The sequence below is a fragment of the Thamnophis sirtalis genome, unplaced genomic scaffold (genome assembly GCF_051295495.1).
Source record: "Thamnophis sirtalis isolate CommonGarterSnake01/CBP01778 unplaced genomic scaffold, rThaSir2_p1.2 scaffold_3, whole genome shotgun sequence".
Classification (NCBI taxonomy): Eukaryota; Metazoa; Chordata; class Lepidosauria; order Squamata; family Natricidae; genus Thamnophis; species Thamnophis sirtalis.
The window spans coordinates 11,209,684-11,273,067 of record NW_028261383.1 but is presented as its reverse complement, the minus strand read 5'-3'; the positions used below and the strand labels follow the sequence as shown (position 1 = coordinate 11,273,067).

The window sequence follows — 63,384 nt, the reverse complement described above, 5'->3', positions numbered from 1 at the left end:
TCACTTAACAAGTGTAGCAGGGAAAGTCGTACAATGGGGCAAACTCACAACAAATTTTTCACTTAGCCACATAAATTTAGGGCTCAACTGTGGTCGTAAGTCGAGGACTGCCTGTGGTCCTGTTGGAATACAAGTTAGAATGTATTTTGTATTGCAACAACTACAGAATTATTCAGCCAGTAGATGGCAGTGTTTGGTGTGCATCGAGGGTTATCATCTATGGGTTTTTTATATTCTGAGGAGAGTACCTTGAGACAGTTGAAAAGCCGTTAAGCAGCAAGGCACATGGTGACTGTGCAGTGAACATTTTACTTGACCTGTATGACCATGTAACCATCCTCTGCTACCAATCTATATGGTTATTTAATAATCCTCTGCTATAATTTATACATGACTTAGAAGGGGAATTTACCAAATTTGCTGATGATACTAAGCTGGCAGGAATAGCTAACACCGTAGATGGATCTTGACAGACTTGAACTCTGGGCCCTATCTAACAACATGAAATTCAATGTAGAGAGAAGTAAGTCTTACACTTAATCAAGAAAAACCAAAAGTACACATTTTGTACTGAGAGGGATCTTGGAGTCTTAGTGGAAAAACAGCTAAATATGAGCCAGCCATGTGCGGTGGCAGCCAAAAAAAACAACAGAATCCTAAATTGCATTAACAGAGGTATACAATCAAGATCAAGTAAGGTACTAATACTACTCTACAAAACCCTAGTAAAATCACAGCTAGAATACTGCATCCAGTTTTGGTCACCACACTAGAAAAAGATGTTGAGATTAGAAAAAGTGCAGAGAAGAGCAACAAAGATGATTAGGGGATTGGAGACTAAAACATATGAAGAACGGTTGCAGGAACTGTCTAGTCTAGTGAAGAGAAGGACCAGGGGAGACATGATAGCAATGTTCCAATATTTGAGGGGCTGACACAGAGAGAAAGAGGTCAACCTATTTTCCAAGGCTCTTGAAGGCCAGACAAGGAATACTGGATGGAATCTAAACAAGGAGAGATTCAACTCTTTGTGACAGGGAAAACAATCAACCAATGGAACAGAAGGTGCCTTCAGAAGTTGTGGGAGTTTCATCACTGCAGGCTTTCAAGAGGAGACTGGACTGCCATCTGTCAGAAATGAAGTAGGGTCTGCTTGGGTGGGGGTTGGACTAGATGACCTACAAGGTACCTTCCAACATTAATCTGTATCTGTACCTGTTGTGGCCCAGCAGGAGCCGTTGGAGCTGCAAACAGACTCCGATAGCGAGGGTCCCTATGAGTTGGCTCTGAAAGATGTGGAGGACCCTGGTCAGGGTTCAGACTCCGAGCAGTGACCAGAGAGGCTGGTTGGCCACCAGGAGGCGCCTGAGGCATGGAGCAGCGGTGAAAGCGAAAGAGAGTTTGTCCCTGATGTCAGGCCCTGAAGCAGTGGGGAGGAGCTAAGGGAGTTGGTCCTGGACGCTAGGCAAAGATGGGAAGATAAGCGCCAACAGCAACTACGGAGATACAGAAAATAATTGGGACCAAGTGGTTGTGATTAAGCTCCTCCCAAGAGAGTATATAAGAAGAGACTTTGGGAGGAGGCTGTTTGCAGGACACAACTATTATACTAAAGCTGGAGAAGCTCTTGTGTGTCTTATCTGTGGAAGTCTGGGTTGCTGCCAAAGTCTTGTTGGTGTGTAAATTTACTGTGAATAAATTGTCTAGCAGTAATCTTGTGTCGGTGTGACTCACCGTACGGAGGGGGTCAGAACAGCACCTAATTTCTGTAGAATAAAACAGAATTTCTAACAACTCCATCCTCCCTTAAGCTGTTAAGAGTGGAAAGAGGTGGATGTCACAAGGCCTTCATGTATGTATGTCCGTATTTCCATCCATTGCTTCTTGTCCTGCCTTTAGGTGTCTTGGAGAATAGCTTGAACCGCCCCCTCTTTTTTGTGGCAGGCCACGAAATATTGGGACACTGCTGTTGTGTCAACCCTATATCATGAAGCCTAGTTTACTTTGTCTAATTAGTTAATATTTTCCCCTTTGTTATTTCTTTCCTTCTTATCTCTCTCCACAAAGGAATCTTTCAGACAAATTTCTGGACTTTTTCTCCTCTCTGTTTTCATGCCTTGAGTTATGGCAGCTTTAGCCTAGTCTCCCAGTATCCACAAATGGCATTCACCTAAAAAATTCCATTGGATTAAGGAGAAAAAAAAATCCCACTTTTGAAGTGTAGTATTATAGGTTAATGAGTTAAGCATTTGAAAGCAGGACAAGAAACAACGAATACGAACAAATCAAGGAGAGAAGCAACCTAGAATAGTGATGGCTAAACTTTTTGTTGGGTGACAAAAATGTGAGGGCATGCATGTGTGCCAGTACCCATAATGCAAAGCGTGCCCCACATATGCATGCTTGCACAACTCCCTCCCACATGCTCCCCCCCATGCGTGTCACACTGATCGCCTCCAAGCTGAGCTTGGTTATTTCTTCCTGAGGAGGCTGTTTTCACCTTCCCCAGGCTCCAGAAAAGCCTCTGGAGAGGATGAAAAACAGGTCCAATGGGCCAACTGAAAGTTCTGGTTGGCATGTTGGACCCACTTTTCATCCTCTGCAGGCTCCGGAGGCTTTCCTAGAGCCTGAAGAGGGTGAAAATGGCCTCCCCTGTTCCACCGGAGGCCCTCCGGAAGCCAGAAACGGATTGTTTCAAAACTCCGGTTGGCCCATTGGGCCTGTTTTTTGCCCTCCCCAGGCTCCAGATGCTTTCCTGAAGCCTGGGGAGGGTGAAAATGGCCTCCCCCAGCCCTCCAGAAGGCTGAAAACCAGCTGGCCGGTGCACGCATGCATACTGGAGTTGATGGCTCACGTGCTGGCAGATATAGTTCTGTGTTCCACATGTGTCACGCGTGCCATAGGTTTGCCATCACAAATCATTTGCCTCCCACCCACTCACATCCTGTCCACCCGAGCTCCTTAGGGCTCCAACAGGAAGCAGTTGTTGGAGCTAAGCAGCCACCACGAGAAAGAGTTTGCAAAACAGCTGGCTCAGTTCAAATTGGATCTGACCGAGAAGGAGGCTCAGCAGAAGGACCTCACTGAGGACTACGAGCATAGGCTTTCCAAGCAGAGGGAAGACCTGCAGGAGTGCAAGGCCAGGTAACGGTGCCTGTAGGCTCAGCAGGCTGAGATGATCAGCCAGTTCCAGACCATGATGCCATCCCACTAGAACAAGACCCTCCAGATCTTTGGCACCAGTGGCACTTCCTTCCAGCCATCGCCCAAAGCCCCACACCAGAAGGCTGAAGCAGATCCCAAGTCAGAATTTCTGACCCAGACAAAAAGGCCCCAAAGGGGGAGACTCTCTGCAGCAGCACAAGCATTCATTGCACGTATCCGGCCAGTGAGAGGTGGAATTTACTGGTTCTCCAAACTACTCAAAATTTCTGCTACCGGTTCTCTAGAAACCTGATGAATACAACCTCTGGTGTGCATGTCAACCCCCTTGCGACACTGGAACCACTGAAACAAATCCTGTGTGCATGCAGATGCCTCATTTGTTCTGATCGCTCCCCGTTTGATTTAGCCACCTCAATGCATATGCGACTGCCTCCCAGTTGTTCCTGCCACCTCAGCTCAATCATTTCAGCTAGAACCAGGTCAGAGTAATAGAAGATGAGAAGGGCTTTCTCTCAGCTGTCCCTGCCAGACCCACATCAGTCATAGAGGAGGTGTGCGGTGGTCACATTGTCCCTACCGGAAGGGTCCTGCTGCAGCCTCCCCCAGAATGGCAGCTCTGGGCTGCCAGGCACACTGGAGCTGACACAGGTGGAAATGAGGGGTCCTAGCACTAATGATACTAGTTAGGGTGATGAAACATCTGCAAGAAAACAAGCAATCTCAGACAGCACCAAGGACCCTTCATATATGTGTTTGCCTATAAAATTGTATATGGGCAACAAGTGTCTTTAGGCTTTGAATTAATGCCTATCCCAGAGGTTGTTGACACAGGATATGTGGAATCAAAATTCAGAATGCAAGAACAATCAAGGCTCACTGCCAGGTTTATTAGAAATATCAATAGCACGTACTTATATACCACTCCATAGGGCTTTATAGCTCTATCTAAGCAGATAACAAATTCAGCACATAGGGGAATGATCTGGATAAACTTACCATGGGGCCTTTGAGGTTGTTTCAATTTTTTTTGTTAAACAATCCCATTCATCTGAAATCAGATTTTAGCAACAACTCAGAAGAATAAGTTGTTGCAAAATGCAGAAGCATGGGAAGTTATATGTGCTCCTGTATTATTGTAGCATGGAATACACACTAGCTTTTGAAAAAACAGATTGGTGGATTTTTTGGGCTTTCACTGATAAACCAAATGACAAGCACCATTTTCAGAAGGCTAGTGGGTGAGAGAGGGAAATTCCTATCACAGTTTTCTACATACTTAAACACAAACAAAAAGGTAGAATATATTTATTAATGACTAATGGTTTGTTTTGTAAATGTTTGTTTATTCGAATATATGGATACATGTGTGCACATGCACTTTTTAGGAAAATTAAAATAGTATATAATATCTTTGAGTGATTAACTGGCATTTTGATTAAAGAGGTAGCAAAAGTCAATTTCTATTTTATTTCAACATCAAATATTCTTTTGTATTCAGGTCTGGTCTTAGAAAGATAATGTAACACTTGGGGATGAAGATGCAGCACAATAGGCCAGTACTTGAGGCCAAGATGGAGAAGACCTGCACGGCCACCATATACTTTCCCTTGGTGCTCATGTAGGTGGGAACAAAGGATATCCAGACGCTGCAGAAGACCAGCATGCTGAAGGTGATGAGCTTGGCTTCGTTGAAGGCCCCAGGGAGATTCCTGGCCAGGAAAGCCACAGTGAAGCAGATAATAGCCAGGAAGCCCATGTATCCAAGGGCAAGGTAGAACATAGCAACAGAGCCTTGATTGCATTGCAGGATGATCTCTTCAAATTGGGTGTGCAAGTCTGCCTCAGGGAATGGGGGACATGTGCCCAACCAGATACAGCAGAGGACAATTTGAAAACAAGAACATGAAAGGATGATGGAATTGGCCAGGGTCTTTCCTAGCCATCTCTGTATATTATTCCCTGGTTTTGTGGCAAAGAATGCTAATACCACAGTGACTGTTTTGGCCAAGACTGTAGAAATGGCAACTGAGAAGATGTTGCTGAATGCTACTTGTTGGAGAAGGCACATGGCTGTCCTTGGCTGACCAATGAATAGGAATGAAGTCAAGAAGGAAAACAGGAGGGTGATGAGGAGGATGTAGGAGAGGTCCCGATTGTTGGCTTTGACTATGGGAGTTTCTTGGAATTTAATGAAGCTCCCCAAGACTAAGCCTGCTATCAAAGATAAAAACAAGGCAAGGGAAGCTAAAATGATCCCCAAATTTTCTTGATAGGATAAGAAAGTAGAAGTCTTAGGTATACAGAAATCTCTGTTTTTGTTTGGATGCTGATCTGCAGGACATTTGGTGCATTTCTGAGCATCTGAAAAGAAAAAAAAATATCTCCCTTAAAACTGACTGTTTGTGAATCTCCTTTATTAAATTCTCTTTTTGAAATATCAATGCCTTCCTCCACCTAGATCTAGAAGATGGCCAGGATCTGTGTCTGGGCAGTAGTTCCGCTATCTGATTGATTCCCTAATTCTTTCTCCTCCCACCCATGCCAAGAAAGCAAGAACCAATGGCTTCCACCTCTTTGGGCATCTTTCTATTTGATGGATAAAAAAATAATAATCTCAGTTTTACAACTCTTCCTGTCACTCCAGCTGGCAGTGCAAACTCAGTTTCACTCAAGAAATGTCTCAGCCATTGGTGAGTTAAGGAATGCTGTGACCTCCCTCTTGAAGTTCCTGGAGGCTGATAGGGGCTGGATGAGGAGCAATGTGTAGAAACTGAATCCTGGCAAGACCAAGTGGTTCTTTGGTCCATGGAGAATTGCCATCTTTGGTTTTGGGTGGTGTGGAATTGCCCCCAAAAGACCCACCTCATAACCTGAGGTTTCTCTTGGAGGAGGACCTTGGCACAGCCTTTGGTTGTGCTTCAGTTATCCCCATTCCTTGACCAACAAACCCTAATCATGGTTACTCATGCCCTAGTCTTTATCCGTCTTGACTATTGCAATGCACTCTATATAGGGCTGCTCTTGAAAATAATCTGTAAGCTGCAGGTGGTTGCAAATATAAATGATCACATGGTTTTGTGCAGACCTTGGTGTGCAAATATTTCAATTCTCCTGCGGGAGCGAATGTGGATTTCAACCGGTACAGACCGGTACGGCCATACTGGATGGTGAAATTTAGCGTGCCTTCTCTTACCCATTGGTCAGTAGGCCCCGTACCAGAACGCTCCCTCCCCTTGTTCGCTCTTTCACACACCCTGCCCATCCACACCATGCTGTCGAAAAGTTCTCAGAGTAAGAACCAGAGGAATAAAGAACTGGTGAGTGGCTGGGGTGGGGGGGAGTGTTGGGGAAGAGGGAAGAGGTAGAGGGGCTGCTAGAAGAGTGTTTAAAACTCACACTCAAACTCTTCCACTCTTTTAAAAACGTCTGAGTGAATCCAGAAAGAGGGGAGAGATAGAGGGGATGGAGGAGTGTGTGCTGTACAGTGGCTATGAGTTTTAAAAATGTCTCAGTGAATCGAAGAAGAGGGAAGAGGCAGAGGGGCTGCTAGAAGAATTTTAAAACTCACACTCACACTCTTCAGCTCTTTTAAAAAGTTTGAGTGAATCCAGGAAGAGGGAAGAGGCAGAGGGGCTGGAAGTATGTGTGTAAGATGGTCAGTAATGTTGAAGACCGGCAAGGACAGCCATATTTTCTCTGTAAGTAATTGTTTTATTGTTTTGTGTACTTATTTTATTCTTATTTAAGTAGTAAGTGCATAAAATAATAAATTTCTTTTTTTATATCTTCTTTTTTAGGTTATTCTTTGGGGCAAAGAATTCAGTAACATCGACTTTGCCACTTCCACCCGGTCATATGACCACCAAGCCACTTCCACAAAACAGGCCACACCTACAGAATAGGTTCTAAAATATTTTTTAAACCCTCTGCTGTGCGGGAGCTGCATTGGTTGCCTCCTAGCTTCCAGGTGGAATTCTAGGTTCTAGATATCATATTTAAAGCCGTTTATGGATTTGGGCCAGGTTTGTCTAAGGAATCAATCTTGCTGATCACATCCATCCGACCCACTAGAGGACAGAGGCAAAGCATGTTTCAGAACCCATACCCTAAGTAGATACAACTGGCAGAACCCAGAAGAAGGGCCTTCTCTGGGCTGGCTCCCTCCCTCTGAAACATCATCGTGCAAAAATTAGACAGGCCACTACTTTGACAGTCTTTCATAGGTCCCTGAAGACTTGATGTTGACAGCAGTCCTGGGGAACCCAGAGTGTGATGGGGCCTATCAAATGGCTTATTTAACTGTGTGTTGTTTCCACGTGTGTGTGTGTGTGTGTGTGTGTGTGTGTGTATGTGTGTGTGTGTAATTGTTATTTATTATTTTTTTCTACAATCCTGTTTTTATTGTTTGGAAGCTGCTCGAGTTGCTGTGAGTGAGTAGCAGCTATATCAATTTTCATATGTACGTACGTATTTATCTTCCACTATAACTCTGGAGCACCTGGAGCAATTTCAACCAAAGTGGAAACACAGATGGCTTACCCTCTGGATACAAATACTGGGGGTGGGGGTGGGGGGGTTATTTACATCTGGGATGTGTGGGTGTCTTTGTCTGTGTGTTCCAGCATAATGCTGGAATCCTTTGTCCGTTAAGGAAAGTGAATGTGGTGTCCTAGAGTGGCAATTGTTTGTGATGTCATTGGAGGGGGAAAGGAGATCCTGGGCCATTAAGGTAAGGGAGTGCAGCATCCCAGAGTGGCAATTTTTTGTGATGTCAGTTCCTTTTCAGCTTCCTCTGGAAATCCAACCAGTAATAAAAAACAAACAATTTCTCTTTTCTTCATCAGGGAACTTGTGAAAGGACAGAAGGAGGGAGGGAGAGAGGGAGAGAGAGAAGGTGGAAGGCAAGAAGGAAGGAAGGAAGGCTCCAGTATTGGACTTCTGAATGAAATAAAGGGGAAAGGAGAGGAGGAGAGGAAGAAAGGGGGAGAGGACAGGGTGATTTGTTTTCCATTTGTTCAGAGAGTTGAAGAAAAAATGGGAGATATTGATCTTTAAAATGCAGTTGCCATCTCTCTTCTAATGTGATGTCCTCATTAATCCAATCTTTAATGAGCTCCAAGTTAAAACCCAATAGTATTTTTCTATCATGTAATAAAAATTAACATAATTTGATTTGTTGAAAGGATGTCATATGCCTCCCAAAATGTCCTTTCCTAAAAAATGTCAACATCGAGGTAAATAATTAACCAAGGAATGTAAGAAGCACACCAGAATAGTAATGGGAGACTTTAACCATCCTGACATAACCTGGGGGAGAATATCGGCACTTAGTGGAAGATCAAATAGATTTCTGATATTGAGTTATGCTGGACTTAATTCTCACTAATACAGAAAGCATGATAGAAGCATTGATGTTATAGGAACCTTTGGGGGGGGGCATGCAACATTGGAACTCAACATTGTGCAATCATTAGCAATAAAAAATGTCAAACTAGAGTCTTGGACTTCAAGTGAGCTGATTTCAATAAACTTGGAGAGAGCTTGAAAGGATTTCATGGGCAAAACAAACCAAGAATCTTGGGAAACTTTGAGAAGTGGAATTTAAAAAGCCTAGTCTAACATAATTCCAATGAAGAAGAAAAATAAGAGATGTGAAAAGAAACCATCATGGCTGCACAAAGGACTCTGATAAACTGAAAGAAAAAAAGAATAAACATAAAAAGTAGAAAGAGGGGCACAAATCCAAGCAGAAAATCAGCAAAGAGGCTTAACTTGCAAAGATGAAGTCAGGATAGCTAAGGCTCAAAACGAATAAAGGTTTGTACAAGAGTCAAAAATAACAAAAACGTTTCTTTCAACATGTAAAAAAGCAACAGATGGAAACTAATGAAGAACAGAAATATTGTTGAACTAAGGAGACATTTCCTGACAGTTAGAACACTTAATAAATCGAATAAAGTAGAAGTTTTAAAGAAGAAGTTGGATAACCATTTGTCTGAAATGGTATAGGGTTTCCTGCCTAGGCCTGGGCTTGGACTAGAAGACCTCCAAGGTACCTTCCAACTATTCTATTCTAATAAGTAGAACCACTTGCCTTCAGAAATCTTGGATGCTCCAACAATGGAGATTTGTAAGATGAAATTCGACAACTATTTCTCTGAAATGTTATAGGACTTCCTGCTTGAGCAGTGGGTTGGACTAGAAGACCTCTAAGGTCCCTTCCAACTCTGTTATTATTTTATTCTATTGTTTCTTCCAACATTTGTCTTTTTTCTCTGGTGTCACCCACCTTCCATGGTGGAGATGGTTCCTTCTGCACAGGGACGACAATCATAACAGCAGATGACCTGCCCTTCCCGAGATACCTTCATGAATCCAGGCTGGCAACTTTCCACACACCTGGAAGGAGGCAGGGGCTGAGGAGAGAAAGGGAAATGACCCAGAAAATGAACTTGTTTACAGAAAAAGGGCAAAGAAAGAAAGGGTGGGTGATCTCCAGTTTAAGGGTGAGCTTTGAGTAATTAGAGGCCAATAGGATTTTTGGTAGATTCATCAAACAGGCTGAACTGTATATTTTTTCCCTCTTTTTTCCTTCCCTGTTAATAGTAGAACTTTAGGCTTTCATTTAAACTTTAGGTATTAAATTATATGAGGATATGATGGGTGGATTTTTTGCTTTGACTAAGTATATAATGTTATCTGCATGACTGATTCACTCTTCCTCCCTTTCCAGAGACTCAATACATTGTTTGGGTGAAAACTGAAGACAAACTATTTTGAGGACACCTGAATAGCTGATAGGAAATCTGCATTCTTGAAAATCTGATAAACTGATAAGAAAACACAAAGGCATTCAAAGCAATTTTCCCCCCTCCTCAAAAAACAAACAAACAAACAAACAAACAAACAAACAAACAAACAAACAAACAAACAAACAAGGGGAATCCTTTTTTGGCCGCCTTCCCTGAATATTATTCCCACCTTGTTCATCATTTCCACCTGTGCAATATTCTTCTGGTCAACGGTAAATTTCAAATTTTGAGATGCCTGTTTTTTTAGACTTCCAGATTTCACTTTTATGACAGACTTGTTTGGGAAAAAGATCCAGTTCACAATATCCAGGTCAGCTGTCAGCTCTCCTTTCTTATCCAAATACACTCCTTCAATGGAATTATTGTGAAACTGGGAGCTTTCAAGGAATGTGTGAAGCTGGGAAGGGTAGAAAATAAAAGGAGATTAGAAAAGACTTCAGAGGTTCTTGGAAAAGACCCTTTGGTCTATGCTGGGAGGTATAGGAACACTTCTCCCTGTTCAAAAACCCAGTTTGGTTTTAAGTTTCCAACTTGGTCTGGAGTTTATGAATGGGGGAGGGACAATAACTTCTGCAAACATTACATTTCAAAATGCAGATTAGAAGAATGAATGTAAAGGTTAGGAGTTTTGACATCTGATCATTTTCCTCTTCACGTATCCTTCTCACAGCAATGCTGATCAACAATTCACCAAAAAGGAAACTACCAATTATTTTCCCATAAAGTTTTATTTTTCTAAAAATATTTTTGTGATTTTGATTTTCTTTTCAGTTGAGGTTTATTCTTTCATATTTCTCTGCATTATTAGTTGCCTTATTGAGATAGATGGCTTCCCATTGTCTACCTTCCTGTTTTGTTCTCCAGGATCTACAGTGGGGAAGACCAGTACTTAGCATGGGAAGTGTCCCTCATGATCCAAAGACATTGGTCCATAGCTTTTCTCTTCTTGTTACCAGTCATTCCTTTCTGAGATTGGAGAGAATTACCAGATTGTCTCAAACAGACTAATGTTTAACCCCAGGTTGGCTTCTTGTTTGTACAACCAAACTTTGAGAAAAAACAGTAGCTCAACAAACAAAATATCAATGTATTTGCTTTACAAGTATATAAAATTAAACAAGAAAATATTGAAAAAAAGCAAAAGGAAAAATAATCAGAGGAAATGGAAAGGGGAATGGACATAGAATAAGAGAGTTGGAAGGGATTTTGCGGATCTTCCTGTCCAAACTCCTGTTCAAGATGGAGACCATTTCAGACCAGAAGCTGTCCAATCTCTTCTTTAAAGCTTCCAGTGATAGTTCCCAGAATGTCTGAAGGCAAGGCATTCCACTGGTTCAATGATGTCACAGTTAGGAATGTTTTTCTTAGTTCTAGGCTGCTTCTCTCCTTGATTTGTTTCCATCTGTTATTTCTTGTCTTGCCTTTTGGTATTTGGAAAATAGCTTGACCCCTTTCATTTCATGATGGAAATGGAATGTTGAAATGAGGTTGGATTGGTGTTTCAGGATAATTACTATTTTCAGAATAAGTAATAAAGGCATAAAAGTAGATCTGTATTTCAAGGAAATAAGTCTAATGGAAAAGAAATACCTGCAGAGACCTCATCCTCTGAGCTTCCACATTGATGCCCCTGTTCCTCATGGATCTCTTAGATGCAGAGATATAAGCTGAATTTAAGGCCCTTCCCAAAGCCCAGGTGGTCTCATAAAGAAGATATCCATCAAGAGCCAGGATTTGATCAATCTCCTCTTTCCCCGGAGTCTCCAATTCTTCTGCCTGTCGGCACCGTTTCCAGACTTTCACAGAAAAGGCATTCTTAGTGGATGAACACCTAAAGTTTTTCTTTAAAAACATAGACTTGAAATCATTCACGAGAATCGCATTATCACCGTTTCCCCATTTCTTTTTCTTTATCAGAAAAGAAAAAATGGCAGCAAATTGTTTCATATTCTTCAGAAGAAACATCAAATCAAAGCTGAGATTCCATTGAGCTGTGCTGATCCACACTTTATCTGTAAAGTCTAGAAAGGCTTCAAGTAGCCCATTTATAATTTTCATTCCTACTGAGAATGAACTAGTCTCTGGGCCATAAACAAAGACATTGACTTTTGTAAATTTGTAATAGTTTCTTAAACTGAGGGTCATATCAGCAAGATTTATTGGAAAGCTTTCATGTGTAATTGCACAAATGCCATTTCTTAACATCAAAGAAGACATTGTCCTCATGAACCTTTCTCCCTGGTCAGTTTCTGGAGCAAGAAGAGCAACCAAGGTCCACCTGAAATGGAGGAGAAGCTGGACTATTCCTGGATATTGGACCCCTTCTGCAGGGAGCATTGGGTAGAAGAAAGGAAAATGAGTTTTATCCCCCAGATTCCTAGAAGCAAAATTATAGCTGATCTGAAAGAAATGGATGACATTATTTTAAATGCAAGAAGCAAAATTTCCATTAAAAAGCTCATCTTTTCATATACAGTAGAGGACCTCTGATTCAAAGTTGCATGATTCATAACTGTCTCCCCAAGAAAGACCTACCTGAGGGATTTTGTAGGTGCCCAACATGGTTGACATCTGGATGGAGATGCCAGTCTCGGACGCTTCCATAACAGCCACTGTGTTTCTGTTCCTCCCACAGCTGTAGTTGGGCACATTGGCCTCCCCCTCTGAAAGCAGGTCCAGCAAAGGATCTGTAGTCATTTCTACCTTGAAGAAATTCTCATAGATATTATAACCCAGTGTGATGTTGGGTAAGAGATGGTCGTTGCAGTTGATGTCCTCCATAGCAAAAAGGAAGGGCATAAATTTTGAAAAACATCTAAAAAGTGTTCTAAAGTACGAACATATTAATAAAAATGATATTTTCTTTCACAATAATTTTTTAAAAATCTCTTAATCACTATTATTCTTCCAAATATTCCAAAGTATTACCATAAAAAAAGAATAAGAACAATAGAAAATTTTAAATTCATATGTTTTTCTGGGACATTCTCCCACTTGGTTACACATATACCAATCAAATTTCCTGTGTTGGTTTTCAAACATCTTACCCCACATTTGTCCCCCACTTTTCCTTAATAATTTGCAGATGGCTAAAAAATCCATTTATTATTACTTCATTTATATTCTAGAGATATTTGTATTAGGACCAAGTTTTTAGAATGACTGAGAATGGTTCCCATCCAGAACACTTTCAAAAGAATTTAAAGACCTTTGAGTGAAGGTTCAACCCCTGTTAAATGGACCTTTGATGGGTTGCTTTTTTTAATTTCTTGGTTCTGTTCATGTTTTCTTTTTTCTTTCGACTTGTAATTGAAAGACACTGAGTGACATAAAATCTATGAGTTATACAAATAAATGAACAAACCAAACAAACAAACATGCAATCACGCAATATTGTAAAAAACATATTTTCATTTTAAAAGAGGTTTCTTAAGTCCCTGGCCTAGACTTGTGAATAAGAATGAAAGAAAATTCCAAACTGCATGAATGTCTATGCTCTTAATCAGGGCTCTTTCATGGCACCAATAAATTTGGTGTGGGGAAAAAGGTAGAATTATCTTATCTCCAATGCAGAATAAAAATAGCAGAAATGGACAGAATAAGAGAGTTAGAAGGAATCTTATAGGTCATGTAGCCCAACCCCCTTCTCGAGTAAGAGACCCTATACCATTCCAGACAAATGGTTGGCTAATCTCTGCTTAAAAACCTCCAGTGATGCTGCACCCATAACTTCTGTAAGGAAGCTGTTCCACTGATTAATTTTCCAACTGTCAGGAAATTTCTTCTTAATTCTAGGTAGGATCTCTTCTTCATTTGTTTCCATCCATTACTTCTTGTTCTACATTTAGATGCTTTGGAGAACAGGCTGACACCCTTGTCTCTGTGGTAGCCATTTAAACATTGCTATCATGTCACCCATAGTCCATCTTTTCACTAGACTAGACATGGACAATTCCTGCCACATTTCTTCATGTTTCAGCCTAATCAGCCTTCAGTCCGCTAATCATCTTTGTTCCTCTTCTCTGCATTTTTAACTCTATCTCTCTTTGCTTGGATTAGGGTCCACAACCACCCTGGCCCGAATCCTGTTAAACTCAGGAATGAAGTGGAACAGAGAGATCATTCTGTTCCTATGTGTCCATATTCTAATTCTACTTATAGGATGGGATGGAAAGAGGTTGGGAAAATATTTGGTTTGGTTTTTATGAGTGGTGGGATCCTATCAGTTTAACAACTGGTTTGGTGATAGCCGACTTTGCTTGTGCCTGCTCACATAGCTCACACATGTGGCATTTGGAGAAAATTTACTTTCTGCATCACTGCTGGGAGGAAAACAGTTGAGGTGTAGCAATCCGCTCTGCTGCCCAACTCAGCTGAAAAGATATAGGTAGGTAAAGTACATTGGCTGGGGGTGCATAATTGATTGTTGGAGCGAATCAGTTTGCTCCCAGCTGATCATTGGAGCTACCACTTTGCCCAAAGCGGTAGAATCCCACCTCTGTTTTTTCTTACTTTAAACCTCAAAATGAGCTTTGATACATACAGGGTCCAAGAGACTGAAAGGCCAAATCAGGTATTTTGTTTGCAAAAGGAGCAGATCAAGAGGGGAGCACCTGATATTTTCAGAGGGCTGCAGGAGTAAACATTCATTATAGCAATAGCAGTAGACTTATATACCGCTTCATAGGCCTTTCAGGCCTCTCTAAGCGGTTTACAGAGAGTCAGCATATTGCCCCCAACAACAATCTGGGTCCTCATTTTACCCACCTCGGAAGGATGGAAGGCTGAGTCAACCCTGAGCCGGTGAGATTTGAACCGCTGACCTGCTGATCTAGCAGTAGCCTGCAGTGCTGCATTTAACCACTGCGCCACCTTGGCTCTTAGAAATGCAGTGACTTTAATAAGGTGCAGGAGGATTGACGTACGCGGAGAACTTTGTTGAAGGGCTTCTGTCAAAGGTTAATAATTGAAACCAAGCAATCCATGCAGAAAATATGCCAGCAATGGAATAATCCCCTGACTTGTAAAGATGCCCTGGGTCCACTTCACTCTGCTCCAGAGTCAGATGACATTTGGCTTTCCGTATCCCACCAGCTTCTGGCAGCCGCAAGAGCAGCAGAAGCATCAACAACATAGTTTGTCTTGCTAACTGAGCCTTCTCTGTGGTACCTTTATTTTAATGAAGAATGGGGTGAAGAGGTGGATAGAAACCAAACCCTTTTCCAGGACGGAGGCTTCACATCCAGTCTGAGTTCTGTGAAGGGACAGAAACACAATCTTTGCTTGTCCTTTAACCGCTCTCAAATCCTTTTTCAGTCTTTAGAGCCATCGATGCACTCAGCAATTCTGACTTAGGCTCCACCCCATTGTGCTCCTGAGTTTGATATTGACATTAAAGCACGTTCTGACATGCTTTCATCTTCAGAAATCTCTCTAGGTACCAAACGTAAAAAAATAAGCAGATAAATATTATTTGAATCATTGGAGAGAAGAAAACTACCTAATCCCTTAACATGTCTATAGGCCTGGTGCCCAATGGGAGAACTCACATATTGTGGCTCCAAGCTTTGACAATGAGGCAGCGATGGAAACTAGAATAGTTGGCACCCTAACGCTAACCAATAAAACACTTGTAGAGAACCCAGGATCAACCCAGGATCAGGATGAACCATGGTGGCACAGTGATTAGAATGCAGCATTGCAGGCTAATTCTGCTGATTGCCAGCAGTTCGATTCTCACCAGCTCCAGGTTGACTCAGCCTTCCAGCCTTCTGAGGTTTTTAAAATGAGGACCCAGATTGTTGGGGGCAATAGGCTGACTCTGTAAACCTAAGAGCTTAGAGAGAGCAATATAGCCTTTTAAAGTGATACGTAAGCCTAAGGGTGGTTGCTATCAAGAGAGATTTGGCCTTTTAGCATGGCTGTCCCCCATATTAATATGGATTTGGTTAGGCTTTTTTCTATGGGAATTTGCTGATAGGTCTGTAGGTAGTTGTGGATCCCATTTAAAGAGAAAGAATTAGTCCTTGTTTAGAGGCAGACAAATGATATGGGAGCAGCCAAGACAACAAGGCAGGGTGTGTATGCAGGGGTAGCTGTTGTCATTTGAGAGTCTTTGTTTACCTTCAAGGCTTTGCTTCAAACGTTGATGGTTGTAAGGCTCTGTCTGATGATAAAGGCACAAGATCAAGTGAGACTATTATGACTGTTCCAGACCTCCTACTGAATATCAGCCTCCATGCCTGAGATGCTAGAGGCTGTCTCACGTTTGGCTGAGGAGATGCCCAGGCTGATGGTCTTGGGAGCTTCCATTTGCCACCCCTGAGGCTGACCTCAGAAACAGCTCAGGAATTCATAACCATCATGGCAGCTATGCAGTGGTGGTTTCAAAACATTTCACTACCGGTTTGGTGGGTGTGGCTAGGTGGGGGGCATTTGACTGAGTGGGTGTGGCCAACTTGACACCAGTGATGCCCACTCAGTCATACAGCCCCCCACCAAGCCACACACAGAGGAAAAGGTAGGAAATTTTTTGAAATTTCTACCTATCCAACCCCACCCCGTTTCCCCTTCTTTAGTGGCACCACCCCACCTGCCAATCCCAAATTGTGCCCCCCTGTGAGACACGCATCTTACCAGAGTTTGGCAGCTCCATTGCATCTCTCAGCCACTGTGTGCAGGGAAATACCTTGCACAGTAAAGAAAAACTTCTTGTGAGATTAAGGTAATTAATAACTTATCGCACTCTTGGGAAGTTTTTCTTTACTATGCAAGGTTCCTCCCTGCACACAATGGCTTAGAGATGCTTGCAGTGGGGTGAAATTTGGGGATGGAAGATGGGGCAGTGCGGGCCACGAGATGTAGATACCAGAGACTGGCAGCTCCGGGTCTTGTGGCTTTTGGGGGGTTTTCTTAAAAAGAAAAGAAACACCTCTCCACACAAGCTTGAAAACTTCTGAGGTTGCCTCTGGAGGGGCAGTTGGGCAGAATCCACTGCCCGCTCTGCGTGCCTGCAGCATCAGCGCCTGCCGTCCCCAGTTCTCCTACTACAATGTGCTAAAAGAGCCGAGGTGGCGCAGTGGTTAAATGCAATTTGGCTGTTCAAATCTCACTGGCTCAGGGTTGACTCAGCCTTCCATCCTTCCAAGGTGGGTAAAATGAGGACCCGGATTGTTGGGGGTAATATGCTGACTCTGTCTAACTGCTATTGCTATTGCTATTACTTGACATGGAGCTCCCAGAAGCTATAACTGGTGCAGAATGCGAGTCCAATGCAGTTTTGGGTTTTCTTGGGGGGATGCATATAATGTCTCTGCTATGAAGCAGCATTATCTGCCAGTTTGCTTCTGATTCTACCTGAAGGTGTTGCTTAAAAGTCGTTTATCCTGACATAGTATGTGTAGATGAAAACTAAGAACACCAAGCAAAGAATCAAGAGTCATTTTAGTGTTTATCGGATAGTATGTACTGGAAGGGTAAAGTTAAAGGTAAAGGTTCTTTTCACACATATGTGCTAGTTGTTCCTGACTCTAGGGGGTGGTGCTCAAATGTGTTTCAAAGCCGAAGAGCCAGGGCTGTCCCAAGATGTCTCTCTGGTCAAGTGGCGGCATGACTAAATGCTGAAGGCACACAGAACACTGTTACATTCTTACCAAAGGTGGTTTCTATTTTTGTACTTGCATTTTTACATGCTTTCAAACTGCTAGGTTGGCAAAAGCTGGGACAAGTAATGGGGGCATGGGGAATTAGTTGTGTTCCTATATTATTGTAGCATGGGATATACACCAGCTTTTCAAAAAACAGGTTGATCGATTTTTTGGGCTTTCACTGATAAACCAAATGACAAGCAACCTTTTTGGAAGGGGAGGGGGTGGGAGAGGGAAATTCCTATCATAGTTTCCTACATACCTAAAAACAAAAAAGGTAAATATATTGAATAACAACTAATGGGTTGTTTTGGTAATTGTTTGTTGGGGTATATGGATACATGTGTGCACATGCGCTTTTTTGAACATTAAAATAGAAAATAATATCTTTGAGTGATTAACTGGCATTTTGGGGAAAGTGGTAGCAAAAGTCATTTCCTATTTTATTTTGACATCAAATGTTCTTTTGTATTCAGGTCTGGTCTGAAAAAAATAATGTAGCACTTGGGAATGAAGATGCAACACAGCAGGCCAGTACTTGAGGCCAAGATGGAGAAGACCTGTACGGCCACCATATACTTTCCCTTAGTGCTCAGGTAGGTGGGAACAAAGGATATCCAGACACTGCAGAAGACCAGCATGCTGAAGGTGATGAGCTTGGCTTCGTTGAAGGCCCCAGGGAGATTCCTGGCCAGGAAAGCCACAGTGAAGCATATAATAGCCAGGAAGCCCATGTAGCCAAGGGCAAGGTAGAACATGGCAACAGAGCCTTGATTGCATTGCAGGATGATCTCCTCAGATTGGGAGTGCATGTCTGCCTCAGGGAATGGGGGACATGTGCCCAACCAGATACAGCAGAGGACAATTTGAAAACAAGAACATAAAAGGATGATAGAATTGGCCAGGCTCTTCCCTAGCCATCTCTGTACTTTATTCCCTGGTTTCGTGGCCAGGAACGCTAATACCACAGTGACTGTTTTGGCCAAGACTGTAGAAATGGCAGCTGAGAAGACGTTGCTGAATGCTACTTGTTGGAGAAGGCACATGGCTGTCCTTGGCTGACCAATGAATAGGAATGAAGTCAAGAAGGAAAGCAGGAGAGTGATGAGGAGGATGTAGGAGAGATCCCGATTGTTGGCTTTGACTATGGGAGTTTCTTGGAATTTAATGAAGCTCCCCAAGACTAAGCCTGTTATGAAAGACAAAAACAAGGCAAGGGAAGCTAGAATGATCCCCAAATTTTCTTGATAGGATAAGAAAGTAGAAGTCTTAGGTATACAGAAATCTCTGTTTTTGTTTGAATGCTGATCTGCAGGACATTTGGTGCATTTCTGAGCATCTGAAATCAGAAAAAAACAATATCTCCCTTAAAATTGACTGTTTGCGAATCTCCTTTATTAAATTCTCTTTTTGAAATATCAATGCCTTCCTCCACCTAGATCTAGAAGATGGCCAGGTTCTGTGTCTGGGCAGTAGTTCCGCTATCTGATTGGTTCCCTAATTATTTCTCCTCCCACCCATGCCAGAAAAGCAAGAACCAATGGCTTCCACCTCTTTGGGCATCTTTCTATTTGATGGATAAAAAAATAGTCTCCGTTTTACAACTCTTCCTGTCACTCCAGCTGGCAGTGGAAACTCAGTTTCACTCAAGAAATGTCTCAGCCATTGGTCAGTTAAGCAATGCTGTGACCTCCCTCTTGAAGTGCCTGGAGGCTGATAGGGGCTGGATGAGGAGCAATGGGTAGAAACTGAACCCAGGCAAGACCGAGTGGTTTTTTGGTCCATGGAGAATTGCCATCTTTGTTTTTGTGAGGTGTGGAACATCCCCCAAAAGACCCACCACACAACCTGAGATTTCTCTTGGACGAGTACCTTGGCACAACCCTTGATTGGGCTTCAGTTATCCCCATTCCTTGACCAACAATCTCTAGACATGGTTACTCATGCCCTAGTCCTTTTCTGTCATGACTCTATATAGGGCCGCTCTTGAAAAGCATCCGTAAGCTGCAGTTGGTTGCAAATATAAATGCTCACATGGTTTTGTGCAGACCTTGGTATGCAAATATTTCAATTCTCCTGCGGTAGCAGGTGTGGGTTTTAAAAAGGATTGACCGGTATACTGAATGGTGAAATTTAGCATGCTTTCATGTACCCGTTGGTCAGGAGGCCCTTTTTCCACTGTGTGGGAGCTGCATTGGTTGCCTCGTAGCTTCCAGGTGCAATTTGAGGTTCTAGATGTCACATTTAAAGCCATTCATGTATTGGGACCAGGTTTGTCTAAGGAATCAATCTTGCTGGTCACATCCATCCGACCCACTAACGGACAGAGGCAAAGCATGTTGCAGAACCCATACCCTAAGTAGGTACAACTGGCAGGACCCAGAAGAAGGGCCTTCTCTGTGCTGGCTCCCTCCCTCTGGAACATCATCCTTGCAGAAATTAGACTGGCTGTCTTTGACAGTCTTTCATAGGTCCCTGAAGACTTGATTTTGACAGCAGTCCTGGGGAACCCAGAGTGTGATGGGGCCTATCAAATGGCTTATTTAACTGTATGCTGTTTCCACAGGGTGTGGTTTGTGTGTGTGTAATTTTTATTTATTATTTTTTTCTACGCTCCTGTTTTTATTGTTTGGAAGCTGCTCGAGTTGCTGTGAGTGAGTAGCAGCTATATAAATTTTAATATGTACGTACATATGTATCTTCCAGTATAACTCTGGAGCACCAGGAGCAATTTCAACCAAAGTGGAAACACAGATGACTTACCCTCTGGATACAAATACTGGGTGTGGGGGTGTGGGGGTAATATACAGCTGGGATGTGTGGGTGTCTGTATATGTGTGTTACAGCACAACGCTTGAATCCTTTGTCCGTTAAGGAAAGTGAATGTTGTGTCCTAGAATGGCAATTGTTTGTGATGTCATTGGAGGGGGAAGGGACATCCTGGGCCATTAAGGTAAGTGAGTGCAGAATCCTAGAGTGGCAATTTTTTGTGTATATCAGTTCCTTTGCAGCTTCCTCTGGAAATCCAACCAGTAATAAAAAAACAAATAATTTCTCTTTTCTTCATCAGGGAACTTGTGAAAAGACAGAAGGAGGGAGGAAGAGAGGGAGAGAGAGAAGGTAGAAGTCAAGAAGGAAGGAAGGAAGGCTCCAGTATTGGACTTGTGAATGAAATAAAGGGGAAAGGAGATGAGGAGAGGAAGAAAGGAGGAGAGGACAGGGTGATTTGTTTTCCATTTGTCCAGAGAGTTCAAGAAAAAATGGGAGATATTGACCTTTAAAGTGCAGAGTTGGTATCTCTCTTCTAATGTAATGTCCTCATTAATCCCATCTTTAATGTGCTCCAAGTTAAAACCCAATATTATTTTTCTATCATGTAATAAATATTAAAATAATTTGATTTGTTGAAAGCATGTCATATGCCTCCCAAAATGTCCATTCTTAAAAAATGTCAACATCTAGGTAAATAATTAATCAAGGAATGTAAGAAGCACACCAGAATAGTAATGGGAGACTTTAACCATCCTGACATCACCTTGGAGAGAACATCGTCACCTAGTGGAAGATCAAATAGATTCCTGATATTGAGTTATGATGGACTTAATTCTCACTAACACAGAAAGCATGATAGAAGGCATTGATGTTGCAGGAACATTGGGGGGGGGCATGCAACATTCAAACTCAACATTATGCAATCATTAGCAATAAAAAATGTTAAACTAGAGTCTTGGACTTCAAGTGAGCTGATTTCAATAAACTTGGAGAGAGTTTGAAAGGATTTCATAGGCAAAACAAGCCAAGAAGCTTGGGAAACTTTGAGAAGTGAAATTTAAAAAGCCTAGTCTAACATAATTGCAATGAAGAAGAAAAACAAGAGGTGTGAAAAGAAACCATCATGGCTGCACAAAGGACTCTGATAAACTGAAAGAAAAAAAGAACAAACATAAAAAGTAGAAAGAGGACCACAAATCCAAGCAGAAAATCAGCAAATAGGCTGAACTTGCAAATATGAAGTCAGGATAGATAAGTCTCAAAATGAATAAAGGTTTGCTACAAGAGTCAAAAATAACAAAAAAAGTTTTCTTCAACATGTAAAAAAGCAAAAGATGGAAACTAATTAAGAACAGAAATATTCTTGAAGTAAGGAGACATTTCCTGACACTTAGAACACTTAATAAATTGAATAAAGTAGAAGTTTTAAAGAAGAAGTTGGATAACCATTTGTCTGAAATGGTATAGGGTTTCCTGCTTAGGCATGGGCTTCGACTAGAAGACTTCCAAGGTCCCTTCCAACTATGTTATTCTATTCTATTCTAATAAGTAGAACCACTTGCCTTCAGAAATCTTGGATGCTCCAACAATGGAGATTTGTAAGATGAAATTCGACAACTATTTCTCTGAAATGTTATAGGACTTCCTGCTTGAGCAGTGGGTTGGACTAGAAGACCTCTAAGGTCCCTTCCAACTCTGTTATTATTTTATTCCATTGTTTCTTCCAACATTTGTCCTTTTTCTCTGATGTCACCCACCTTCCATGGTGGATATGGTTCCTTCTGCACAGGGACGACAATCATAACAGCAGATGACCTGCCCTTCCCGAGCTACCTTCATGAATCCAGGCTGGCAACTTTCCACACACCTGGAAGGAGGCAGGGGCTGAGGAGAGAAAGGGAAAAGACTCAGAAAATGAACTTGTTTACAGAAAAAGGGCAAAGAAAGAAAGGGTGGGTGATCTCCAGTTTAAGGGTGAGCTTTGAGTAATTAGAAGCCAATAAGATTTGTGAGATTCATTAAAGTGGCTGAACTGTATATTTATTTTCTCTTTTTTACTTCTCTGTTAATGTTTAAGAAAGAGTACAAATTTTCGCTTTCATTTAATTGATTGGGGACAGGATGGGTGGATTTTTTTCTTTGACTAAGTATATAATGTTATCTGCATGAATGATTGACATTTCTTCCCTTTCCAGAGACTCAATAAATTGTTTGGGTGAAAACTGAAGACAAACTATTTTGAGGACACCTGAATAGCTGATAAGAAATCTGCATTCTTGAGAACCTGATCAACTGATAAAAAAAAACACAAAGGCATTCAAAGCAATTCCCCCCACCTGAAAAAACAAACAAACAAACAAACAAACAAACAAACAAAATCCTGTTTTGGCCGCCTTCCCTGGAATATTATTCCCACCTTTTTCATCATTTCCACCTGTGCAATATTCTGCTGATCAATGGTAAATTTCAAATCTTGGGATGCCTGTTTTTTTAGACTTCCAGATTTCACTTTTATGACAGACTTGTTTGGGGAAAAGATCCAGTTCACAATGTCCAGGTCAGCTGTCAGCTCTCCTTTCTCATCCAAATACACTCCTTGGATGGAATCATTGTGAAACTGGAAGCTTTGAAGGAAAGTGTGAAGCTGGGAAGGGTAGAAAAAAAAAGGAGATTACAAAAGACTTCAGAGGTTCTTGGAAAGGACCCTTTGGTCTATGCTGGGAGGGATAGGAACACTTCTCCCTGTTCAAAAACCCAGTTCAGTTTTAAGTTTTCAACTTGGTCAGGAGTTTATGAATGAGGGAGGGACAATAACTACTGCAAACATTACATTGCAAAATGCAGATTAGAAGAATGAATGTAAAGGTTAGGAGTTTTGACATCTGATCATTTTCCTCTTCACGTATCCTTCTCACAGCAATGCTGATCAACAATTCACCAAAAAGGAAACTACCAATTATTTTTCCATAATGTTTTATTTTTCTAAAAATATTTTTGTGATTTTGATTTTCTTTTCAGTTGAGGTTTATTCTTTCATATTTCTCTGCATTATTTGTTGCCTTATTGAGATAGATGGCTTCCCATTGTCTATCTTCCTGTTTTGTTCTCCAGGATCTACAGTGGGGAAGACAAATACTTAGCATGGGAAGTGTCCCTCATGATCCAAAGACATTGGTCCATAGCTTTTCTCTTCTTGTTACCAGTCATTCCTTTCTGAGATTGGAGAGAATTACCAGATTGTCTCAAACAGTCTAATGTGTAACCCAAGTTGGCTTCTTCTTTGTAGAACCTCGTCACTTTGAGAAAAAACAGTAACTCAACAAACAAAATATCAATGTATTTGCTTTAGAAGTATATTAAATTAAACAAGAAAATATTGAAAAAAGCAAAAGGAAAAATAATCAGAGGAAATGGAAAGGGGAATGGACATAGAATAATAGAGTTGGAAGGGATCTTGCGAATTTTCCTGTCCAAACCCCTGTTCAAGCAGGAGACCATTTCAGACCAGAAGCTGTCCAGTCTCTTCTTTAAAGCCTCCAGTGATAGTTCCCAGAATGTCTGAAGGCAAGGCCTTCCACTGGTTCAATATTCTCACAGTTAGGAATATGTTTCTAAGTTCTAGGATGCTTCTCTTCTTGATTGGTTTCCATCCATTGATTCTTGTCTTGCCTTCTGGTGTTTGGAAAATAGATTGACCCCTTTCATTTCATACTGACAGAAATGGAATGTTGAAATGTGGTTGGATTGGAGTTTCGGGATAATTATTTTTTTCACAATAAGTAACGAAGGCATAAAACTAAATGTCATATTTAAAGGAAATAAGTCTAATGGAAAAGAAATACCTGCAGAGCCTTAATCCTCGGAGCTTCCACCATGATGCCCCTGTTCCTCAGGGATCTCTTAGATCCGGAGATGTAAGCTGAGTTTAAGGTCCTTCCCAAAGCCCAGGTGGTCTCATAAAGAAGACAGCCATCAAGAGCCAGGATTTGATCGATCTCATTTTTCCTCAGAGCCTCCAATTCTTCTGCCTGTCGGCACCGTTTCCAGACTTTCACAGAAAAAGCATCCTTAGTGGATGAACACCTAAAGTTTTTCTTTAAAAGCGTAGACTTGAAATCATTCACGAGAATTGCATTATCATAGTTTCCCCATTTCTTTTTCTTTATCAGAAAGGAAAAAATGGCAGCAACTTGTTTTATATTTTTTAGAATAAACATCAAATCAAAGCTCAGATTCCAGTGAGCTGTGGTGATCCACACTTTATCTGTAAAGTCTAGAAAGTATTTAATTGCCACATTTATAATTTTCATTCCTACTGAGAAGGAACTAGTCTCTGGGCCATAAACAAAGACGTTGACTTTTGTAAATTTATAATACTTCCTTCTATTGATGAACATATTAGCAGCATTTATTGGAAAGCTTTCGTGTGTAATTGCACAAATGCCATTTCTTAACATCAAAGAAGACATTGTCCTCATGAACCTTTCCCCCTGGTCAGTATCTGGAGCAAGAAGAGCAATCAATGTCCACCTGAAATGGAGGAGAAGCTGGACTATTCCTGGATATTGGATCCCTTCTACAGGGAGCATTGGGTAGAAGAAGGGAAAATGAATTTTATCCCCCAGAATCCTAGAAGCAAAATTATAACTGATCTGAAAGAAATGGATGGCATTTTTTAAAATGTAACAAGCAAAATTTCCATTAAATGCTCATCTTTTCATATGCAGTAGAGGACCTCTGATTCAAAGTTGCATGATTCATAACTGTCTGCCCAAGAAAGACCTACCTGAGGGATTTTGTAGGTGCCCAACATGGTTGACATCTGGATGGAGATGCCAGTCTCGGCCTCTTCCAGAACAGCCACTGTGTTCCTCTTCCCCCCACACCTGTAGTTGGGCACATTGGCCTCTCCCTCTGAAAGCAGGTCCAGCAAAGGATCTGTAGTCATTTCTACCTTGAAGAAGTTCTCGTAGATATCATAACCCAATGTGATGTTGGGTAAGAGATGGTCATTGTGGTTGATGTCCTCCATAGCAAAAAGGAAGGGCATAAATTTTGAAAAAAGTCTGAATACTTTTCTGCAGGTACGAACATATTAATAAAAATTATATAAACTTTTATTTCACAATAAAAATTTTAATCCTCTAAATCACTACTATTCTTCCAAATATTTTATAACATTCAAAAGTATTACCATAAAAAAGAATAAGAAGAATAGAAAATTTTAAATTAATATGTGTTTCCAAGACATTCTCCCACTTGGTTACACATATACTAATTGAATTTCCTGTGTTGGTTTTCAAATATCTTACCCTATATGTTTCCCCCCACTTTCTCTTAATAATTTGCAGGTGGCTAAAAGAATCCATTTATTATTACTTCATTTATATTTTAGAGATTTTTGTATTAGGACCAAGTTGTTAGAATGACTGAGAATGGTTCCCATCCAGGAGACTTTCAAAACAATTTAAAGACCTTTGAGTGATGGTTCAACCCCTGTTGGATGGACCTTTGATGGTTTTTTTTCTTATTTATTGGTTCTATTCATGTTTTCTTTTTCTTTCAACTTGAAAGACACTGAGTGACACAAAGCCAATGAGTTATACAAATAAATATACAAACCAAACAAACGTGCAATCAACTAATATCATAAAAAACAATATTTACATTTTAAAACGTTTGGTAAGTCCCTGGCATGGACTTGTGAATAAGAATTAAAGAAAATGCCAAACTCCACGAATGTCTATGCTCTTAATCCTGGATCTTTCATCGTAGGAGTTCTGTCCTACTATTGCAGCACTATTGGGAGTGTCCTGACATACGGCATTCTTGCATGGTATGGGAGGAGCTCTGGAGCAGAAAAAAAACTCTACGGAGAATCATTAAAACTTCCCAGAATATCATCGGGCTCCAGCTGCCAGTCCTGGATGACATCTTAGCAATAGCAATAGCAATAGCAGTTAGACTTATATACCGCTTCATAGGGCTTTCAGCCCTCTCTAAGCGGTTTACCGAGTCAGCATATTGCCCCCACAACAATCCGGGTCCTCATTTTACCCACCTCGGAAGGATGGAAGGCTGAGTCAACCCTGAGCCAGTGAGATTTGAACAGCCAAACTGCAGAACTGCAGTCAGCTGAAGTAGCCTGCAGTGCTGCATTTAACCACTACGCCACCTCGGCTCTGTATCTTCACATCTCACTGTTTGAGGAAGTTGCATAACATTCTCAGAGACTCTTCCCATCCTGCTTACAAGGGACTATTGCCTTCTGGCAGAAGATACAGAACAATTAAAACTCAGACCACACATCTTCTGAATAGCTTTTATCCCAGAGCTATAATTGCACTCAACGATGAACTAAAGGGTCACCATCAGTGAGCTATTCTACAGCAATTCTTGGTCTGTTGTGTGGATGTTTGGGTGGTTTAGGGGTGGGGATTTTTTGGTGTGTGTGTGTGTGTTTGGGGATTGTTTCGGTGGTGAGCCTGGTCTCTGGGTATTATGTGAATTTCGTTGTATGTGTAAACTGTGTATATACGTACAATGACAATAAAGTAAAGTAAATGAGTAAATTTGGTGTGGGGAAAAAGGTAGAATGATCTTATCTCCGATACAGAGTGAAAATAGCAGAAAAGCACAGAATAACAAGAGTTAGGAGGAATCTTATAGGTGATGTAGTCCAACCCCCTTCTCAAATAGGAGATCATATCCATTTTAGACAAATTATTGCCCAATCTCTTCTTAACAACCTCCAGTGATAGAGCACCTATAGCTTCTGAAAGCAAGCTGTTCCACTGATTAATTCTTCTAACCGTCAGGAAATTTCTCCTCAGTTTCTAGGTTGATCCTCTCCTTGATTTCTTTGCAGCCATTACTTCTTGTTCTACATTTGGATGCTTTAGAGAATACACTGGCACCCTCCTCACATTTAAATGTTTTGAACATTGTTATCATGTCACCCATAATCCTTCTTTTCACTAGACTAGACATGGACAATTCCTGCCACCGTTCTTCATGTTTCAGCCTCCAGTCCGCTAATCATCTTTGTTGCTTTTCTCTGCATTTTTAACATTATCCCTCTTTGCTTGGATGAGGAGTCGCCCAGAATCCAGCTCAGCTCAGGGATGAAATGGAAGGGAGAGGTCCTTCTGTTCCTCTTTGTCTACACTCTGGCTCTACTCATAGGATGAGAAGAAAATTGGTTGGGAAAAATATTTGATTTGGTTTTTATCAGTGGTGGGATCCTACCAGTTTAAGAACCGGTTTGGTGATTGCATGCTTCATGTGCGCCTCCTCACTCAGCTCACAAATGCACTCTTTGGAGAAAATTTACCTTCTGCATTACTGTTTGGAGGAAAAGAGCTGTGCAACTCATCTGAGAAAGATATAGGGGTGTGTGGGGTGATTGTTGGAGCAAACTGGTTCGCTGATCATCAGAACTACCACTTTGCCCGAACTGGAAGAATCCCACCCCTGGCTTTTTTTTTTTTTACTTTAGATTTCAAAATGAGTTTTGTTACATACAGGGTCCAAGAGACTGAAAGACCAAATCAGGTAATTTGTTTGCAAAAGGAGCAGATCAAGTGGGGAGCACCTTATATTTTCAGAGGGCTGCAGGAGTAAACATTCATTAGAAATGCAGTGACTTTAGTAAGGTGCAGGAGGATTGACCTACTGGGAGAACTTTGTTGAAGGACTTCTGTCGAAGGTTAATAATAGAAACCAAGCAGTCATTGCAGAAAATATGCCAGCAATGGAATAATCTCCTGACTTATAAAGATGCCCTGGGTCCACTTCACCCTGCTCCAGAGTCAGAAGACATTTGACTTTTCTTATCCCACCAGCTTCTGGCAGCCACAAGAGCAGTAGAAGTAGAAGCATCAGCAACATGGTTTGTCTTGCTGACTGAGCCTTCTCTGTGGCACCTTTATTTTAATGAAAAATGGGTGAAGAGGTGGATAGAAATCAAACCCTTTTCCAGGACAGAGGCTTCACATCCAGTCTGAGTTCTGTGAAGGGACAGAAACAGTCTTTGCTTGTCCTTTAACCGCCCTCAAATCCTCTTTCAGTCTCCAGAGCCATTGATGCACTCAGCGTTTCTGACATAGGCTCCACCTCATTGTGCTTCTGAGTTTGATATTGACATCAAAGCACCTTCTGACATGCTTTCATCTTCAGAAAACTCTCTAGGTACCTAACGTAAAAAAATAAGCAGATAAACATTATTTGAATCATTGGAGAGAAGAAAACTACCTAATCCCTTAACATGTCTACAGGCCTGGTGCCCAATGGGAGAACTCACATATGCAACTCCAAGATAATCAAGCAACGAATCAGCGAACACCTAGAAGCAAACAAAGTAGTAACCAAAAGCCAACCGTTTTTCATATGTTTTAGCTTCCAATCCCCTAATCATCTTTGTTGCTCTTTTCTGCACTCTTTCTAGAGTCTCCACATCATGGCAACCAAAACTGAATGCAGTATTCCAAGTGTGGCCTTACCAAGGCATTATAAAGTGGTATTAACACCTCACGTGATCTTGATTCTATTCCTGTGTTTATGCAGCCTAGAAATGTGTTGGCTTTTTTGGCAGCTGCTGCATATTGCTGGCTCATACTTAAATGGTAGTCCACTAGGATTCCAAGATCCCTCTCACAGTTACTACTATTGAGCAAGGTACCACATATACTGTACCTGTGCCTTTTGTTTTTCTTGCCTCAATGTAGAACCTTACTCTTTTCACCATCAAATTTCATTTTGTTAGATAGTGCCCAATGTTCAAGTTTGTCAAGATCCTTCTGTATCTAAAACCTATCTTCTGGAGTGTTGGCTATTCCTGCCAGCTTGGTATCATCTGCAAATTTGATGAGTTCCCCATTTATCCCCCTCATCCAAATCATTGATGAAGATGCTAAATAGTACTGGGCCTAAAACAGAACCTTGGGGTACTCTACTGCATACTTCCCAACATATAGATTCAGTTCCATTGAGGACTACACATTGAGTGCAGTTGGTCAGCCAGTTACGAATCCATCTTGTGGTGATGCTGTCTAACCCACATTTTGTACTTTATGTAGTAGTAGGTTATGGTCTACCTCAGTGTTTTTCAACCTTTTTTGTGCAAAGGCACACTTTTTTCATGAAAAAAATCACGAGGCACACCACCATTAGAAAATTAGAAAAAAAATTAACTCTGTGCCTATATTGACTATATATAAATGTTTTTCCCACGGCACACCTTACACTATGTCACGGCACACTAGTGTGCCACGGCACAGTGGTTGAAAAACACTGGTCTACCTTATCAAATGCCTTACTGAAGTCCAAGTAAACTACATCTATGGCATTCCTGGTCCACTAATTTTGTCACTTTGTCAAAGAATGCAATAAGATTAGTCTGGCATGATCTGTTTTTGACATACACATGTTGGGTTTTGGTTACTACTTTGTTTGCTTCTAGGTGTTTGCTGATTTGTTGCTTGATTATCTTTTCCAGAATCTTCCCTGGTATTGAAGCCAGGCTGATAGGTCTGTAGTTTCCTGGATCTATTTTTTCCCTTTTTTGAAGATGGGAACACATCAGTTCTTTTCCAGTCCTCTGGCAGTTCCCCGGTTCTCCAGCTTCTCTGAAAGATATAGTTCAGTGGTTCTGAGATCTCAACTGCCAGTTCCTTCGGAATCTTGGGGTGTAATCTATCTGGTCCTAGTGATTTGAACTTGTCTAACGCAGACACGTGCTCACTTACCATTTTCTTCCATATTTTAACTTGTGTTCCTAATCTGTTTTTTGTGGTGCTGTTTTTGATAGGTTGGACTGTTTTTTTCACTTTGTATAAAGACAGATGCAAAAAATCAGTTAAGTAGTTCTTCTTTCTCCTTGTTGCTTGTCACCTTCTTGCCACTTTCTCCCAGCAATGGACCAATTGTTTCCTTAACTTTTTTCTTGTTTTTAATATGTTGGAATAAGCTTTTTTTGTTATTTTTTACTTTTGTTGCAAGCCTTTGTACTTTTGTTGCAAGCCGAGAGCCTTAGCTTTCCCCACTTCATTTTTACAGGCTCGGGCTAATTGCTGGTATTCTGCCTTAGTTATGGTTCCCTCTTTCCACTATGTATGTTTATCCCTTTGAAGAGCTGCCCAGGAGGCATGAGAGTGCTGGGAAATGAATCTCTGGTTTCCGGTGTGCGCAGTTCCAGTTTCAAGTGCATGGACTTCGGGTTTCATGTGTGCATACACGTGTGACAATCAGGTGGCTGGCTCCCATGTGCACACCAGAAAATGGAAGACCAGCTGTTCGGTTTCCAGCACCACAGCAGCATGCATGAAGGCCAGCTGATTGGCATGCACACATACACAACAGAAACCTGGAAGAGGAACAGGTGATGCTGCATGTGTCAGGTGACATGGTTCTGTGTTCCACTTCATTCACATGTGCCATAAATTCGCCATCACAGATATTTAACAAGCATTATGAGAGTGGGGGCATCTCTTGCTCTTTTTTACAATGCATTTTCCATGCAAAGCGAATTCTCTCTGTGCCTGCTCCATTCCCTACTCTTCCTTGCTATGTTCACAATCCAGATTAGAGCATCCTCAAATTTCAATCCCAATACCAAACAGGAATTAGATCTGATGAATAAAATGAACTTTTCAACTCCTGGATTAAATCCTGAATAGAGATGTTTTTCTTGCCTTCATGGGAAGATGCCCCACTTGCTGTTTGTAAGGACATTTTCAACTTATATCCAACTAATCATGAAAATCACTTCCACCCAACATTTCTCCATGGCAGATGAACAATTTCCCATTTCTACTGATAGAAGCTGTATTATATGGTCCTTCATCTGTATGTAATTTCACTGTAGAGATGATTTCATTGGTTGCCTGATGCTTTTACAAAAGGCTTTACATTTATTTTCAAGACGTTCATTTGAACAAGAATACGGTCTTCCTTCCTTCCTTTTCATTGATGAAAGTGAAATATTAAAAATAAAGAGAAAAGAAAAACGAAATTAAGAAATAGGGATGAAATTAAGATTGTTCTTCTAGATGGAGCGAATTGGAGAACCATATTAATTTTATCTGCATGCATTCAATGCATTTGACTTAAACATGTGTTTAATGGGAGATCCCACTCTGGCTTTTTTCAGATGAGCAAAAATGCACCAAATGTCTAGAAGATTGGCATCCAGACATCAAATGCATTCACTGTATTCCCAAGATTAAAAACTACCTTTCTTATAAAGAAACTCGGAGGATCATCCTGGCTTCCATTGCTTTGTTCATGTTTTTAATCACAGGCTTTGTTTTGGGAATCTTCATTAAATTCCTGGAAACCCCGATTGTCAAAGCTAACAACCGGGATCTTTCCTACATTCTCCTGGTCTCCCTCCTGCTTTCTATCTTGACCTCCTTCCTATTCATTGGCCAGCCAACAAAAGAAACCTGCTTTGTCCAACAAACAGCCTTCAGTGTTATGTTCTCAATTGTTATTTCTTCAATCTTAGCCAAAACAGTCACAGTGGTGCTAGCCTTCGTGGTCACTAAACCAGGAAATAAAGTGCAAAGATGGCTGGGGAAGAGCCTGGCCAACTCCATCATTCTTTCTTGTTCTGGTGTCCAAATTATCCTCTGCAGCATCTGGTAGGGCACTTCTCCCCCTTTCCCTTACTTTGATATGCATTCTCAGTCTGGAGAGATACTTCTGCAATGCAACGAAGGGTCTGTTGCTATGTTTTATTCTGCCCTTGGTTACATGGGCTTCCTGGCTGCCATCTGCTTCATAGTGGCTTTCCTGGCCAGGAATCTACCTGGGGCCTACCTAAGCTGATTACCTTCAGCCTGCTGGTCTTCTGAAGCGTTGTTGTCCTTTGTGCCTGCCTACCTGAGCACCAAAGGGCGATACATTGTGGTGGTGCAGATCTTCTCCATCTTGGCCTCCAGTGCTAGCTTAGTGAGCTTTATATTTTTCCCCAAGTGCTACATTATTTACCGAAGACCAGATTTGAATACAAAAGAACATTTGATGTCAAGATAACAAGTAAAGTGAATTTGGAGCAGGTTGTTCTATAAAGTATCAGTTCTTAAACTTCAACAAACATTTGACACATTAAAAAACTCACTTGGTGAGTTTGATTGGTGGGATTGTACAGAATTGAAAACAGTGATATATAAATATAAACAGTTGGTAAATTCTTTTATACTGTAAAAGTATTCAGAATGAGATAAGTGATTACATAAAGGTATATTGTTATTAAACAGACAATCAAGAATGTAAGGCAATTAGGTTTATTGAAAAGAAAGAAATATTAATTGTAATTGTATATACTGTATTTTGTACAATGAAAGTGAGGTATCTAGTTATATAAAATGGAAAATTTGTGATTGTATATGTAATTGAGAATATTGATGCAAACACACTTGTAACCAAACGACATGCTGTATGTGATGGATGAGAATTTTTTTTTATGTTGTTTTTTATGTTTAAAAATAAAAAAAATGCAAAAAACCCTCACTTCATTTATTTTTGTTTGTCTTTTCCTCTTTCTTTTATCTGTTATTGTTTTATTATAAGACTGAGCAAAAGGTAAAGGTTCCCCTCGCACATATGTGCTAGTCATTCCCAACTCTAGGGGGCGGTGCTCATCTCCGTTTCAAAGCTGAAGAGCCAGCGCTGTCTGAAGACGGTCATGTGGCCAGCATGTCTAAACACCAAAGGTGCACGGAACGCTGTTACCTTCCCACCAAAGGTGGTCCCCATTTTTCTACTTGCATCTTAACATGCTTTCAAACTGCTAGGTTGGCAGAAGCTGGGACAAGTAACGGGAGCTCACTCCATTACGAGATGCTAGGGATTCGAACCACCCAATTGCCGACCTTTCTGATCAACAAGCTCAGCATCTTAGCCACTGAGCCACCATGTCTCTTTTTAGACCTAGGGTAATAGATAGTATAATTTTAATACAGCAGTAGTTACACAGTATTTACTAGGGATAATGGATGCTCTCTTCAGATAAGTTAAACCTTTAAACATAAGAGGTAAAGAAGAGATTTACATCAATGTTTAACTATGTTTCCCAATGTGATGGCTCCCTTGGATGCTGGATTGGATGACAAGAAGGAGCCAGTTTGGGGATTGTCCAAGGAGAACAATGTCAAGGACTTGGAGCTTGACATTGGCTTCAGTGGGTAATTTGGGGGGAAGCGAAGTTCAGAAATGGTTGGGTTCCAAATAGCATCCAAAAGTAAATCAGAGTCTGAGGCAAAGACAGAAGGCTTGTTGGCTCCATTACTTTGATTCAATCAATTATCATTATCTTCCCCAACAGCTTGGGAAGGGGAAATGCAAAGGATTTTCTAGCTCAGACCCGAGGCAACTGGGAAGAGAAACAAACCCTGAAGAAGAAACTCAGCACAGAACACTTCCTCCCTCCTTTTTCACCCTTCCCTTCCTCCAATTGGCTGGCGACCAACTGTCTCCTGAGCCCAAAAGCCCTGGGTGAGAAGTATTTCACCAAATGGGCCGCAACTAAGGGTCTGGGGCACATTGGCCAGTGCAAATAGCTAGGGTTGTTTCAGTGGAGGACAAATGATAGAGGTTAATGGCTGGGGGCAGAACCCTGGGGGCAAACAAGGGGCGGTGAAGGATACAAGGTGAACAGTTCCATTCCCTTCATCTGTGGGGCTTGGTGCTAAGGCAAGGGGTCACGGAACTCATGTTAAACTGTCCAAATTGATTTGGAAGGCCGGCCAGCAACTGACTGCCTCACAGTGGCGGGAATCCCCAATCTTAGAGTGCCAGATTGGCGTCTGCTTTGGCAGCTTCCATTTGTGGGCCGAGGCTGATCTTGTAAACATCTGTTGCTCCAACAGCATATCCTTAGGGGAAGTGACTCCCGCAGGTTTGCTTTTCGGGATCAGGTCCGAATATGAGGTTCGCCCAGGAGCCCACTCTTTGCACCCGGCTCCCAGCTGGCGTTCCCTCTCTGCAGCTTCCACCACGGCTTGGGAAGGTGAGTAGATGCTCTTGACGTAGATCGCTGAGCCATAATCTATGGCTCCCTCCATGGATTTCTTCTCTTCCTCCATCTTCATTGAGTCTTTGCATGGCTTGGGTTCAGGATGATGCTGGGGCTCAGGACCACGGACAGGACCCTGAGGTCCAGGGTAGTTGGTAAAGTACTTTAAAGGAGATTTGGGTTAATGTCAGGTTTCCAAATAGCATCTAAAAGTAAATCAGACTCCGAGGCAAAGGATTCCTCAAAGTAAATTCCAATTTATTAAGATAGCAATGTTGCACATCTGGGAAAACACAAATCTGAAAGCTTCCAGGTTTTCCTCATCCAGTTGAAAGTTCAAGATCCTGTCCCTACACCCACAAGTCTATCACATGGTCCAAACCTCCCCTGCCATGCTGGCAGTTCCACCCATCCAGTTCTGGCCAGGTGTAGAGACAAAGGATGACCTTGGTTTTCTAGAAAGAATTTTGTTATGGCTACATATCACCCAACTGGGTGTCTTATACACTGAATACAGCATTGTGTTGAACATTTTAATCTTTAAAAATAGAAAGAAAAACACAACAAGAAAAAACAAAACACAACATACATAATTGTTCTGACTCCACTTCTCCGTCCAGGAATGAAAGCCAAAAGCCACTTAACTAAAAAGCCTTCTTTTAATCAGTCCAAGCTCTTCTTGGCTGCAAGCCCAAATAAATAAAGATAATAGCTCTGGAAAAAGTCCTATAACTCACAAAATACTGCAAACCCAGGTTCTCTTATCTCAAGCCACTTATCCAAGTTGGCTTCTCCCGGTTTGTGAACGCAAACAAGAACAATCACTAGCACAGGAACGGAATGTTGACTTCTGCAACCAGGGCATGGCACCAGCAGACACTTTATACTCAGGAGAGGATCCCAATGAGCAACAGTTGCTCGCAATCATCTCCTGTAAATACTCAGTTGTTCCTTCCGACGAGTAACCCTTTGACGGGGTGCATCCTGCAACCACTCCCAAGTGTTTCCCTATAACACTTATAATATTAATAATTTATTTTACCTATTTACATTCTCCATTAACAAAAAATGTACATACCACATTGTACAATGAAAGTGAGGTGTTTAGTTATATTAGATGAAAAATCTGTGATTGTAAATGTAATTGAGAATATGGATGCAAAAACACTTGTAACCAAACGACATGCTGTATGTAATGGATGAGATCATTTTTTTATATTGTGTTTTTTTATTTTTATGTTTAAAAATAAAAAAACAGATTGCAAAAAAAATGTATATACCATATTTTTCAGAGTATAAGATGCACCATTTTCCCTCAAAAAAGAGTGAAAAATCTGGGTGTGTCTTAAACACTGAATACAGCATTTTTGGCCCCCTGAAACCCCACCCCCTTCACCAAAATGGCCATGCATAGCCTTTAGGAGGCTTCCAGAGTGCTCCTGGGGCCTGGGGATGGCAAAAATGAGTGAAAAACAGGCCCTCCAGGCCCCAGGAGCACTCTATTAGCCTCTCCTTCCCTTAGCTCAGTCTTCTGCCCACAGCAACCCTGTAGGGAAGGAAGCAACCAAAAAAAAGTTTGCACTGCCCTTCCATATAAACAGGTCCTCCCTGAGAGAGAGAGAGATCTTCTAGGAAGGGGCCATCCCTTCTCTCCCCAGTGTTTCCTTCCTCTTGTCTGTCTTGTACCTCCAGCTCATGAGCACCAAGAAGACTTTACCCTAGAGGGCCTCTCTCACTGTCTCTCCCCCCCTTCCTGGACAGAAATCCCCCATTTTCTCAGGGTGCCCCACTTCCTGCTCCTACTACCTGCCTCACTCTCTTTCCTTGGATCTGGAGAGCCAGAGAAGCTGAGCTTTGACTGATCTTCCCTTGTACAGTAGTTGATCAGAGGGTCCCCAAGAGGAGGGGCTGAGCCCCAGAGGAGCACCAGACAACCCACCGTCCCCCCATGGCTGCCTTGGGAAGACTTTGAGGATGAATTCCCCATCCCAACAATCCTGAAGGTGTTGGCTCTCAGGTATTCTCCAAGCCCCAGGTTGTGTCTAAAATCAGAAATGAGGAGATGATAAGCTGCCTGGGAAAGCCAAGGGAAATCATCAAAACAATTAAAAAGTGAAAGTTAGAATATTTCAGACACGTGAAACGACACCCAGAAACATACAGCATCCTTCACTTAATCCTCCAGGGAAAGATTGAAGGCAAATGAGATCCAGGCAGAAGAAGAACATCATGGCTTCAAAATCAAAGGGACTAGTTTGGACAAAACTCAACAGCACTTTTTCACGCAGCTGTTGATAAAAATAGGATTGCCAACATGATCTCCAATGTTCAATGATGGATATGGAAGAAGGAGGAGGAGGGGAAGGGGAAGGGGAAGGGGAAGGGGAAGGGGAAGGAAGAAGAAGAAGAAGAAGAAGAAGAAGAAGAAGAAGAAGAAGAAGAAGAAGAAGAAGAAGAAGAAGAAGAAGAAGAAGAAGAAATTGTTTTGTCTCTTAAATAGACTTCAGCAGTAGTGAGGCTCACATCTGATATCATTTTGGGTGGGAACATCACCTGTGATTAAATCTCATTTTCAATGCCACAAGTAGAGGAAGAACAATGTTTTTCTGAAGGAAGGTGATTGAGGTAAGTTGTCATTGCTTGATGGAGTTTTTTCCTGTAGTTCAGCCAGCAGCTTAATAGATTGCAAAGAGAGAAGATAACTAGTTTATTTCTGGAGCAGCAGCTCCTGCCTGGGATGGATTTAAGCTGAAGACTCCAAGGGGGCCAGGTGGTAAAACTGCCTGGATTGTAATTCAGCATCTTGATTTGCTTATTATAAATGAAAGGCAAAATTGTTGGCTGTCTAGAGGTGCTGACCATGGGGAACTGGAAGGGACATTCCTGGGAGTTATTGAGAAGTTGAAACTGTCAGTGTTCCCATTAGAGCTCCTATAGGACATCACAGTCCTGTTTTCCAACACCAGTGAAGCCGTTCAAAGCTGCCCAGCAGGGCTGTTCCCAATAGAGGTTTCTAACTAAATCATCACTGACTTTTATTCAATGATGCTAAACTTCTGGGAATTCTGTTATTGGTACAAGACAGATGACGCTTCCCCATGTGTGTTTTGATTTATACTCCAAACCCCAATCCCAACTTTTCCTTATAGGACCTTGGCCACCATCAATTGCTTTTAAGCAAGGATGTTAGACTTTTGGGAATTGGTACAAGACAGGTGGTGTTCCCCACATAATCCAAACATGGCAGTTCTTAATCCAACTCTTGCAACATTTGTTTTGATTTCTACTCCAAAACCCCAGTCCCAACCTAGGCAGACTGAAGATCTGGCAACCTTGTCTGGTCTTGAAAAGCTAAGGTAGGCCTGATTGGTTTAGCACTTTCACCTGAGACTAGCTGGCAAACAAGAGAAATCACAAGCAAGGCCCATCCTGGAAAGAGGAAATGGGACAATTTCTGAAAAAATAACATGGATGTATTGACTCACACTTGGAGAAGCTCAATTGAGGAGACCCTTCCCACATCCTTGCTCCCTCTCATGTCTCTTGCTCTGAGTAGGAGCAGAAGAAGCAGCAGCGGCTGCTTTTACCACTGGGGCTTCCTTCCTATTGTTTTCTCTCCCCAGGTGTGACTGCAAGCAGGGGAAGAGGACACAAGGCCCCTCCCTCCATTGCCCCCACCTTCCACCAATATTTCCCTGATCTTTATCAGGGTCAAGATTATTGTTTTTCAAGCACTTTCCAGACCATTTATGGGACTTTTCTTTGATTCTTCCCCTGATATTTGCTCCTCTGAAGGACGTCTATTAAGGCCAAAGAGACTTCCTCCCAGATAACAGGTAGGTGGAACATTCTGAGATTTACGGGAAGTTGAAAAATGGCTGCCTTGTTTCTTCTTCCTGACCTAATAGTAATTCTATTTTAAAAAGCTAATACAATCCTGGGTTGTATAAACAGAGGCAAAGAATCAAGATCATGTGAAATATTTATGCCACTTTATAAAACCCTAGTAAGACCACACCTGGAATACTTTAACCAATTTTGATCACCATACTACAAAAAAGATGTTGAGACTTTGCAAAAAGTTCAGGGAAAAGCAACTAAGGTGACCAGATGTTTTAGCTTGGAGACTAAAACATATGAAGAACAGCTGCAGATATTGGGTTTAGCTAGTCTAAAGAAAATAAGAATTAGAGGTGACATGATAGCAGTATTCCAATATTTGAGAGGCTGCCACAAAGAAGAGGGGGATCAAATTATTTTCCAAAGCACCAGAGGGCAGGACAAGGAACAATTGTTGGAAAATAATAAAAGAGAAGCAACCTGGAATTATGGAGAAACTGCCTAACAGTGAGGATAATTAATCAGTGGAACAGCTTGGCTTCAGAAATTAGCGCTCCATCACTGAAGGTTTTAAGTCCACAAGACTTAAAGTTGCCAAGTTTGAAGACCTCTGACCTAGCACATGGGTCATATTCAGTGGTGGGATTCAGATAATTTAACAACCGGTTCTCTGCCCTAATGATTTCTTCCAACAACCAGTTCACCAAACTGCTCAGAAACTTAACAACCGGTTCTCCCAAAGTAGTGCAAACTGGCTGAATCTCACCACTGCTCATATGCCATATTTTTTGGAGTATAAGATGCACCAGAGTATAAGATATTTTATACACAAAGATTTTGAAGAGGAAAATTTAAAAAAAAGGTTTTGCACTCTGCAGACCTCCCCCAAATGGCCTGTTTTTCATGAAACTGGGCCCATTTTTTTTTTCAAAAAAGTGCATGCATAATCTTTAGGGGGCTCATAGAGTGCTCCTGGGAGCTGGGGGGTGGGCAAAATTGAGCAAAAAAAATGACCCATTTTTTTAGTCATTTCTGTCCTCCCCAGCTCCCAGGATCTTTCTGAAAGCTTCCTAGAAGCTATGCATGGCCGTTTTGGTGAAGGGGCAGGGTTTCAGGAGGCAGAAAATGCTGTATTCAGTGTATAATATGCACCCAGATTTTCAGCCTCTTTTTTGAGGGAAAAGGGTGCATCTAATACTCGGAAAAATATGGTATATTGTTCAAGTCAAATATTGGCTAGCCTTCATGCTGAGGAAAAGGAGAACTACCATGTGTTAAAAAACCCACAAACAATAGTTAATCATTCATTTATTTAATTGTTTGACGTGGAGGTGGAAGGGACCTTGGAGGTCTTCTAGTCCAACCTCTTGCTCCTGCACCCTTTTATACAAATGCTTGTCCGATCTCTTCTCAAAAAGCTGCAGAGGTGGAACCCCACAACCTCTGGAGGCAAGTCATTCCATTGGTTAATTGTCCTCATTGTAGGAAATTTCTTCTTGGTTCTATATTGGTTTTCTCCTTGGTTAATTTTCATGCATAGTTTATTGTCTTGCCTTCAGATGCTTTGGAGAATAGCTTGACTCTCTCTTCTTTGTGGCAGCCCCTTAGATATTGGAACACTGCTGTCATATTGCCCCAGTCCTTCTTTCCACTAGACTAGACATATTCAATTCCTACAACCGTTCTACATATGTTTTCACCTCCAGTCCCCTAATCATCTTTGTTGCTCTTCTGTGCACTCTTCCTAGAGTCTCAACATTTTTTTTACTAGTTGCGGGTTCTCACTAGTACCACTTTTATTTCAGCCAACAGCAATATTATTCATGGCTGATGGCAAATGGGGAAAGAGCCACTTTCTCTTCTGGGACTTTTATCTTCTAAAACTCAGAAAGTCCATTTCAGCAATGTCTCTCCTTAAACCCCAGAGGTTATTCATTTTAAATTTTACAACAATGTTCTTTTCCTCAATATAGTTCAGTGACTGAAGATGAGATCTCCCTGGCAACTTTTCATTTTCTCCCTTGGGGCAAAACAATAAAAATTGAACAGAATATTTCTCATCGACATTTCAAGATATTGTTTAGCTTCAGGCAAGCATGGAAAAGGTCAATCAATCATAATAAATCTCAAAAGTACGTTGGAGGTCTTCTAATCCAACCTCCTACTCAAGCAGGAGACTCTATACCATTTCAGACAGGTGAATATCCAGTCTTTTCTTTAAAACCTCCAGTGATGGACCTCCATAGAATCTTTATAGACCTCCAGTGATGGAGCACCTACAACTTTTGAAAAGAAGTTGTCCTCTCTGTTAGGAGATGTCTCCTTAATTCCAAGTAGCTTCTCTCCTTGAGTAGTTTCCATCCATTGTTTCTTGTCTTGACTTCTGGTGCTTTGGAAAATAAGTTGACCCCCTCTTGTTTATGGCAGCACCTCGAATAGTCCTACACTCTTCATATTTTTATTTCTTTTTGTTTTAAATTTTCAAATGGATGCAAAGCAGTGGTTCCCAACATGAGGCGTACACCTCACAGGGGGGCAATTTGATTTTTAATGGGGGCAATTTGAACCTTGTTTAAACCAAATTAATGGCCTTTTAGGCTTACTCCACATGAGTAGAGTTCAGTTTTTGAGTAAGGTAGGAATTATAAGTCGGGGGGGGGACATCAGGATTTTAGAAAAGGTTGGGAACCACTGATGTAAAGGAAACATACAAACACAATAACAGTGAATAATTAAATGTTATGAGCATGAAAAAAATCACTATTATTTCTCTACTTTTATCATTAGATGTTCCTTAGTGTTTAGATCTGGTCTCAGGAGGATAATATAGCACTTGGGGAAGAAGATGCAGCCAAGAAGCACAGCACCAGAGGCCAAGATGGAAAAAACCTGCACGGCCACCATGGACTTTCCTTTGGTGCTCAGGTAGCTGGGCAGAAAGGAGACCCAGACACTGCAGAAGACCAGCATGCTAAAAGTGATCAGCTTAGCTTCGTTGAAGGCCCCAGGCAGATTCCTGGCTAGGAAAGCCATCGTGAAGCAGATGGCAGCCAAGAAACCCATGTAGCTGAGGGTGATGTAGAACATGGTGACAGAGCCTTCATTACATTGAAGGATGATCTCTCCAGGCTGGGAGTGCAGGTCAGACTCAGGGAATGGGGGAGATACTCCCAGCCACATTGCACAGAGGAAAATTTGTACACCAGACCCAGAAAGGATGATGGAGTTGGCCAAGCTCTTCCTCAACCATCTTCTCACCCTGCTCCCTGGTTTTGAGGCTAGGAAGGCCAGCACCACCATGACTGTTTTGGCCAACACAGAAGACACAGCTACTGAAAAGACAATGCTGAAAACTGTTTGTCGGAGAAGACAGGTGGCTTTGCTTGGTTTTCCAATGAAGAAAAATGAAGATAAAAAGCAGAGCAGGAGGAAAATAAGGAGGATGCAGGAGAGGTCCCGATTGTTGGCTTTGACAATGGGAGTTTCTAAGTATTTAAGGAATGTGATTAAAATGAAACCCGTTGTTAGGAATAAAAGTAAGGCAAAGGAGACCATCAAGATGCCCACATGTTCCTCATAGGACATGAAAGTTATTCTTTTGGGGATACATTGGACTCGGTTCTCCATTGGATATTGATCATCTGGGCACTTGGTGCATTTTTCAGTATCTGAGAAAACAGAAAATAATATTCTTTTATATCGCTTTTCACATTTCAAGACATATTTTCTTTGCAAATGGTAAAAAATACGTATAACATTTGTCTGTCTGACAGAAATTGCTAGCTTCTCAGGACCCAAAAGGTAGCAATGTTTTAGCACTTAACACTTAGACTTATATACCACTTCATAGTGCTTTTACAGCCCTCTCTAAGTGGTTTACAGAGTCAGCCTCTTACCCTCAACAATCTGGGTCCTCATTTTACCCACCTCGGAATGATGGAAGGCTGAGTCAACCTTGAACCAGTGAGATTTGAACTGCTACCTGCAGCTAGTAGTCAGCTGAAGTAGTCTGCAGTACTGCACTCTAACCACTGTGCCACCTCGACTCTTATTAATGGATCTGGGGCATACCTATTATACCTGCTCTCATGGACAAGCAGCTCTATTGAAGGAAACAAAGTGCCTTGTTTCTATGTTGTTAGGTAAGCTCCCCATTGGGGGAGTGAGTGTGTTCAGAGAAGCATTGTGAGAGTTGTGTTGGAGAACACACAAACCAGCATACAGAGACACTGCAGTTTAAACAGGCTTTTAGTTTCGTGGAAATAGAGGCATCAGAGTCCATCAAACAGTCCAAGTCATACACGGATAAGACAGTCAGTCATCAACATCTTTTAGTTAAGGGATAACCCAAATAACATAGTCCAGTATCATATAAACAGTTCAGTACTCAAAGTTTGCTAGCAGTTGCAAAACTTACAATAGCTCACGGCACTTTCTAACAGCCAGCTTCCAAAAACACTCAGATCAGATCAGCCCAGCATCTAACAAACCAGAGTGCTAACAGTCATTCTGGCTCCCTCTTATGGCCAATTGAGGAAAACAGCAACCAATCACATTTTTACAGTATGATTTAAAGAAACAGCTATAGCATTGTTACATGATTTATATATTGCCAACCCAACCGTTAGAATTATATTCCTAATGTAGTAGGACATGTAGGACTTTAAAATGCATTGATTTACACTTGGAAAGCACTGGGTACCTGTGCAGCTGACACTAACAGTAGGTATAAATATAGATAAACCTATATATAGCTTTAGCTAGTATGAAACTCAGCACCATGTAGGCCATTGAATTTTGGACCATTCATATATAGTAAGTGGACTTCAAGAGCAACTCCATGTAATCACATTGCAATAATTAAATTAGAAAGTGGCCAAGGCACAAGCAAGTCCTCCAGTCCAAGAAAGGGCACAGTTGGTGCACAAGAAGAATCTCTGTGAGCATATCACTATACACTCTGGGGACCTAAAACAGAAAACTATTCATATAGCTTCTAGGTGCTCAGTCATGTTCTCCCCGAAGATGGTCAAATTCACTGTATTAATCAAAGAAAAGAATCCTTCCACTTTCATTTGCACTCGGGAACTGCTTCTAGATTTTGTGCTCAAGAGAGAAAGAAAAATGGAAAGTGATTTTGGAATTGAGGGGTCCTTGGTGCTCTCTTATAGGGACATGGTGGCTCAGTGGCTAAGACACTGAGCTTGTCAATCAGAAAGGTCAGCAGTTTGGTGGTTCGAATCCCTAGCGCTGCGTAATGGAGTTCGAAAGCATGTAAAAATGCAAGTAGAAAAACAGGGACCACCCTTGGTGGGAGGGTAACAGCATTTCGTGCGCCTTTGACATTTAGTCATGCCAGTCACATGACCACAGAGATGTCTTTGACAGCTCTTCAGCTTTGAAATGGGGATGAGCACACACACCATAAGGTCAGGAATGACTAGCACATATGTGCAAGGGGAACCTTTACCTTTACCTTTACTGGTGCTCTCTGAACTTGCTTGTTTTCTTGCAGACATTTCATTACTCTAACTAGGTGACACTATCAATGCTAGTAAGGAGTACTATCAGTTTATATTCTAGTGACTTACCTGTCTGTGTGGGTGAGGGTGGTCTTAGAGATTCTTTGGTTAGAGTCAGTGATGGGTTCCGGATCTCGTTGCAACCAGTACGGTGCAATGGGGCCAGGCATCGACCACATGCACATGTGCAGCATGCGTGCAACGTGTGCATGTGTACTTACTGCCCGTGATGCTCCAGCTGCTCTGTGGAGCATCGTGCAGTCACCGTACACTCTGTGCACGTAAGCCTCGATTGGCTCAAATATAGGTAAGGAAGGTGGGCAGGCAGGTAGGTCCTCCAGACATACCAGATGCTCCCAGGTACCCTAACCAGTCGTATCTCACCATTGATTAGGGTAGGTAGGGCAATGAAGCATCTTCAAGAAAACAAGCAAGCTCAGAGAGCACCAAGGACTCCTCGTTCTCAATTGATTTGGGGATTTTCTGATTAGACAAACTTGTTATAGAAGTAGCTAGAATTCTAAGCATGCAAAAGTCAAAACTTGAGGCTGTGATTTTATATTCCCATTGTGAAAGAAATTGTTAAAAATAAAGAACAATAAAATAGCCAACCTTAGATGAATTTTAACATGCACCTTGATCAAGATCTCCGCCCTCCAGAGTCACCCACCTTCCTGAGTGGAGATGGTCCCCTCTGGACAAGGAATGCAGTCATAGCAACAAACTGGCTCTCCTTCTCGAGCCCGCTTGACAAATCCAGGACGACAATTTGTCACACATTTGGACTCAGGCAGAGACTACGAAGAAAAAACAAAGGATGCCAAAGAAAATACATTAGGACCAAACATCCAGGGAAAGTGGAGATTGATATGAACTTTAGTCAAGTGATCTCTGGGTTTCTCTTATTTAAATATGAAATAACTAAGTTGTTCCAAATCGTTACAAGAGATGCAACTGCTTACACATTCTTCATTTAGTTCCTCACTTTTTCTTCTAGCAGATTACATTGCGATAAAGGACTTTTCTACTTAATAAAGACTGGAAGGATTTAAACTGAGAAAAGGTTTAAGCCCTATGTTGGAAAGGGATATTTACTGAATAAGACTCAGCTAGGAATCCAAGACAAGGTCTTTTCTATTGAAGAACCACAATTAGGTGGATGGAAAGATAGAATCACATTTATTATTAATTAGATCTGGAACCTCTCTTTTACCTAGAAAGTTTTAAAGTAGCTAATAATTAAGATGTCTAATGTCTATGTATATTATTTACCCATGTAGTATGGCTGCAGTATCATCTATTCTTAAGATCTTCTTTATCCCCCCCCTCCCCACTTATTGGGAAGAAGAAGAAGAGGAGGAGGAGGAGGAGGAGGAAGATGGAGAAGAAGAAGAGGAGGAGGAGGAGGAGGAAGAAGAAGAGGAGGAGGAGGAGGAGAGGAGGAGGAAGAAGAAAAGAAGAGGAGGAGGAAGAAGATGATGAAGAATAAGAAGAGGAGGAGGAGGAAGATGAAAAAGAAAAGAAGAGGAGGAGGAGGAGGAAGAAGAAGAGGAGGAGGAGAGGAGGAGGAGGAAGAAGAAGAAAAGAAGAGGAGGAGGAAGAAGATGATGAAGAATAAGAAGAGGAGGAGGAGGAAGATGAAAAAGAAAAGAAGAAGAGGAGGAGGAGGAAGAAGAAGAGGAGGAGGAGGAGAGGAGGAGGAGGAAGAAGAAGAAGAAGAAAAGAAGTGGAGGAGGAGGAAGATGATGATGAAGAAGAAGAAGATTATGTTGTTTTTATTGATGATTATGATGGTTTGCATGTACACCAGAGGCAAATTCCTAGTGTGTCCAGTCAAACATGGCCAAATAATGTATTCAACTCCATCTTCAGAAAAATATCATTCATTCAGGGGGGTTTCAGATGAAGTACCCTCTTACCAGCCAAAGGGCAAATATTTTTCAGGAAGGACTTTTCTTTGGGGCACAGTCATTTTTCAGTGTTTCAGGTTTCTGGATCAGGGCATCGTTAACATTCACATTCACATTGGACTAGCCACTATGATTTCATGTGAACTGAACTTTCTTCCTAGGAGCATATTGTACCATCCCAGCAAGCTACATCTGACTAGGTCTGGGCTGCTTACAACATCAAAGCCTATGGTTCTTTTAGGTCCCCAATCAGTTCAAGCGGAATCCTAATTCCAAAACTTATTTTATTTATTTATTTAAAAATAAATAAATAATTTTATTATTTATTTTTAGAAGACTTCCAAGGTCCATTCCAAACCTAGTATTCTATGTTCAGTGTTGCCACTGGAACTAACAGGCATTCCATCTGGTCTTGATTCAATTTTGTCACATGTAGTCCAACATCAAATTGAGGAATTCCTCAACAAAATTACTTTTTCCTTTGCTGTTTGAGTACAAGGAAGAAGCGAGGCTATTCAGCACCACAATCTCAGCCCCGGATGGTTTCCCTCACCAGTTTCCCATGACTTCACAACTTCAACATTAAGTAATGGTGACTATGCTTAGTGGCAATATTTCTCTTACCTTGTTGAGCAACTTTAGTCGTGAAAGAGCATCTTGGTTGATAACAATATTTTGTCTTTTAAAAATGCCCAGTCGCTGTTTGATGGCGTGCTGCATGGGGAGAACGACCCAGCTTATGATGTCCAGATCTGCTGTTACTTCTCCATTTGGGTCCAAGTAGAGTTTCTTCTGTGAAAGGTTGTAAAACTCATTCTTCTCCAGAAAGGGATGAAACTAGAATGGAAACATCCAGGAATTATAAAAGCAGACACCTTGGTTCCTTATTCCATATCTGCACATTTTAATTTTTATTCCACAGATGTCTAACTTGCAGATAATCTTAGTTGGAGGAACAAGTGTCATCACTATGTGGAAAAGGGAAAAACAAAGTCTCAGCAAAATTTATCAATCATAAATTTCTAAAATATAATTAACAAAAGGGAACATTTTAAAGCAGGTCATTTTAGAGCAGGACTTGTTAAGTAACATGGTGTGAAAACTCAGTGGGATAAAAGCTGCCTTAAAAATTGTTCTTAAATATGTTTCAATATTTTTCAGAAAACTGGGGAGTTGTGAATAACAATTAGTTTTTCCCCCTTCTTGATATATATTTTTTTGGACTAATATCGGAAGGAAATGTTTATGAATCATGATTCCATGCGGCCAGATTTATATTAACTATTTTGATTTTTTTTGCAAAAATACTCAGTTTCCAAAAAACTATTTATAATTTCTTGATGGTACATATGTAAAATCCAATAAAAATCGATTTACTTAGCAACTAGGCCTTGACAAAGTATGTATCTCATATGGTAACAAACAAATTGTGAGCAATGTAATGCTAAAATTTCATTTCGCATTATTATACATATATGTATACTGCTCATTGATTATAATAAATTAGTAATAGTAAGTATTTTAATGGTTTGATAATATTAATTATTTTGATGTAAAAGAATTGAATAGCTATCAATTTGCAGGTGATATCAAATTGGGAGACTAAATGTATAACTCACTTCAAAGAGAGATACTAGACAAATAAATCTAATGAATGAATTAGATAAATAAATTAATTAATACATTAGAAGCAGATGTGAAATTCAAAGCATATTTTGAGGTTTTACCAAAATGGGCTGGAAAAAAATTCCAAAATATATTTTAAGAGAGAGACAAGTACAAAATTTTCCATATGGAAGAAGAAAAAATGACATCCACATGGAAGGATAGAGGATACAAAACTAGATAAGAATATTTGTGAGAATAATTTCAAAATAATAGACAATTGCAATCCGAAAGTCAGTCAGCAGTGTGATGCTGTATAAAGAAAGCAAATCATCCATAAGTATCTGAGGAAATGCATGTTCAGCTTTGAGGGGACCCCAACTCAAGTACCAGGTCCACATGGAGGCATCGTAAATTGGATCTGTTTTAGGGAAGGGCTATGAAGCCAAGGAAGAGATCTGTCAGCCTTCTGAGTAACACATCCGTAAAAAGCAGAACTCCAAGGCAGGTAGATTCCTCAAAGAACATGTTTATGAGATACATCATACCAGCACAGCTACTGAAAACCAACTCTAAAAGTTCCCACAGATTTCCCCCTAATTAAAAGGGCAAATAATTTCCTCCCCATATGTCCCAGGTCACATTGTCCAATGAAAGCACCATATAAGATGCACCTTCCCCCCCCCCAAAAAAGAGGGTGAAAATCTTGGTGCGTCTTATACCCTGAATACAGCATTTTGGCCTTCCAAAACCCCACCCCCATGCATCCTATTTTTAAAAAAAAAATGATGTGCAGAGGGTTTGGAAGGCCTGAAAAGTGGTCCTAGGGGCTGGGCAGGGCACAAAATGGAAAAATCTAGCCATTTTAACCTGTTTTTGCCCCCCCTCCAGCCCCCAGGAGCACTCTACAAGGCCCCCAAAGCCTATGCATGCCCTGTATTTTGCAAAAAACAAAATACACACTCAGCTGGAGAATGGAGGATATAGCACTATGTAGTTTATAATAAATAATAAAATATCATGTATTTTATTCTCTTTATGAACACTGAAAGCCTATGCACCAAAGACAAATTCCTTTGTGTGTCCATTCACATTTGGTCAATAAACAATTCTATTCTATTCTATTCTATTCTATTCACCATGTAGACTTAAATGTTAGAAGTTAAATGATTATTACCATGCATACCTGAATAGTATTTCTATTGTGTATAAAGTAAATTGACACAGACAATATACTATTCACAAAGGATATATATACCGGTATGTTAAAAAAAACCTATAAATAAAATTATAAAAAAGGTGCACATCTTCTTTTTAAAATTGGCAATGTGTAATAACAAAATATATTTCCATAAAGCCCAATCTTTAAAATATTAGACCAGGAGTCATTGAATTGGCGAGAAAATTTTGGCCTTTTGTAGTACAGATCAGGAGTAAAATGCTACAGGGTTGGACCGGTGTGCGCTCACGTTGCTACCAAATTGGTAGCAAAGGTAAGTGGATTTCACCCATGGTAGATAGATTGAGGTGGTTCTCCTCCTTCTCCTTTGGATTCCTCATGAAAAGAACCTAAGATTAATGTAATGTTGGGACCTCATACCTGCCACGGCTGCAGCTTTGGAACCTTCAATATCTTTTTGCCCACTTTCCTTCTCCTTTGCAAACTGGAGGAATATGCAGAGTTCAAGACCCTAGCAAGAGTTTTAATGACACTGTTAATGCGATGCTTATTTGAAATCTGTGTCGTGTAGCTTTTCGCTTGGGTCTCCAATGCTGCTGTCTGGTAGCATCTTCTCCGGCCATTGACAGAAAAAACATGCTTTGAAGAAAAACAGTGAAAACACGTCTCTTTAAAGAGAGGGTCTACAAATATATCAATTTCAAAGGGATCATCTTTTGGCCGTTCTTTCTCCTGAAAGGCAAGAGTCCAAACGCTATGAATATATCTGAAAAGTCTGTGCTTTCCCATGAAATATTCCCCCAAAACTGTGATGATCCAGACTTTCCCTTCAATGGGTTCTGGGAAATGTATAAGTGCTACATGGAAAGGGAAAATTCTCTCCAAAAGGGGAACATGTTCTATGAAGTGAACAAAGACGTTGACTTGTCTCCACTTAGTGAAAGCATCCCTCAGGGGTCTTATGTGGCCAGTCCTTGAGAATCGTTGTGACATAACAACACAGATTCCATTCCTGATAAGCAAAGAAGCAAAAGTCCTCATGAAAAGTTCTCCATTCTCCGTGTCAGAAGCAAAGAGGCCAATCAAGGTCCATCTGAAATGGAGGAGCACTCGGACAATTTGTGGGTAGTGAAAGCCTTCTTTGGGGAGCATCGGATGGAAAAAAGGGAATTGACTTTTATCACTCAGAGCCTCGGAAGCAATTTTATCACTGATCTGAAAAAACAGTAAGAGTGCTGTGTTATATTTTGGGGTCAAATTAAGTCCAAAACATAAGGTTGTAATAAATCCAATTTGCTTCTCATGCACATATTAGAATAGTTTATTGTTAACTATTCTTGAGGCCATATCAAGACACAGAATATAAAACACAGGGCATTAGAATAGAATAGAATAGAATAGAATAGAATAGAATAGAATAGAATCCAGATATGGAGATTTGAACTGAACTGCTTTGTTCAAATAAGGAGCCATATTTTATGCACATTTCAAATTCTCATCACACAGGAAATGTGCTGTTTTAATCTTATAATATAAATAGGTCATCCCATTAATGTGTGGTCCAAGATACTGATCTGTCTTATAAAATTGAAATTTAAATAGTAGATGTGTTATGCCTTCTATCTATGGAGCTCTGCAAATAAAAGCAATTGTAAATCTGGCAAGTGGTTAAATCTTCCATACTTAAACCATTGTGCCAAGGTGCTGAGATTTTTGCTTGGATAGATATTTTCTCAGTTTTAGGTAAGCTAATCCATTGGGATTCTTTTCACAAATCTATGATTTTTTCACTTTTGAAAATAGCATTATTTTGGCCAAGGTCATGTACAAAATATGAACTTCCATCACTGCTGGAAACAAGACAAGAAACAATGCATGGAAACTAATCAACGAGAGAAGCAACCTGGAATTAAAGAGAAACTTTCTAACAGTGAGGACAATGGACCAGTGGAACAGCTGGCCTTCAAAATTTCAGGTGTTTCATCACTGGAAGCTTTGAAGAAGAGACTGAGTAGCCATTTGTGAGAAATGGTATGAGGTCTCTTGCTTGAGCTTGGGCTAGAGTAGAAGATCCCAAAGTCCCTTCAAGCTCTATCTGATTGATTGTTTGACCATCCAAAATGGGCATCACAATCCCCCACAGCAATGGGGATGAAGTCATAAGAGGGTATGTCTGCTTTGATCGTGGCCCTCTTCCCACTGTGGATCCCAATCCCCAGCAATGACGCCTTCAGTGACCAATGTTAAAAGCAGCTCTTGAATTCCATAGCAACATTATGGTTGGATCTATCTTTCTCTGTCCACTACCCTAACTTTACAAGATAGAGAAACACACACACACAAACCTGTGGGACTTTGTAGGTGCCAAGCATCATTGACATCTGCATGGAGATGTCTCTGAGAGCGCCATCAAGAAGAGCCAAAAGGTAGTCCTTTCTTCCACAGCTGTAGTTGGGAACATTGGCTTCTCCAGTGGAGAGCATGTCCAGCAAGGCATGGGAAATGCCAAGTGTATTCAAATAGTTGTCGTGGATGTTGTAGCCCAGTGTGAGATTGTGAAGGAGTTGAGGATTCTTGTTGATCAATTGAATGGCAAAGATGTACCGGAAGAGATTTGATTGTTCCAAAGGTAAACGTCTGTAAAAATATTCACATTATTAGCATCATCAAAAGCACCAATAACAGAATACTCCCTCCTCCATTTTATCTGCACTGGTCTGTTGTATAGTATTCAAATGATGATGTCAAGATTGGATGTGGAGAGGAAAATAATATAAACTTTTTTGAAGATTTTTTTTGTCTGCCCCATCCTTGGATTTGAGTCTCTTCCACAAAATAAGACAAAAGGGAGAAGCCATGAAAAACAAAAGCAAATCAAAACAATTCAAGAAACTAGAGAGGCACTGCAGAATAGGAGTGAGTGAACTAAAAGGAAGAGTATTATATCTGCTAAGGGAGGGAATGCAATTCCATCACAATGAATGACTTACAAGTGAGACTGACTTGGAGGAACCATATCGAAAGACAACGTTGCATGTGGTATTTTTGTTTCAGTGACAATTATACTAATAATATGGTGCCCTGGGCTATAATAGCTCCATGGCTTTTTAAAATCCTGGTTCTCTAAATTCAGAGGGCACTTCATTCTAAGCTTCCCAGAGACTGGCTGGAATGCCAGCAGCATCAGAATCAGAAGCAGGAGGTCCATAATTCAGAGGGCTGAATCCATTCAATTCCTGTTCCTAAGCACGGAGAAGGTGAATTGGAAGAGTTCAAAGCACTCGCACAAGATGGTAATGCCAGTGGCTTTCCTGATTCAGTTATAGGCAAACTGGATTTCACCCATCAAAAAGAGAAATGTACATTCAAGAGCACAGCCCCTTCCTGTCCCCAAAGTTGTGCCACGCACAGAGCGTAGCCTGAGATATTTATCCTTTTCTGATGTAAGATACCTTCCATGTTGCGTCAGTCTTATGCTTCCATCCAAGACAGTCACTATAGAAGGAGTAAATGACATTTCAAAGACCAGCATAGTGATAATTACAGTGAGAAACAACTTCTCCCCTGAGGATCCTAAAGTACTTCCTGGGCTCCATGTGCAGAGTTAATGACTGTGGCTGTGGTCCTTCCTGTTAGGACATGTCCAGAAAGTTATGCTGGAGGAAGTTCCTTACACACCCAGCAAATGGAGTCCTGCAGTCCTTCAGTCTGGTATTTTCCCCTCCAGAGATTGGTGGGAATGTAACCCAGAGCTATGGAGTTTGGTGAGACTCTAGGTTGGTGACACTTAACTCTTCCTGACTTCTAAGACCAAGGAAGAAATCGGTACCCTTGAAACCTGAAGAGGACCTGTTCGTTATCCCTCCATGCATCAGTCCTAATTTGGAATTGGTTTTAAAATTGCTCATGTCAACCCCGAAACTGACCTGGCTAAAGCCGTCTTGGAGCTTCAGTGGTGCCACACTGGAGTGAGTGATATGGAAGGGGAATTAGAGATAGCTGGGGTTGTGTAGCCAAAATAAAATTCTTTCTCCTGGGAACCAAGGACATTCTCACACCTGGCGGAAGGAAGGAGGTGTGATTTCACCACACCTGCATTGATTACGCTTTGGGGAAAACTTTTACTTTTAATTAGGGGGAAACTGTGGGAACCCTCAGAGTCGGATTTCACCAGATATGTGTCAATTTGATATTTCCAATAAAGCAATTCTTTGAGAAATCCACCTCCCTTGGAGTTTTTGCTTGCGATGGATCTATTACATGGAACCCTGACAGCTCAACCTGATGAGAAAATTCATTTCCCATCTATTCTATCTATATCAATTTTTGGATTAGAGTTGACTAGAGATAGGAAAGTGACAGCCTGTGGACCATAGCATTGGATAAATAGGGAGGAATTTATAGAGTAGATGAAACTTTTATTTTTTATTTTCCTTGACAAATTCTCTGTTGTCCTGCCGTATTCATATAATATACTGAGATCCTTTGACTTTTGAAATTTCTTAGTTTATTAAATAAACAGTAGGCTATCATGTCTTCAGCTAAGATACTGGCAGTGTCCATAGCATGGTGATTGATTGATTTGATTTTTATTTTTATTACATTTATATGCCGCCCTTTTCCCTAAGGGGACTCAGTTCGAATCTCCATGGGGAGTTCGTTCCAGAGGGTCGGAGCAGCCACAGAGAAGGCTCTCCTCTGGGTAGTTGCCAGTCAGCATTGGCTGGCGGATGGAATTCGGAGGAGGCCTAATCTGTGGGATCTAATCGGTCTATTGGAGGTAATTGGCAGCAGGCGGTCTCTCAAGTACCCAGGTCCAATACCATGAAGGGCTTTATAAGTGACAACTAGCGCCTTGAAGTGTATCCGAAGACCAATAGGCAGCCAGTGCAGCTCGTGGAGGATAGGTGTTACGTGGGTGAACCGAGGTGCACCCACAATCGCTCGCGCAGCTGCATTCTGGACAAGCTGAAGTCTCTGAATGCTCTTCAAGGGCTGCCCCATGTAGAGCACGTTGCAGTAGTCCAGTCTAGAGGTCACAAGGGCATGAGTGACTGTTGTGAGGGCCTCCTGGTTCAGGTAGGGATGCAACTGCTGCAGGTAGGGACGCAACTGGTGCACGCAACTGGTGGTGGAATATGCAACCTGGTTTCTTGCCACATGCACTAGAAAACTGATTTGAGGGGAACCTTATTGTGCTCCCTCTTTCATTTGTGTGGAGGGCAATCAGTCAAGTGAGGGCAGTCATTCAAGTGAGAAGTGACAAAGGGTGTGCCAATCCTGTTAGGAAAGCATAGTGTCACTGTTACGATTCTCCAAAACCAAGAAATAGAAATGAAAGGTTTGATTAACTGTTTTTCATTCTGGCCTGGAAACATCGGCACATAGCAACCAAAACAAAGGCAGCAAGAACTGTTGCTCCTTTCCCACCATATTAACCCCACCCTCTGTACACGCCTTCACCACCCACATGGTTATTCTTCTTCTCAAAGGCCTGGAATCTTTCTGTTGGGCCTAGTTCTTTGTTCTGCTGCTGGCCTGCTCTCCAGCTGATTGTCAGCCAGCTGCTTCTTTGTTGTCCGTCTCCCATGTCTTGAGTCGACTGTTTTTCATTATCCCTGTAAGCATTTTCCCCTGAATGGCAGCCCCCAAAAGAGTCCACCGGAGGTTCAACATTTCAAGGGTTGACACCTAGGCTATAAACCTTGCTTCAGGAGATTCCTCAGTCAGAAAGTCTGTTCAGTATCTCAGCCCAGAGAAGCTGGAACTGGAGGCTAAGAGAGAGCGAAAGCTATGAAGAGGATGTGACTTGGAGCTTAAATGAATGGAGATTGGCTGAGAAAGAGAATCTCAGTGGAATGAGAAGGAGCACCAACTCCACTTTGAACTGTTGAACTTGCAACATGACTTCATTCCTATTTACCAGTGTCTTTCCAGCACAACCCACATCTTGGGAAAATGGAACTACTGATTTCCAAACAAACATGAAGGCGGTGACATTGAGACTATCTTTGGTGATACCTGGCAAACGTATGGCATCCTAAGACCTAGGACATGGCTCATATTTCTCCTCTCTTGAAAGGTTGTTCAAGTCAAATATTGGCTGAAGAAAAGAAGGACTTCTAAGCATTAAACCCCCACATAAATAATAGTTATTAATTCATTTATTCCAAAGGTGGAAGGGACCTTGGAGGTCTTCTAGTCCAACCTTTTGCTCCTGTACCATTTCATAGAAATGGTTGTTCAATCTCTGCTCAAAAAGCGGCAGTGTTGTAACACCCACAACTTCTGGAGGCAAGTCATTCCACTGGTTAATTGTTTTCTCCTTAGTTCTATGTTGGTTTTCTCCTTGGTTAATTTCCATCCATTGTCTTGCCTTCAGATGCTTTGGAGAATAGGTTGAGCCTCTCTTCTTTGTGGCAGCCCCTTAGATATTGGAACACTGCTGTCATGTCACCCCTAGTCCTTCTTTTCACTGGGTTAGTCATATCCAATTCCTACAACCGTTCTACATATGTTTTCACCTCCGGTCCCCTAAACATCTTTGTTGCTCTTCTCTGCACTCTTCCTAGAGTCTCAACATTTTTTTTACTAGTTTCTGGTTTTCACTAGTACCACTTTTATTTGAGGCAACAGCAATTTTATTCATGGCTGATGCCAAATGGAAAAGGAGCATTTTCTCTTCTGGGACTTCTGGCCTCGTTTCACGCTCAAAAACTCAGAAAGTCCATTTCAGCAATGTCTCTCCTTAAACCCCAGAGGTGATTAATTTTTAATTTTACAACAATATTCTTTTCCTCAATATATTTCAGTTCTTGATGATGAGATCTCCTTGGCAGGTTTTCATTTTCTCCCTTGGCGCAAAAAAGTTAACAGTAAAAACTGATCAGGATATTTCTGCTCAAAATTTCAAAACATTGTTTAGCTTCAGCCAAGCATTGAAAACACCCGTCAATCAGAACAGAGCTCAAAAGTAACTTGGAGGTCTTGGAGTCCAACCAAACACCTCAAGCAGGAGACCCTACACCATTTCAGACAGGTTTTCTTAAAAACCTCCAGTGATGGACCTCCATAGAAACTCCATAGAGCTCCAGTGATGGAGCACCTACAACTTTTGAAAGCAAGTTGTCCTCACTGTTAGGAAGTGTCTCCTTAATTCCAGGTTGCTTCTCTCCTTGACTAGTTTCCATCCATTGTCTTTTGTCTTGCCTTCTGGTGCTTTGGAAAATAAGTTGACCCCTCTTGTTTATGGCAGCACCTCAAATAGTCCTACACTCTCCATATTTTTATTTCTTTTTGTTTTAAATTTCCAAATGGATGCAGTGGTTCCCAATGTGGGGCCTACGCCTCACAGGGGGGCAATTTTATTTTTATTTTTAACGGGGGCAATTTGAACCTTGTTTAAACCAAGTTAATGGCCTTTAGGCTGATTCTGCATGGGTAGAGTTCAGTTTTTGAGTAAGGTAAGAATTATATGTCACAGGAGTGGGGCCATCAGAAATTTAGAGATGCTTAGGTGGGGTATGGCCCAAAAAAAGTTTGGGAACCACTGATTTAAAGGAAACATACAAACCCCATAACAGTGAATAATTAAATGTTATGAGCATGAAAAAAAATCACTATCAATTCTCTACTTTTATCATTAGATGTTCCTTAGTGTTTAGATCTGGTCTCAGGAGGATAATATAGCACTTGGGGAAGAAGATGCAGCCCAGAAGCCCAGCACCAGAGGCCAAGATGGAAAAAACCTGCACAGCCACCATGGACTTTCCTTTAGTACTCAGGTAGCTGGGCAGAAAGGAGACCCAGACACTGCAGAAGACCAGCATGCTAAAAGTGATCAGCTTAGCTTCGTTGAAGGCCCCAGGCAGATTCCTGGCCAGGAAAGCCACCGTAAAGCAGATGGCAGCCAAGAAACCCATGTAGCTGAGGGTGATGTAGAACATGGTGACAGAGCCTTCATTACATTGTAGGATGATCTCCCCAGGCTGGGAGTGCAGGTCAGACTCAGGGAATGGGGGAGATACTCCCAGCCATGTTGCACAGAGGAAAATTTGGACACCAGATCCAGAAAGGATGATGGAGTTGGCCAAGCTCTTCCTCAACCATCTTCTCACCCTGCTCCCTGGTTTTGAGGCTAGGAAGGCCAGCACCACCATGACTGTTTTGGCCAAAACAGAAGACACAGCTATTGAAAAGGCAATACTAAAAACTGTTTGTCGGAGAAGACAGGTGGCTTTGCTTGGTTGTCCAATGAAGAAAAAGGAGGATAAAAAGCAGAGCAAGAGGGATGCGAGGAGGATGTAGGAGAGGTCCCTGTTGTTGGCTTTGACAATGGGAGTTTCTAGGTATTTAAGGAATGTGATTAAAATAAAGCCCGTTATTAGGAATAAAAGTAAGGCAAAGGAGACCATCAAGATGCCCAGATGTTCCTCATAGGACATGAAAGTTATTCTTTTGGGGATACATTGGACTTGGTTCTCCATTGGATATTGATCATCTGGGCACTTGGTGCATTTTTCAGTATCTGAAAAAACAGAAAAGAATATAATAATATTCATTCTCAATTGATTTGGGGATTTTCTGATTAGACAAACTTGTTATAGATGTAGCTAGAATTCTAAGCATGCAAAAATAAAAACTCGAGACTGCGATTTTATATTCCCATTGTGAAAGAAATTGTTGAAAATAAAGAACAATAAAATAGCCAACCTTAGATGAATTTTTAATATGTACCTTGATCAAGATCTCTGCCCTCCAGAGTCACCCACCTTCCTGAGTGGAGATGGTCCCCTCTGGACAAGGAATGCAGTCATAGCAACAAACTGGTTCTCCTTCTCGAGCCCGCTTGGCAAATCCAGGATGACAATTTGCTACACATTTGGACTGAGGCAGAGGCTACAAAGAAAAAACAAAGGATGCCAAAGAAAATACATCAGGACCAAACATCCAGGGAAAGTGGAGATTGACATGAACTTTAGTCAAGTGATCTCCGGGTTTCACTTATTTAAATATGAAATATCTAAGTTGTTCCAAATGGTTACAAGAGAAGCAACTGCTTACACGTTCTTCATTCAGTTCCTCACTTTTGCTTCTGGCAGATTACATTGTGATAAAAGACTTTTCTACTTAATAAAGACTGGAAGGATTTAAAGGTTTAAACCCTGTGTTGGAAAGGGATATTTATTGTATAAGGCCCAGCTTGGTATCCAAGACATGATCTTTTCTGTTGAAGAACCATAATTAGGTGGTACCACCTGGCATGGAAAGATACAATCACATTTATTATTAGTTAGATTTGGAGCCTCCTTTTTGCCCAAAGAGGTTTAAAGTAGCTAATACTCAAGATGTCTAATGTTTATGTATATTTATGTAGCATGGCTGTAGTATTATGATAGAAGGTGTTGAAGTCACAGGAACCCTGGGGGCAAGTGACCATGCAATATTGGAATTCAACATTATGCAAACACAAGTAGTAGAACAAAGTCAAACTGGAGTCTTGGACTTTAAGAGAGCTAATTTCAATAAACTTAGAGAGAGCTTGGGAAAAAATCCATGAATGAAAACCCTCAAGGGGAAAATAACCCAAGAAGCTTGGGAAATTTTGAAAAATGAGATTAAAAAAGCCCAGTCTAGCACAATACCAATGAAGAAGAAAATTAACAGCTCCCAAAAGAAACCAGCATGGCTGCATAAAGAACACTCTGACAAATTGAAAGACAAAAAAGATAAATATAAAAAGTGGAAAGAGGGGTATAAAACTAAGGCAGAATATCAGCAAATAGCCCGAGCCTGTAAAGATGAAGTGAGGAAAGCTAAGGCTCACAATGAAGAAAGGCTTGCCACAAAAGTAAAAATTAACAAAAAAAAGCTTCTTCCAACATGTTAAAAACAAGAAAAAAGTTAAGGAAACAATTGGTCCATTCCTGGGAGAAAGTGGCAAGAAGGTGACAAGCAACAGGGAGAAAGCAGAACTATTTAACTCATTTTTTGCACCTGTTTTTGCACAAAGGGATAAAACAATCCAACCTATCAAAAAAGCACCACAAAAATCAGATTAGGAAGACAAATTGAAATAGGGAAGAAAATGATAAGTGAGCACCTGTCTACCCTAGACGAGTTCAAATCACCAGGACCAGATGGATTACACCAGGGTTCTGAAGGAATTGGCAGACGAAATCTCAGAGCCACTGAACTATATCTTTCAGAGATCCTGGCACATCGGGAAACTACCAGAGGACTGGAAAAGAGCTGATGTGGTTCCCACCTTCAAAAAAGGGGAAAAAATAGATCCAGGAAACCACAGACCTATCAGCCTGACCTCAATATGAGGAAAGCTTCTGGAAAAAATAATCAAGCAATGAATTAGCGAACACCTAGAAGCAAACAAAGTGAGAGCCAAAAGCCGACATGGGTTTGTTAAAAATAGATCAGACTAATCTTATTGCATTCTTTGATAATGTGACAAAATTAGTGGATCAGAGGAATGCCGTCGATATAGTTTACTTGGACTTCAGTAAGGCATTTGATAAGGTAGACCATAACCTACTACTAGATAAAGTAGAAGAATGTGGGTTAGACAGCATCACCACCAGATGGATTCGTAACTGGCTGACCAACCACACTCAACATGTAGTCCTCAATGGAACTGCATCTACATGGAGGGAAGTATGCAGTGGAGTACCCCAAGGCTCTGTTTTAGTTCCAGTACTCTTCAACATCTTCATCAATGATTTGGATGAGGGAATTCAATGGTGAAAAGAGTAAGGTTCTACATTTAGGCAACAAAAATGAAATGTACAGGTACAGTATAGGTGGTTCCTTGCTCAGTAGTAGTAACTGTGAGAGGGATCTTGGAATCCCAGTGGACAACCATTTAAATATGAGCCAGCATATGCAGCAGCTGCCAAAAAAGCCAACACAGTTCTAGGCTGCATAAATAGAGGGATAGAATCAAGATCACTTGAAGTATTAATATCACTTTATAATGCCTTGGTAAGGCCAATTTCCTGACAGTTAGAACAATTAATCAGTGGAACAGCTTGCCTCCAGAAGTTGTGAATTCCTCAACACTGCAAATCTTTAAGAAGATGTTGGATAGCCATCTATCTGAAATGGTATAGGGTTTCCTGCCTAGGCAGGGGGTTGGACTAGAAGACCTCCAAGGTCTCTTCCAACTCTGCTATTGTATGGTATTATCCTCTTAGTATCTTCTTTATGCTCCCTCCCCCCTTATTGGCATGATGATGAAGAAATAGATGAAGCAATTGTTAATGATGATGATAATGTTGTTGTTGTTGTTGTTGTTGTTGTTGTTGATGATGATGATGATGATGATGATGATGATGATGATGATGATGTTTTGCATGTATACCAAGATCTTCTACATCAGAGACAACTTCCTAGTGTGTCTAATCACAGTTCGCCAAATAATGTATTCAACTCCAGCTTCAGATAAAAATATTTCATTCAGGGAATTTCAGATGAAGTAACCTCTTACCAGCCAAAGGGCAAATATTTTTCTGGAAGGACTTTTATTTGGGTAACAATCATTTTTTAGTGTTTCAGCTTTCTGGATCAGGGCATCGTTAACATTCACATTCACATTGGACTAACCATTATGAATTCATGTTAACTGAAAACCTTCCTTCCCTCCCTCCCTCCCTCCCTCCCTCCCTCCCTCCCTTCCTTCCTTCCTTCCTTCCTTCCTTCCTTCCTTCCTTCCTAGAAGAATATTGTACCATCCCAGCAAGCTACATCCAACTAGGTCTGGGCGGCTTACAACATCAAAGCCTATGGTTCTTTCAGGTCCCCAATCAGATCAAGCAGAATCCTAATTCCAAAACTTATTTTATTTATTTAAAAATAAATAAATAAGGTCCAAGATCCATTCCAAATCTAGTATTCTATGTTCAATGTTGCCACTGGAACTAACAGGCATTCCATCTGGTCTTGATTCAATTTTGTCACATGTCGTCCAACATCAAATTGAGGAATTCCTCAACAAAATTGCTTTCTCCTTTGCTGTTTGAGTACAAGGAAGAAGCGAGGCTATTCAGCACCACAATCTCAACCCCGGATGGTTTCCCTCACCAGTTTCCCATGGCTTCACAACTTCAACATTAAGTAATGGTGACCATGCTTAGTGGCAATATTTCTCCTACCTTGTTGAGCAACTTTAGTTGTGAAAGAGCATCTTGGTTGATAACAATATTTTGTCTTTTAAAAATGCCCAGTCGCTGTTTGATGGCGTGCTGCATGGGGAGAACAACCCAGCTTATGATGTCCAGATCTGCTGTTACTTCTCCATTTGGGTCCAAGTAGAGTTTCTTCTGTGAAAAGTTGTAAAACTCATTCTTCTCCAGAAAGGGATGAAACTAGAATGGAAACATTTAGGAATATTAAAAGCAGAAACCTTGGTTTCTTATCCCATATCTGCATATTTTAATATTTTAATATTTTAATATTTTAATATTTTAATATTTTAATATTTTAATATTTTAATATTTTAATATTTTAATATTTTAATATTTTAATATTTTAATATTTTAATATTTTAATATTTTAATATTTTAATATTTTAATATTTTAATATTTTAATATTTTAATATTTTAATATTTTAATATTTTAATATTATTTTAATATTATTTTAATATTTTAATATTATTTTAATATTTTAATATTTTAATATTTTAATATTTTAATATTTTAATATTTTAATATTTTAATATTTTAATATTTTGATATTTTAATATTTTAATATTTTAATATTTTAATATTTTAATATTTTAATATTTTAATATTTTAATATTTTAATATTTTAATATTTATTTATTTATTTATTTATTTATTTATTTATTTATGGAATTTATAGGCCGCCCAATCCCGAAGGACTCCAGGCGGTTATTAAAAGCAGAAACCTTGGTTTCTTATCCCATATCTGCACATTTAAATATTTTAATATTATTTATTTATTTATTTATTTATTTATTTATTTATTTATTTTTTGTTTGTTTGTTTGTTTGTTTGTTTGTTTATTGAATTTATAGGCCGCCCAATCCCGAAGGACTCCAGGCGGTTATTAAAAGCAGAAACCTTGGTTTCTTATCCCATATCTGCACATTTAAATATTTTAATATTATTTATTTATTTATTTATTTATTTATTTATTTGTTTGTTTGTTTGTTTGTTTGTTTGTTTGTTTGTTTATTTATTTATTTATTTATTTATTTATTTATTTATTTATTTATTTATTTATTGAATTTATAGGCCGCCCAATCCCGAAGGACTCCGGGCGGTTATAGGTGTCTAACTATAGGTGTTTAACTTATATATAAGCTTAGTTGAGATATCTCGAAAAATGGAAAAAAAGTTTCAGCACAATTTATTAATCATAAATTGGTAAAATATAATTGTCAAAAGGGAACATTCTAGACTTACTTAAGTAAGGGCTCCATGTGAAAATTAAGTGGATATAAGCTGCCTTATTAATGTTTCAATATTTCTCAGAAAACTGGAGTGTTGTGAATAACATTAAGCAATGGCAATAGCACTTATACTGTATACCACTTTACAGTGCTTTACAGCCCTCTCTGAGTAGTTTACAGAGTCAGCATATTGCCCCAACAATTTGGGTCCTCATTTTACCCACCTTGGAAGGATGGAAGGCTGAGTTAACCTTGAACCTGGTAGGATTTGAACTGCCAAATTGCAGGAAGCCAACAGTCAGCAGAAGTAGCCTGCAAAACTGCACTCTAACCACTGTGGCAACATGGCTCTTGCTCATGTATTCTATTATATTTTTATTAATATAGGGAAGAAATTTTATGAATCATGATTTTGTGAACATGCATATTTGATACCTCATACTGGAACAGCTACAGAAAACCAATTCTAAAAGTTCCATGGGGTTTCCCCTAATTAAAAGAGCAAATAATTCCCTCCCTAGATGTCCCAGGTCACATTGTCCAATGAAAGTAACTGGCAGGCTTCTCCTCTCCTCCTTCAGCTGCAACCATTTGGGATGACCTTGGTTCCCACCAAAAAACTTTTTTGTTTTGACTGTTAGTCAATGTATCTATTTCCCCCACTCTAAGAATTCATGACAACTATGTGGCAGCAAAAGATGGCTTCAGCCAGGTTCTCTTGAGTTGGCAAGATCAAAGGAGCTGCTCTTCCCCTTGAGAAAGGACAACAAGGGAAAGAGCCATGTTGGCCTATTAGAGCGGAAAATCAGAACACTTGGAGTCCCATTTCAACTAATACGCTCTCAACTGGAGAATGGAGGATATAGCACTCCTCCAATAGCTCAAAGATGTTATGCAAAACAAAACATCTTATTGCTATCCCAGAATGTAGGACCTCATACGATAAACACAGCCAAGAGATTGTGGCTGATTGAAAAGGCATCCATCCTAAAAGCAGGAACTGTTTTAGATCTGAGCCATTGAACTACAGTTTGTGTTCATGCAAGGACTGCAGAGACGCTTTATGTGGAATTCCTGAAGAGATGTGTTGGGCTAGATGTTCTCAGAGTTTCCTTCAAATTAAGTAATGTAAGATTCTACATTGCTAATCTGTAGATAGAGGAAGTAATTAAAAGTGCACAATGAAAAATGAACAAGAAATCCAGGAAGAAGGGAAAGTAGAAAGAGCAGAGGAAAGAATAGAGGAGACAAATTAACAAATGACACAAACAGATCAAGATGAGGAAGGGATAGTGAAAATGCTTGGAATGGAGCAGGCAGATTACACTTTAAGAGCTAAAAATATAGAAGAGGACAAAGAGAAAGATATCCCAGAAGTGATGAAAGAGTCACTGATGGATGGGCTGGAGATTCGACAGTGAGAGGTAGATGTAGAGGCAGACGAAATACTTAGATTAAATTTGAGTGATGTAAAGAGATACAAGATC

The 63,384-nt window shown here is 40.7% G+C and overlaps 2 protein-coding genes across 2 annotated transcripts; both read right to left on the bottom strand.

Moving 5' to 3' along the window:
• Window positions 1-4,630: 4,630 nt before the first annotated feature.
• On the bottom strand, window positions 4,631-12,758 carry LOC148047169 (vomeronasal type-2 receptor 26-like). The gene is made up of 5 exons (XM_087707984.1): window positions 12,513-12,758; window positions 11,568-11,753; window positions 10,147-10,374; window positions 9,455-9,581; window positions 4,631-5,526 (listed from the first exon to the last, which is right to left on the bottom strand). The coding sequence occupies exons 1-5, from the start codon at window positions 12,756-12,758 to the stop codon at window positions 4,631-4,633; spliced, it is 1,683 nt and encodes a 560-aa protein (XP_087564110.1).
• A 5,308-nt stretch (window positions 12,759-18,066) lies between these two features.
• LOC148047168 (vomeronasal type-2 receptor 26-like) lies at window positions 18,067-25,427 on the bottom strand. Its single transcript, XM_087707983.1, has 5 exons — window positions 25,182-25,427; window positions 24,238-24,423; window positions 22,812-23,039; window positions 22,153-22,279; window positions 18,067-18,962 (listed from the first exon to the last, which is right to left on the bottom strand). Exons 1-5 carry the CDS (start codon window positions 25,425-25,427, stop codon window positions 18,067-18,069), a joined length of 1,683 nt encoding a protein of 560 aa, XP_087564109.1.
• Between the last annotated feature and the right edge of the window lie 37,957 nt (window positions 25,428-63,384).

Excerpts from the sequence above, each read along its gene's own strand:
- LOC148047169 (XM_087707984.1), bottom strand. The coding sequence starts at position 12,758 with ATGGAGGACATCAACTGCAACGACCATCTCTTACCCAACATCACACTG. Across the intron at positions 11,754-12,512 it reads GCACCTACAAAATCCCTCAG|GCAGAAGAATTGGAGACTCC; the intron begins GTAGGTCTTTCT and ends CGGTGCCGACAG. Across the intron at positions 5,527-9,454 it reads AACCATCTCCACCATGGAAG|ATGCTCAGAAATGCACCAAA; the intron begins GTGGGTGACACC and ends TTTTCTTTTCAG.
- LOC148047168 (XM_087707983.1), bottom strand. The coding sequence starts at position 25,427 with ATGGAGGACATCAACCACAATGACCATCTCTTACCCAACATCACATTG. Across the intron at positions 24,424-25,181 it reads GCACCTACAAAATCCCTCAG|GCAGAAGAATTGGAGGCTCT; the intron begins GTAGGTCTTTCT and ends CGGTGCCGACAG. Across the intron at positions 23,040-24,237 it reads CGAGGATTAAGGCTCTGCAG|CTTCACACTTTCCTTCAAAG; the intron begins GTATTTCTTTTC and ends TACCCTTCCCAG.